Genomic DNA, 70893 nt, shown 5'->3' with positions numbered 1-70893 from the left:
TGCCATCTGAGATCATACATGCCATGCAAAAAGCATATGCCTGAATTTGCAGAAAACATCCCCATCTGCAACCCCAACAGAGAATGGAGCAAAACCTGTAAGGGAATCTTGCCCCTTCTGAGTATCTGTAGAGAAATAATGCCTCACTAAAAGAAATAACCTGTCCCAAAGCCACGAAGAAACTATGAAGCAGCAGTTCCCCTCACTACAGTCCTACACCTCATCTGCCTGAGGAATGTGGTCTTTACATCTGTTTTCAGATAGCCAGTTTTTCACATACCACGATACGAAACAGCACACGCAAGAAACTTCACAGCAAAATTTAACACTTTGCTTCCAACTTCTCCCCTTTTATCTCCAAAGCAAACCAGCCATGGACTTCAAACATAGCAAGCTCTGACTCTCAAATAACTAACATGAGCAGGACTCCACAATTTCCACACGTCCATGGGAATTAATGCAAGTTTTCATTTAATGTTTTTTAAAAATAACCTTTATGGGAGAAATTGAATCATTTTACTCTATGGAATAAATTAATTCTTTGTAGTAAATTTGTGCAAGAGGTACAAATAGGTTCTAACATTTTTCTCTGACAGTCAGCAGTAACGTGTTTTGTCTTTATGAAATCACGAAGTCACCTGATTGATCCTTATGAGTCTGAGACCACAGTGATATTCCCCTCCAGAAACTGGAAAAAGAAAGCAGGCCCAGAGTCACCATGAAACTGAAAGCATCACTACTTGAGTGACCTTCTAAAATCCTGAACACATGAATGTTAATTTGGGACTAGATCTCCAAATTTCCTGACTGTAGTTTCCATGCTCAGCTCCTACTACCTTGAATAGGGGACAACTTTCCAGTAAAATTTTAAGAAATCCAAAGCTAAAGGCAAAGATTTGTGGTTAGGCTTTTCAAAAAAAAAAAAAAAAAAAAAAAAAAAAAAAAAAAAAAAAAAAAGTTTATCAAGCTGTGATCTTCATTAACTCACAGCAGACAGTAAGCTAACTTCAGTTCTCAGCATAATGCCAAAGCCTAAAAGACTATGTTAACTTCGACCATGCAAGGAGAAGAAATGTGATGTTACTTTTTGATTCGGCACAGATACAATTGCTTCTGGAAATCTGTGTCCAGTTCTAATCTTCATCAGTCAGACAGAATGCCAATTACTGAGCAGATGTGTATGTTCCCTACATCAGAATAAGAACACAGTGAAAAAGATCCCTCTAATCCAGCAAAGGAGGATGCAACAAGATAAAAAGCTGACAGAGAAATACAAAGCAGACATTAGGTAGGCGTTTTAACAAATACATCCCTGAGGGCTCTGGAGAATTGAACCATCACTGCAAACTTCCAAATCTAGACTGGCTATCTTGGCAGCAGTTTCGTCCTGATACTCAACCAGAAGAGGTATTATTGTAGGGAAGCTCTGTGACTTGTATAAAGGGAATTATCAGATTAAAAGAACACAAAGATCCTTCCTGATCGTAAGCTTGTTTTCACAGTAGATGCATTTCTTTTCTCAGCTGTTTCTGACAACACAGCAGCAAGGATACCCTCTACTGCCCAGTCCTGACCTCCCCAAGATAGCATCTCAAAGCACCACTACCAACCCCACATTTCTCAGAGCTGCTGCTAAATCAAACAATTTCACATTTGAGTCCCATGTTTGCTGGGAATATTTTCTCCACAGTTACGAACATGAAATGGGCTCCTGTAGGGTATCATAATAGACATTAAATATAGTCTTTCACTGTTCTTTATGTCTCCTGAGAATGAGGCAAGCCCTCAGCACTATACAACCATCCATACCACCAACTCTTTCAGCCACGCACACTGAGATCTCCAGCCCTCAAAGCTTTGCTGTGGGGCTGAAGAACGACAACTGCTGTGCGGCTGATACAAGTGATGACATCTCTCATGTGGGAGCACAGAGGGAGACAGGAACCAAGAAACTGTGTGAGAGAAGGAAAAAAAAAAAAAAAAAGGTAAAATTTTAGGGACGGTTTATTAGCCAAACAATTTGTTATTAATCTCTCTGTGAAAACAGATGGAAAACCCCGGGGAAGTGGCTCTGCAAAAACACTCTATAGAAGAATTTTTAGAAACACAGTCTTCTGTTACTATGCAGGAAAGCCACTGCTGCATACAATTCCTGTGACAGTAGTAGTTTTTGACATACAAAACAGGAGCCTAAAAGCTTGGTCTTGCACCACTGAGGTCAAAAGAAGCTTTTCCAATGGCTTTCAGCTGCTATTAATAGAAGAGAAATTATCCGGTTTGAATGCAGACAGGAAGAAAGCATTATACCACAAAATCCTTGATTTTAAATCCTTGCCACTGCATGAGTGATCTTTTTGATTGCTCAGAGGAGACATAAGAGGAAAAAATAAAGAGTAATGAGGAACATTGATCTTTATTTTTATAATCACATAACACACGTAAGAAATGTCACCGTATCTTCATGCACATCCCATTGGAGTTATCTGCAAGAACAAAAAACAACCTGTGACTTAGCATTGATGGTTACCCAGAACAGGGAAGAGATCAAGGAAAGTTTACACCAAACATCTGTCTTGAGAGAGCTCTCCAACCATAGGTTGCTCCCTTCATTCCATACCCTCCCCATCCCCAACACTGCTTCTGATTTTATATGTGTGTTTCATAAGTGCACACTAACCAAAAGGTTAGTTTCAATTCCTAATATTTTTAAAGTGTTTGCCTGCTGTCAGATTGTACACATGAAAAACAGATGGTATCTGTTTGGGGCAGATCTGCCATCAATCAATCCTGTTACGACAAAACGAAGTGGTCCAATGCAGGACATACATACTCAAACCCTATAAAAAGCATGGTAAGACCTATATAAGAAAGCACATTTAATTCAGACCTTATGCTAGGAAAGAGCCAAACAATAGGGCTCACCTAAACGATTTGAAATGATCTTTCACATATACATCCTCACCATACCCTGCTGAAACTGAGGACAATGCTTATCTCTATTTCAAGGTGAAATGGCACAAACTAGATCACAGTTACTTCAACCTAGCAAACAGCAAGGCAGTGATGAACGATCTGTGAGAAGGCAAGGTGAGAAGAGCTCCTACCTACTAGTAGTTGCAGCTGTGCAGCTTGCAATGAACTCGTCAGGGAGATTTATCTTTCTGGTAACAAGCCTTTTGCATTTTAGAAGAAAGTAAAACATTATTTTCAGCTAAACAAATCCTCTCATCACATTTGCCATGTGGCCACATCCAGAAGAAGGAAGTGGAGGAAAAAGACCCCTTATAGCAGCGGCCCATCATAAGGCCACTTAAGTGATTGCATAGAATAGCAAGAGGCACAAAAAGAAATACCTGCTTATGGTCTCCCAGCAGCGTAGGAGAAAGCAAGCAGCAAAGCTCATAGATCACACCTCTCTTTACTTAATCCACAAGCTTCAAAGCACTTTTATTTCTTATGGAAAAAGAGACAGGAAATAAAAAAAGAAGACCATACCCCTGAGTATGCATCAAAGATTCAAAGCTGGACTTCGAATCAAAGCTGCAAAATTCAAGCTGGATTGCCAAAACCACTAAGCGTAAGAGTAGAGAGCATAACGCAGTTAGATGACCTCTACCACCAAAACCTTTATGGGTATTTGCTAGTGGGGCTCCTTGCCAACCCTTCAGGATCTGGAAGTGCTAAAAGCTCAAGCTAAAAGCAAAAGGAGGCAAGTGACACAGTCCACACACACAAGCATCCTGATTTATCACCGGCAAATGGCTGCCTGTCAACAGGCAGGATTTGTGCTAGTGCTGTCCCACACTAAGGCTGCTGAGCAGCTTCTAGACCACAGCACTTGTTAACAAGAACCTGCCCAGTACAGATGCAACTATGCTGAAGCTGCAGTTCAGCAAGAATAGAGTCACTCGGATTTGAACGGATGGCTCACCAACTGTGCTGCCATGCTGCTTAGCTCAGGACCATCTCTCTCCCTGCCCTCCTCCATCCTTTATGTGAAACACCCAAACACTTACTGATGGCTTTCTACAGATACAGCCAAAATTAAAACAAAAGTAGGGAAGTGGAGCTTTCCACTGAATTGCTTTAGGATGACAGTTTCAAAGACTTAAAAAAAAAAAAAATTAAAAAAAATCAAGATCCAATTCATAAAAGAGATTCTCTAAAATGCCCTTCCCCCCCCCCCCCCCCCCATTGTTTCATAACTTTTCCAAATGTCAGGGAATAATAACTGCTGCGTAGATCAGCATTACTGAAGTCCAGGAAACAGGATATAAGCATGGCTATACATTTTTATATTTAAAAAATTACCTGATCATTTTTCTTGCATACTAACTGCAACACTATGGAAAGCGCAAGAAAGCAAGCAGCAAGGACTCAGGCCACAGCAAATGATCAGATAGAACTACGAGTGCAGAAATAAGAGAAAACACTGTTTACATTCAGAAGGCCTGTAAGACCTCCAGATAGGCAGAGACCTCCAGCAAGATACTCTCACCTATGCTGCCAACCCTTAAATGAAGCCTGGGAAGGGATGGATCCTGACTCCACCCCTTTCAGTCACTCAATGCATTGCATGCACCTGAGTTGCCCCTGCCTTCCCACCAGGTGCCCATCACTGGTTCAAGCCGTGACTTAGTGTTTTCACTACACTTATTACAAATCCCCAAACTCTGCTGGTCTACCTTTGTTAAGAGCAAACACCTCAAGTGCTGCATCTCCCTTGTCTCCTCATTCTTTGTCCAGATAGCTAGAAGAATGAGAAATGAAAACAAAGTACCCAAAGCTTCCCAGTACTTCCAGGGTTGAGATCTGTTTCCTTACGTTAATTATATTTTGTGAAAAATTCAATGCATGGCACATGTATGAGAGTCTTTTAAAGAAACCAAGACTTTAAAAGGACCATGACTTGGAAATGGAGGATGGTCTGAAATCCTCAAAGCAATCCAATGGTTTAGATCCGTATCTTGAATAAATTTAAAAGATGTCCCAAAATCTCTAAATAAAAAAAAAAATGTGCTCACTGTCTTCCCCTAAGCTACCCCTCACTTAAGCATTTGCCCAAAGTGGGTCATCCTGCACCTTGAAACAGCAGATGCCTGTTGTAATTCCTGGCTTATTTATCTGGACCTTGTTGGGCTATATGGTACCATAAGATGAGTAGAAACAAGTCAGTTACACCCACATCCTACTTCCATAGCAATGCCCCAGGCTGAGATTGTCATAGCATCTGTTTTTGTGATACATCTTCAATTGGAAGCTTTATATTAAGCAGGATTCGAAGATGCACCATGAGCTTCCTCCACACACCAAATTAGTGTTGTGCTTCCTCTGGGCATCTAAGCAGATGCCAAGAAAAGAGTAACAACAGAGCAAGGATTATCTGAAAAACACTTGCACAGAACTACATCTTTGAGTTCTTATTTGGTCAAGATATTTAGGGGTTTCAGATCAGAGTTTTATCTGAGCAACACCCAGCTGCATCCCGGGAGATGCTAAAGAGTCAGAGAGAGAGAACTGGAAGGTCTCCTGGGGATGATTCAGGATTGCTTAATGCATTGCACAGTAAATATAATCTAAGATACTTAGACAGTATCTCCAGCAGCAGGAATTAGTTGGCTCAGGGGACTCTCAATTGGATACAAGTGCAGACACAGATCCATGATGCCAGCATATTAAAAATGCAGCACTTTCAATTGCAGACAAATGAATGCTACTATATCATATGGTGTCAGTGGGGTGTGTGATTATTTAGAACATGTAGCTACATACCAATTTCAAGCTATTTGATACTGGTACTCTACATCTTGTGTGATTACAAACCCTACTTTCAGTATGGTGTCTCCTTTTTAATCAGTGAAGTGAAATTCCTAGGGATACTGAGGAAAGAGGATGTAATCTGAAAAATCCTGACTATCTCCTAATTAGACTGCCACCCTCAAGATATCCTGGAGAGCAAAGTCCCTTTCCAGTGGGGTAACTCATGAAAAGATGGATTGGCCAGAGAACCTGACCATCACATGGGACTGCCCAGGAAGCCAGAAGTCACGAAAGGCTCTTGTGTGCCAGCAGGAGATGATGAAAAGAAACAACCACCACAGCAGAGAATGCATAGACAGGAGGTGAGAGCGGCAGGACTTCTGAAGAGGCTCTTTGTGTGATTCCCATAGAAGAATCCACAGAGGTAAGGGAACAGAAACTCATACTATTTTTCATTCAGTTTGGGCTCGGTCCAGATATTTCTTGTAATAAGCATAGCAGGGTAGAAATGCTTGTTGTTATATTTCGTGTAATTTGGTATCCCAAGAGACAAAAGACATAAACCAGGAGCATCCGTGGGAGTGGGGCCTGGAAAAGCAGCAGCAGCCAGAGCTGGAGCCTGGCATTTTTCCTGCAGGATAACTACCAGAAACTCTATGTCATAAACCACCTTTGAGTGTAAGGTTTTATTTCTAGCATTAGGATATTTTTCATTAAATCTCCTCTGCTTTTACCTCTCTGTGGTACTACTGGTCAGGATTTGGATCCTGCTGAGGTTTCTGTCCTGTCTGCAGCCTGCAATCAGATTGGTATTTAACGACTCTGAGACCTTCCCCCTTGCCAACACAGATTATGAGCTGTTGGAGGGCACAGAGTGACTGCACAAAACTGCATGAAGGACTGCAGACTATAAGGAATATTAAAGCAGAAAATGTTCTGCTGGGATTTTTAAAGCGTGGCGGAGTGCTGGACTGGCAGATGTCATCAGCTGAATAGCTGAGCCATAGGCTGGCAAAGCACAAAATCGGCTTTGGACAAAAGCAGCCTTTTCTAAAAATGCAGAGTTTCCTATTCATCTCAACAAATTGAACTAGTTCATTCAAAGCTGAGACAATATGGGTTTTGAAAAAATAGGAGAGCTAGTTTTTCCTGTCAATCTATAAATACAAGAGGAGATGCTAAAGAATGATGTGCTAATTGCACAACTCTGAAGAGCTGACAAATGGAAAAAACAACTACTGATGAATTCTTTTTCCTAAGAGTGTCATTTTAATTTCAAACAGTTAATGTTTAAGTGATAGATACATCAAGGAAAAAGAATAAGTAGGTTTTAGCATTAAAAAAAAAAATGCTTTGAGGTTTTACATGCAGATTTACTTTCTCCCAGATACAACCTGACATACTTAAGGTCAGAAAAAAAAAGAACAAACATCTGTCTAATCAGACACTATTTCCTAATACACAAAAATTAAGAATCCAAACACTAAATTTATAGAATAACATAGAGGAACAGCTTTCTGCTTACTGACTTTACTGCTATGGCTGCATAGTGACAAATCATCACACTTTAATGGAACCAGCAAAAGGAAATGAACATTCCTTTGTGAATAAGAAAGTACAAGTGTAAGAGAAGATTAAAATTGATTTCAGCTAATAAGATTTTCTTCTTTTCAGCTTAAATCGTTCTGAATTTAAAGCACAGACATACAACCAACTCACACAAAGATATCCTTGTTTTAAAGCCAACCCACACAACACTGTGAGAACCACTGACATACAGAAAATATCTGTGAAAACTGGTTATCTCAGCTCAGCTGTTTGTGAATCAATCTTCTACCAGAAAGGGCTAAGTGCTGGGGAATGGCTGCCTCCTTTTCTTGCCCCCTTTATTCCTTTCCCCTTTATCCTCCTATCACTCACGGAACCTTACCTAATGTGTTAAGCCTCTTCTTTATGGCATTTCCATGGCTATTGAGAAATTCCAAAACCTCATGGGAAACGAGTTACTTATCTCAATGTGGAAGAAAAACCCTCTGACTGGGCTCTCCAGGAAATCTAACAAGCAAATACTACAAACAGTACCCAGCCAGATTTTCCCTGCCAGCCCATGGCTGAAAGATCTAGTTCACTAGTACCAGTGAATGCTTCTCCCTGGGATTAATTAAAGATCTCTCTGCTACAGCCTGCTTTAAATATGTAGGGCACCCAGAGACAATTAATGGGGATTCTGTGGAACCTCCAGATTGTGGAAGATGATTGAAAGAGGGGGGAAAAAATCTTGCAATGTCATCCACCATGCCTTGCCTCCAGTAAGTAACACGTTTAGAACATCAAAGTATTCTGCACATTTTAACCCATCCGGAAGGCAGCTTTGGTGCCTCACCAGGCTAAGTCACCATGCAGAGATCTGCTTCTGGCTTCTCATCCTTTGCTGGGTGAGCATGGACAGGCCGCAACTTCTTCATGCCTCTCTTTCTACACACTTAAAAGAAGGGAATTCACCTTCCTTTGAAACCAAACTACTGAATAAAGGCGTTATCTTGCAATTTGCTTTTATTTAAAAGTATGGCAAAAATAAATGAGACAGCTTAACAAATGAGAAAAACAGAAGAGACATAGCGAATCTCCCACTTCATCAATGCATGTTTCTATTCTCTCTCTCCACCTCTCCTAAGGGAAAAGTGACAGGATGCAACTGAAGGATACACTTTTAAATATCTATTGAAAAAGACAGAGGAGATGCATGGAAGGACACACATCACACACACACATCACTCACACACTCCTGGGCACATCAGCATTAGTTAAAGTCACCTGCAAAGCACCAAGATGCTCTGCCACCTCATCGTGGGACAGATGCCGACTGCCCTCTGTGCCAGTTGAGCTCACCATGCATTTTTGAACAAGAAAACACCACAGCACAAAATGGCTATGTTGGGGATGCATGTATGTATGCTGCAGCTGAGCTCTCCTGCTCCAGGAGACCTGAGATAACATGGAAGGACACGCAGTGCTGGGAAAAGTACACTTTCTTCACAAATAAATAGAAATGAAGCACAAGGCGATAGACTACAACACAATAAAACGCTGACTTTAAAGCCAGCGCGCTACGGACGGATGCAGGTGGAGGGCTTTGTTGCAGGGAGGCAGCAGGCACGGGCGACCACGAGTCACCGGGATGCTCCGCTCGGCTCGCCGATGCGCCAGCACCGCTTCCTCCCGCAGTCCTGCCGCCAGACATACCGGGGGCCACAGTGGGGACGAGGAGGTGCCGCGGCCCGCCCCGCGGATACCCGCAGCCGCTTACCTGCCCGCTCCGCCCGCGGGGCCCCGGAGCGGCACCGCCGCCGCCCGCTCCCTCCCAAGCCGCCGGGGCCCCGCACACCGCCGCCGTCCCTGGCGCTCAGCCCCGGTGCGGGCGGGGCGGCGCGTCACGTGTCGGGGCGGCGGCGGCCCGCTGCGTGCGAGGGGGGAAGATGGCGGCGCGGCGCGGGTTGCTGGCGGCCGGGCTGTTCAGCGGGCGGGTGGCCATCGTCACCGGCGGCGGCACCGGCATCGGCAAGGCCATCGCCGCCGACTTGCTGGCGTTAGGTGGGCGGGTGTGAAGCGAAGACGGGGGGGTGCAGGGGTGGGGGCCTTGAGGGTCTCGGGTTAACGGGTGTTAGGGCGTCCGGCGGTCGTAGCGCTCGGTGAGCGGGTCTGTGGTGAGCTTACGGGGCGTAGGTCACTCCTGCTGGGAACCATTTCCACGTATGCCTTGCACTTCAGGCTATGCTGGGTTTGTTTTATTTTTTTTTTGGAAGAAGGGCTGGTTGGACAACAAATACCGATGAGCAGTGGCTGGTTACGATGCACGTTGTTTTTATAACCCACCTCCTTCAGAGCCTTTTGCAGAGATTTAAGCCCTTTGTCTGGAAGTGCATCTGTCCCTGCCCACCTTGGCAGTCACAGGAAATGGTCTGATCATTCTTTGTTAAATACAGACTTCACTGAAGTTTGTGCAGTAGATGCAGTCATCCTTATGAGTCACAACCTGCCCTCATCCTACATCAGCACACCAAGCAAAAATACTCTTCTGCTGGGCATGATTCTGTAGTGTGTTTATAAATAAACACTGAAGTGCTATAATAAGTTAGTGCTTAGTGTTAATTGCTGATGATGATGACATGTGCCTCTCCATGAACTCAGTTTGTTGTGCAGGTGACCAAGACCCTCACCTAAAAAAAAAAAAACAAACAGGAGATCTCAGTCTAACACTTCCACATGTGCTATTTCAAGATGGCTGGTGATCAAAGGTGAAGGCCCTTTTCTTGGAGATGCATAGTTGAGCACATCCTTCTGGAAAGAAGTTTTGCTTTTTTTTTTTTTTTAAACATAAATTTCATGTATAATTTCAGGAGAGAGCCTGAGCCAAATGAACAGCTTGCTGCTCTTTACTCCCACAAGATATTTTGAGTTGTTTCTGGTGTTTGTTTAATCACATGAGAAGCCAAATTCCACTGCAAAATAGCAACAAAAGGAAAAAAAAAACACCTGGCAAAATGTTAACTTCATTTTTGGCTGGTTTAGTGCTTTGAATTCATTTATGTTTAAGCAGAGGAGCACCAGAGCTAGTGTGAGGAATGGATGGCTTCCGTTGGGATACAAAGACTACATCAGGAGGAAGGTGGGAATGAGGCCTTCCACCTTGCCAAATGGATTTGTACTAGGTATTAATATGGTGGGATCTGTTTCAGTCTGTAGTGACAATCACCAGACTTCAATCTATCCTTAGTCCTCTGATGACAATAAACTAGTCCATTTGTTACGTGAATGCTGACTGGTAATTTTGTACTTAAGTTACATGCATGCAAAGCAGAAGGTCTGAGCACCTAAGCATTTTTTTTCTCTCCTGCCTGATCTGGGATTACACAGCAAGTAGAAGTGCCCTGGGGAAGCCTCTGTTCCTGCTGTCTGTAGTCTGCAGATAAAAATTAATCTCACAACTGTATCATGCTTAAACTCTGTAGGTTATAAAGCAGAGCATTACATTTACTCACTCCTGGTCAAAATTATGGATAGAGTCACAGTAAGATTTTTGAGGTTTCAGAAGCAAGTTTTTGTAATCAAGACCAGCTGAAACATCTTTAAATCTCGTAATTTGAAATGAGACAGGCTTGAAAAATAGCTGCAAAGTCATGTCTGAAAGCTACTCTGACTGCAACTCACAGGCTATCTCCCCTTCTGCAGGAAGGAGAGTGAATATAGCCATTTTTATCTTGGTTGTTCCTTGCATGGCACACTGGGATCTTGTTGCTAAGAAGCATCTCACATCAGTCATTCTTTCTTCTCTCACAAGAATTTCTTCATTGTATCTTCCAGTCAGTGGCTAATGAATGCATATCCTACAGCATATCTCCTCATGCTATTAGCCTGGGGTAACTGCAGTTTTGACTGTAAACTAAAAGATTTTTCATTCTCTCTCCCCACAGGTTGCAGTGTTGTTATTGCTGCTCGTAAATTTAACCGATTAAAAGCCACTGCAGAAGAACTGAATAATACATTTTCTTCAATGAGTCCTGCCAAAGTGACTCCTATACAGTGCAATATCCGTAAAGAAGAGGAGGTAACAACTAATAATCTTCTTCTGGGGCTTAACACATCAGGAGTATATTGTGTCTGTAAATCCTCAGACCCCCGAAGTTACTTGCTGAGCCTCAGAAGTACCTTAGATCAGGAGACAGTTGCAGTAAAACACTTGATATGACCTAAATAAAACTGTGCATTCTAAGAGAAGGTAATTTAGCAACTACACAGGAAAGCATTTTTACTCTTAGATTTTTTCTGACTACACACATTTATTTCTACTACTTTTTTTTTTTATGAGAAGCACACTTTGGAGCTGTTATGTTCTTAGAGCTGACCCAGAGCCTACTTCATGGGGTTCTGTGTCATTTCTTGAGGGGGTAGTTACTTGTGAAGATGGAGTCATTCAGAGTCATTCCTTCAAACAGAAGTCAGAGCACAGGATCTCAATTCTTGTGTCTTGACACAAGTAAACCTGAGATGTATCCTGTGTTTTCATTTTTGCCCATATTGAAGGGAAAAAATACCACTTTCCTATCCATGTTTCACATTCTGGTTGCAACTTGAGGTGTGCAGAACTTTTGCTCTCAGTCCTTAGTAAGTGCTCTCCTATTGTCATACCAGATTTTTATTTTCCTTTCTTATATTACAAAAACTGGGAGATCAAGAGCAGAAGTACTTCATCAAGGTTCTTCAGAAGTCTGCATTCATCTTTCAATTTTTATCCGTGTAATTAAACAGTAAGGAATCCAACAGCATGCCAGGCTTAACTTAAAACTGCTGTAAAGCATTCCACTGATCAATTGCTACTAGGTTCTTAACCTTTTAAAGCCTCTGTTAAAATCTACCAGAACGTAAAGAGATATTAATAACCTTTAGAAGCTACATGGATTCTGGAAGTATCCTAACGTACAACCATAAAGCAAATAAAAACTCCTCCCTCATGGAACAGCTCAAGCCATAAAATATTCACAATGATATTCTTAGACTTTTTTCCTGAGGGAGAAGAACCCTCAGGCTGTGCAGTATGTCACTTCACCTACGAGTGAATTTTAAGTTGGTATTTACCAGCATCAGCAGTGTGATATAATAGGTTGTGACAGGTGTCAGAGGGTAACTTGCATGATTAAAGCAACAGGAAAGAGAAGAGGTTCTTTCCTCAAAGTCTTGCAGAGAATAGTCTGGCATGCTTAACAGCCTTCTTATGAATCTTATTTTTGCATTAACTTGAAAATAAGTTAACAGTAGTGTTACATAAAATAGAAGAGGGCTTGGATGGTAAAGGAAGATATCTGTACCAAACAAATACTGTTCCTTGTTTAAAAACGAGGAATTGTCAGAGCAACTGTGGTAGCTTTAAAAGACTTCAAAGCCATTTTTTAATGTACTCAAAGCCATTTCTTATACAGTGCTTTGTGAAGTGTTCAGGCATTATCTGTGCTACAGGTAGCTATGCTTATATATTTAGAGAAACTTGTTTTCTGTCCTGTTATCCCACAGTTTCAACACAGAACTGTTGTCTTCCATTTATATTTAAGTTCTAATCATTTGTGATTACACCAGAACTTTTCTAGAGCTTTTTCATGCTATATTGGGGAACCTTTTATTGGTTATCTTTTGCTAAAGGAAATTCTTCTAAACCACTGTTACATCATATGCCCCATACAGAGGATTCAGATGGATAAGGTAGAGATCAGTCTTAAGTTTTTCATTTGAGTCAATCTCATAACACGACTCACTGCAGTTCTTCTCCATCAGCTCTTACTTCTTTCTTTTGAAGTCTTTCTTAACTAAAAAAATTGCTATGAAAATTCAGGAAGCTTTTTGTGGAAGTTCTATAAGGAATGCAGTTCCTGTTCTGTTACATTTTAACATAAGAATATAAGTATTTAGCCATTTTACATACTTAGCCATTCCAAATGCTCTTATGCAAGGGCAGGTGTTACTGATTTGAGAACATGAAGCAATGAAAAGTAATAACGCCTTCTACTAGAATAGGAACATGCTTATAAAGATATCTGTTCAAATTTAGTTTGAAAAGCTAAGTAGAAGAAGGTGATTTACCCTTTCTAAGGACCAGCAGCATCTAAAGAAGAACACAGTGTCTGAATTGAGATGTTGCTTCCTTGGCTGCTAACCCTTAAATGATGGTGAGGAGGGGATGGACCCTGAGTCCGTCACTTCTGGCTGCTTAAGTGTATTCCTTGCACCTGAATGCCTTGAGTTAGATGCACCTTCTCACCTGGTGCTCAATCATTGGCTTAGATCATGATCAGGCAATGCCCATAAAATGACATTTTATGGTTTTTTTTGTTTATCTCTTACTATTCTGGCTTCATCCTTGTCTGTTAGCTTTATAATACTAAGACTATCAAGATGGCAGAATTCTGGCCACTGGTACATAGTTTCTAAAATTGCTATTCAGTTAGAAGAAACACGTAACACATTTTCAGCTTTTAAATTTACAGACAGAATAGTACTTCTTTACACTTTACTTAGTATTTGTAACTGAGATAATCTTAAATTAACAGTTGGTAACTGTACAATCAGTAGATATATGGAAGTTAGACTTAATAAGATTATCACAGTAAAAAAATAATTGAAAATCCTCACCAGTGTTATAGGCTCACAGAAAACTCCTCAAGGAGCAACCTCCAGAAAAAAGAAACCTCCCTTAGTTGCAGTCAGCATTTAAATGGGATCTAGGAGAGGTGCAGCCAGGCTCCACCCCTTCCAGTAGCACAGCTGAATTGCCTTCACCTGTGCTCCCACAGCTGACTCTTTGCTTGCCTCAGGTGGTCAATCAGAGGTTTAGGCCATGATCAACAGTTCCCATACACTATTATTTCTAAAGCTGTCAGATCTTAGAACTGAGGGATATAGCAGACTTTCTCACATCCAGTGCTGGCTATTGCATATTTTATCACATTTGCCAAGAGCAGCAATGGCGAGCATTTGTTTGTAACTTGGACATAACTGTCTTGCAGAAAACAGAGGCAAAGTGCTTTTGGGCTTTTACTTCTATTCAAGAAACATTATACATTAACTGTCGAAAGTTATTTCATTTGTAAACTGAGTGTAGTGCCTGAAACAATATCAATACAAAAATAGAAAGCAGGATTTTTTCTAGCCTTGGGGAAAATCATAAAAAAAAGGCAACACAGCAATGTAACTCCAGTATTTTCACAAATATGGAAGTAGCTTCCTGTTTACTGTGTGTTTTTTAGTTTTTCTTATTTCCCATTGTCACAGAAATGCTAAGTTACAGCTTGAAGCAGTGATTGAGCAGCTGGCAGGAAGGCAGGGCCAACCTAGGGAGCTCAAATGCATGCAATGCACTGAGTGAGAAGAAGGGGTGGTGCAGGATCTATTCCTTCCCAGATCTCATTTAAGGGTTAGCAGTGGAGGCAAGGATGTCTTGTTGGACGTTCTTGTATATCTGAGGTCTTCTGAAGGTAAGTAGCTTCTTTATTTTTGGGCTGGTGGGTGGTGTTTTTGAACATTTTGTCATTTGTTGTAGCCTAGGGCTTTGCTGTTACTGTACTTTCCATCCTTTACATCTGTCTACAAAACAAGACTTGTACAATTACATGGGTTCCATATGCTTCTTACAGCTTTAAAACTTGCTGTCTGCTTTCAGTTTATTTTAACTGAGGTATACCATCTTAAAAGCTTACTAAAACACGTGGTTAGGTAGGGAGGACAGTCTCTCAAGTATTTCTGATGAGTCACTACATCTTTCTCAGCTGTTACACCAGATACTGAGAAATGAGTAAAAGAAAAGGACTTTGCACATGTATTAACAAAAGGGAAAAAATAGTAATTTAAGCTTGCTTAGTTGTCAGAACTGTTCCATCACAAAATACAAAACCCAGAAAGATTTCTGATTAGCAGTGTAATTTAGTTAGTTTATCTTTTTGGGGGGGGATTTTGTTGGACCTTGTGTAAATCTCTTAATAGAAGATACTGCAGTCGCTGTTAGGAACACAGGCATGTGGGTCAGATGAAAGGAAATCTGTAGCTGCCTTCCAGCACTGGATGCAGATAATCCTTTGCTCATAGAATGTATCACTGCATCTTAAATAGCAGACTTTTTTAATTTACTTTCACAAGTCCTCAACAGTGAAGAGCCTCTTCTTTAAGTGCTGGTATTTTATGTAGCTCCTGCATTGTACCAGAAAATTTTCTTAAGTAAATGTAGGTACAATCCAATCTTTCTTGGCTGCTTAAACTTGTCATACTAAGTTTCTACTCTCTTTGAAGGCTCCTACTTATGTGTAGGAATGTGTATGAGAGAAAATGTCTGAGAGTGAGATTGGTTATGTAGCTTAATGAGCACTTTGCCACGCTTAAAAAAATATTTTCTTTTAGGTAGAAGCTTTGGTGAAGACTACGCTGAATCTGCATGGGAAGATTGACTTCCTGGTGAATAATGGAGGGGGCCAGTTTGCAAGTCTTTCTGAAGCCATTCGTGCTAAAGGCTGGAATGCTGTGATAGACACAAATCTGACAGGGACTTTCTATTGCTGCAAAGCAGGTGAGGACTGAACATTATGCATAATGGAATTTTGGTTGTTTTTTTTTTTTTTTAAGTAACAACTGAAGGCAAGAAAATGTAGTTTCTATCTTCTTTTTTCACATACTTATTTGATAGTGGATATTTGTTTTCACAAATGTCATATGGATCTTTAAGTGTACATTATATTTGTTCATATAAACAAATACATGGTTACACATCTGCATGCTTAGGGGAGGAATAATCTCTAGTTTAAAGGCAAGGTTTGGAGGCATCTGTTGGTTTGGATACTCACAGGTCTGTGGGAAAAACACTTAACTGTGATGGCCAATATTTCCTGAGAAACACAGAAGTCTTTGCACCCACCATGGGTATAAATTCAAAGTATGTGATTCTCAGATAGTATTAGGAAAGTGGCAATGCAAGTAATTTACATGGGAGACACAAGGTCTTGATTTCCACAAGTGTCCTTGACAATCACTGAGCCTTACTTAGACTGTTCCTGCTATGTGACTGATCCAGTGATGAGGTTGTGGTATAAAGAGCAGACTGTGAATCTAAATATGCACAGGAAGTCTGTAGCATAATTGTAGTTGGACTCCAGATTTAGTGTCCAATTGGCAAGTTTGTTCGTGTGCACTTCTTCAGGTATTTATAGGTTATCTTCCTCCTTCGCACAGTGTACAATGCCTGGATGCAGGAACATGGAGGAGTCATTGTCAACATTACTGCTGCCGTGAGAAATGGGTTTCCTGGAATGTCGTAATATACATATATATATTTTTTTTTTACACTTTCCTCTATTCTCCCCATAGAGCAATTGCTTACTCCTAAATACTGTGTTTTGGAAAGGTGTACAATGCGCAGTAGCTGAGTAATAGAAATATGGTAGTTAATATCAAGAGAGAGAGCTGCATGCATGTGAGTCTTTTTATTAATTGAATAGAGACTGTAAGAGTAAAGGACATCTCTGATAATTTCTGCTGCTCTGTAAGAAACTGTGAAGCAAAACTTGCTAGTAAAGCTTTCACTGGGAATGAGATGCTAGTGGAACTGGTTGCCTTGAAATTAAACCTTTACTTGTTCTGATGGCTTTGCAAGAACTTGGCATCTGCTTTTTCTCTTGCTGTCAGATTTTGATGGCATAAACAATTACAGTATAGATGGATGGGGAATAGGAGGAACGTACCTAGCATTTTAACATGTTTCCTCTTTGTACCTCTCTTTATTGGGGAAGGTCTCTGATGCAGGAAATCAGTTGTTTCCTCTGCTATTTTCTTGACTGGGAGAATGGTACAAAAAAATCATGTTTATGGTTCTTCTATACTGACAAAAAATGATCACAACTATCTGCATGAAAATATAGCATCTTCATAGGCAGACATTGACTAAATTTATTCACATCGTTTTTTTTTTACCTTCAAAATGGATGTAAGACTTCTGATTGAACCTTTTTCCAACAAAAGAGTTTTAACTTGTGTAAGACAAATATTTGTCAGAAAATGCTGATTTTAAATAAAAATTTGAAGTGGTGAGAATGCTGTGCATTGGCATTTTCCAGAGGGGGAGAGTTCTGAGTTTTGAGTTTCTTCTTTGAATTTAAATTTGAATTTTTTCTAATTTAACTCTGAGTTTTTATATATATTTCTTGAATAGAATTTCAGCAGTGTTATATTAACTTCTTTAGGCCTCATTCAGGGTTAAATCTTTCAAAATCTCAATTTCTCACTGGCTTATTCTTAGCAGCATGAAATAAATGTAGAGATCCACATGGTGGTGCTGAAGCTGCAGTCGTTTGAGTTTCTATGCTCTGGATACATCTGAATTTGTCACTATGAATAGAATATGGGAGTGTTGAACAAGGAATAATAATTAAAAAAATTCTAAGTTACTTGGAAAAGTTCACCAGAGAACTTGTATATAGGTATGGATGGCTAAGTAAGGCTACTTTCAAACTAGATTCTTATGATTTTCCTATAGAAGTGTCAATTATATAGTGTAAGTCTGCTAAATTTGACAATAACTTCACAGTTTAAGAACTAGAAAATCACGGTGGTCCAGACATGGAACACTACTACTTTGTAGTGAAGCTGCAGGGATATTAATATTGAGCACTTAGCTGTGGGAAAAGGTGCTTCTTTTGCTTTCTTTTCTCAATAGGCACTCAGGAGCTGCAAGAGCAGCAGTGGATAACCTAACCAAGACTTTAGCTTTAGAATGGGCCCACAGCGGGGTGCGAATCAACAGTGTTGCTCCTGTAAGTAATGGCAAGTGATGTAATTAAACTTCCTACCATATGTGGTTATGGTTAACACTCTGAAACTGAAAGGAATTCTAAAACCTAGAGCTTCTGACTGTTTATGGATTTTTTTTTTAATTATGAATTTGTAGTTTCTTCATATGCTTTCCATACATGCCCTTTTTTTTCCCAGGTGCCTTTGGGAGTGTTTTGTACTGCTTGGATAACGAGACAGATGTGGGGAAAATGGTTTACTAAATTTTTTGAATATGGTTCATGTGTGCTTGTGGCTTCTGCCTGTGTTTGCTGTTATGTTGAGCATCTCTGAATGTGTCCTTTTAATGTTTATATCTTGTCAAGTTGGGTTAGTTTTAGTGGTGAAAAGGCAGTGTTGACCTTCGCTCAAAGAAATTATAAAAACACATTTTTACATCTGATATTCATTTTTTTCCTTATGAAGTACACACAGATAGGACGCTGCTGTGTGGGTCAGCAAAATATGCCTGCTGTGTTTTTGAGGAAGTAGATGACATGTTGCAGTTACACAAAGCATCTTTGTGTAAAGGCCAGTTGTATTTTTGTAGCCTGTGATGCAGCAGTTACAGAGGCTATATACAGGCCCAGCTTTGAGGTCTGAGATATGTCTAGTGTGGTTAAAGTAATCTTCATTCTTAATGGCTGTTTCTTTCTTTCACACTTGCTCTCTCGAAAACTAAACCTTAATCTAGCTACTTCCACATTCAGAATTTCTTATCTCACAGCTTAGTAAATCTCAGATTTATTAGTATCTTTCTAGGAAGATCTTTTTGCCAGTGTAGGATCCACAGCAGGGTATGTAGATGTCCTGCACTAAAACACCTGGTTTGCTTTCTCTTGGCACGCTTCAAAATTGCTTGATGGGAGACTCAGGAAATGGCTCTTCTAAATTGCCTCTGAGACTACTCTGACTTATTAAATATGAGGATCTGCTATCTTGTTTTTCCTGTTTGCTTTTTGATTTATCAAGACTTTAGGAAATAAGTAATTAGGACAGCATTAGTATGTGTGCATATTTTTAATGCATGCTAATTACGTAATGAATCATACTAATTATACTTTATAGCATCTGCCAAAGGAGACTTTTGGCAGGCAAACACTTGAGTGGTTTGGCTTTTCTGCTAATTTTTTAACTCTGCTAATGACAAAAATCTGTTTTTTAGTTATTTATACTTGATACCTTTGTGAATGTGTTTTGTATTAACCATGCAGAACTTGCTGCCTCTCATGGGCCTAGTAACATGCAGGGAAAGCGTATGGTGAGAGGGTCTATGGGAACTGCTGAATCATGGCCTGAACCTCTGATTGACCACCCGAGGTGAGCAATGGCTCAGCCTTGGGAGCACAGGTGAAGACAATTCTTCTGTGCTGTTGGAAGGGGTGGAACCTGGCTCCACCTCTCCTAGACCCCATTTAAGAGCTGACTACCATTGGGGAAGGATCTCTTTTGGAGATTGCTCCTCTTAGAGTCTTCTCAGTGAGCCCAGGACAAGAGTAAGCTTTCCATCCATTCTTCTTTGGTGTGGTAACTTGTTTAGCCTAACTTTCCTGTATATTTCTTAATTATAACATCTGTATATTCATTGGCTACATAGAGGGAAATAAGCATTCTGGAAAAATAAATTAGTTTTACAAATGAGGTTGTCTTAGTGAAAACACAGTTGTTCACATCTTAGAGAAATATTGAAATGTTCTTAATGAACAAATTAAATTGTTGTCTTGTTTAAACTTGAGTCCAAAATGTTCTGTCGGAACTCAAACGTGGCGCCCTCTGTTTCTCTTACTATAGCCTTCATCCTCCCTATTGAAGATGGTTTTTACAACTATCAGAACAGGGGCTTCTATGACAGCTCAGTAGGGAGAGTTTGAAATCTGATTGCAAAATGCCTGTGTAATTCACAATGGAGTCAATCTGGTATTCTTGCAGACTATAAACAAAAATACGAACTTGTTCTTGGGGTTCTTGTAGCTTTTGTTGCAATTTAATTTGAAATGTTTGTTGTTTCGAAACAGTTGAGAGTTTAAGAGTTGTTGGTGTGGTGGTGAAGAATTAATGTGAATTAGTGTATTTGAACAGGGATGTGACTATCAGTCCAATTACCTTCTTTTATAAGTTATACTTTCATCCAATTTAAAAACTTGTATTAAAGTCTTGTTTGGGTTGTTAGTCCCATAGAAAACCCCAGTAAGCTTATAATTTAACAATGGTCACAACTTAACACATGAAAGAACTGAATTTTTTTTCTGCTTTAATACAGGGAATAGTGTTTTCAGAAACTGCGGTTGCCAACTATGGAGAACAGGGTGTAGATATGTGGCTGAAGAGAATACCAAATATTCCTGCCAAGAGATTAGCAGTTCCTGAGGAGGTAATGTATCTCTGAACAGTTGTGATGTTCCCATTTCTATGTCTCTGTTTTAAAAGCACTTTATATGGGGACCATTAAGGACTTAATTTTGAAATGGTGTCTGTGTCTGTTTTTACAAAAATTGGGCGTAACCAATTGCCAGAAGTTTAAGAAGTATTAAAATTGTCATGTTTGTTAGATTTCTCCTGCAGTGTGTTTCCTGCTATCTCCAGCTGCTTCTTACATAACTGGGACAACCATGGTTATAGATGGTGGCCAGAGTTTATATGGTAGTAGCTTAGAAATACCAGGTAAGAAATGGGTTAAGAATAATGCCCCTCATGTGTTTGAAGTTGGGCAATAAGAGCATGCAAAAAGAAAAAGCTTTTTTTTCCTGTATCAGCTAAGTCCATTGTTTTGTTTTCCTCAGATCACAACAGATGGCCTCCACCACCAGAAGGAAGAAATTCTGAAATGCTTAAAAAGCTTATTTCTGGTGAATTCAAGCCAAAGCTGTAGTACCGTGAAATTCCCAGTTTCACAGTTGCTGATAATCTCACTTTATAACTTGGTATTACAATTACCAGTAACCTGATTTATTTTTTTCCCCTCACATAACTGCATAGATTTTCACTGTCCCACGTCCTCATGTTTAAAACTTGAGAATGTGCACAGGACATCTCTAACGCATGCTGGCCCTTGGAAGGTGTAAAATCAATTTTTCATTTGCAGTGCAGAATGTTACAGAATCATTTACACAGAATGATTTTGGGGAGAGGAATAAGTCTTTGTTATTGGTACCTGCATCAGTAATCCTTGTGGTGGCTGTTAGCAGTATATTGTTTCTGTTCATCCACAATCTGAATGCTCACAGTGATGTAAAGGATTGATTAAAGTACTTATCTGAGATGGGAGGAAATAAAATAAAGCAGTGGTAGGTTAAATAGCAGGGTACTGTTTTTTCGGCTTCAAACTAATGAAGCATATCAGATATTTCTAGTTGTTTGCAGATAAAGTGACTTAAGGAGATGAGCAGCTGCCACTTAAATTTGTTCATAGAATAATCAAATAATGAGGTATATGATACACTCATGGAGAACAGCATTGATTTGATAATTTCATAGCAAAATCTGGAAGCATAGGTTGTGGTGTATATTGCAGTGCTTTTTGCAATTTGCTGTACTAATGAAAGAAAAGCTTACGAATCTTACATTTACAAGTGTAAATGCTTTCTATCCATACTGTGTTCTCTACTGATATGCTGTTTAGGTAACACTTTTTTCATCAGCATTCCTGAAACAGGTGTGATTTTTATGCTTCATTGAGAGTTTCCATTTAAAAAACAAGCAAACAAGTAGGTCTTGGAATATATTATTTGAAGAGGCTGTTTGTTGTAATTACTTTAAGGCAAATGTTCTCATGTCTGATAACTTTGATTAAACTATTAAAATAAATGATTGTTTTAACTGAAATTTGCGGAGTCAAGTTGCTGCATGGAAGTAAAATCGTCAGTACTTAATTTTGGATTGAATATGGGGGTGTCCACCAGATGTGTTCTCTCCAAAGGTGCTTGACTTTCTGTCTTTAATTAAAATACTGGAATGTGTTGTTTATGGAGTCTTTAGTGCTAGTTTCTTGGGGGGGAGAGGAGGGGTATAAAATAAAATAAGATTTTTTTCCAAACTGAGTGGTTTTTGTTTGGTTGGTTTTTTTTTTTTAATTTTTGGTGATTGTAAATGTTCAGGGTGCACAGAATTTCTGGAAGAAAATGTACCCTTTGCATAGCAAGTGTAGTAGCCCTTTGCATTTAAGTCAAATTAACTTGAGAGGTTTTTCTATGTTCAGAAGTCTTAACCCTGTTTAACTACACTTAAATTATTAGGGAAACTAAATTTCACATTTGACTATGAGCTTCTATGACATATTAAATGTAGATTTACCGCTAAATGGAAGTGATTTGATAAAACAATTACTTCTATTTGTAAATTCTTGTTCTTTACAGGATTTGAGCACAAAGGTAGAAATATTTTTAACTTGCAAATTTCTTTAACTTTGGAGTGTGAATATTCATGAGGGGGGGAGTTTATAGATATTGATGATGAAACGCATCACTTTTGTCTGTGAAACAGAACATCAGGAAGGGTGGCATTCTCTGTTGTGGGAGATGTGTTCAGCTTCCTAGACGTAAGCTACTTCACAGGTAAGAGCTGTAACAAATTTTGGGCTGCGCTGAGTAAAAGGAACTTTTATTTGACCTTGTCTTCTTCAACCTCCAGGCAAAACAATAGATGTCTTCAGATCTAAGCCAGTTCTTTAGAAGAGGCTTCTTCCTGTGTGTCCTTTTCTTCCCTGACAAGAAGCTGAAACAGCACAGCCAGTGTGTGCGGAGCCATAATGCACTGCAGGTGACTGCAATAGGAGACATACTCAGAACACTCTAGAGGTAGGTACAGCATATGAATACAGAAAATACACCCTTGAAAGGTGAAGGGAAAACATCAGAGTGCTTTCTGCAGTATGTTTTTCTATTTTTTTTTAAGCTCCCATGAGGTTTGCTGTGAACAATATCAAAACATTACATTATTTAGGTATTACAATAGTGGCTGCCTTGCTGTAATGATTTGGCAGTGTTCACAGCCTTCCCCTCACCCCCAGCTCACCACTTCTTGCATCAGTAAGGTAATGAAGTAATTAGTGTTCAGAATGGAGAATTACACTGGTCCTTGGCACTTCAGTGACTCTGTATGCAGACAAAAATTATTCTAAAATTATTTTTTTAAAGTTTCACAGCACCTTGTAGAAACAGGTATTTTTTTCAGCTGGCAGCACAAGTGTTTCAGACTTCTGCTGTGCATACTGCGGATAATATCAGCTGAAGCAAAGTTATTCCTATGCTACTGTGACAACAACTCTTGACCAAAGGGCATTCAGGGTTGTGTGTTTTGTTTTGTTTTGTTTTTTTTTGTTTTCTTTAAAGGGAAAGAAAGATGATAACAAAAACATCACTGACCTGTATAAGATTTGGGTGTCTGAAGTTCAGGGAAGATTGTTCTGTTTTTATTTATCTTACAAGGAGGGTGAATGTGGGGAAAAAGACTGAGAAACCTTAGGAGACATTGAGGAGACTGATGTTTCAAACACTGAAATTTAAACATTTACTGTCCAGTGCAGATGAGCAGAGTAGAATGTCAGAATGTTACAGTCCAGTAAAAATCTCCTAGGTTGCTTTGACATTTACCTCTGGTAAACTTTCTCCTATTCTGCCTACCTACTACCATATAATCATTGAACCAATAAATGGGCGCTTAATAACTGCTACCTTGCTGTGTGGTCCAGTGTCATATCTGAATATGTTGTAGAGCTTTACATTTAAGAAAACAGTGTAGTTCCCCAAAGGGGATTTTTTATAAGCCTTCTGTCTTATGCTTTATGCTTATGCAGGAATATTAATTATTCAGATATAGACTGATCATTTTTACTCTTCAGTAATGTGTGCTCTGCCTTAAAGTAAACAAACAAATGAGGCAACAGTTGCCTCTTACAAGCTTTTGTAGCTTAGTCTTCTGAACAGTTGTATAGAACATCCTATACAATCTTTAGGAAAGCATGCACATGTCGCACTTAGCAGGAATGCATTCTAAAGTGAAAACTTAGTATGATGGGAGATGTCAGTCTTAGTAAGAAATGCATCTATTAGGTGGGAGGAGGAAGTCCCTTGTCAGATATTTGTGTCTAAAGCAGTCTGAATTACAACCAGGAATGTTGATATTTTTCTGTATCATTGCTTTTTGTTTCATCTTAAGTCTCAAAGTGGTGGTAGATAGGAGCTTCCTTAGCTGTCATCTCTCAATTGAGATCTTTTTGTTGTCTTTTCTGTCCTCATGTTGAATAACTTCTTTGGGTGGTAAAGGAGTTAGCTGTTGTAAATGCTAACCATGGCTTTATGCAGTCTGAAGAATTTGTTTCTCACTTCAGATCTCAAGTGTGGGCTTCTAGGTGGAAAGGTGTAATAAAGAACAGTTTGCTCTGTCTTTTGGCATGAACCTGACAATGATGGTGTACTTGCATTGGAAGTAGATGGAATTACAGAAATCCTCCTGTCATGGAAAGACAGAGCTGCATAGGAACCAGGTAGGACCAACAAAGACATGAACTAATGTGGTTTGAATCCTTGTGGGCTGGATTTATAAATATAAAGTATATAAATTTATAAACAATGTTAGCTCTTCTGCTTATGAGGGGGGACTCTTCATTGTGCAAGGCATTCTGGCATCACAGACTTTACGCTAGTGATAATTCCTAGGAGAAGCTGTCTTAACTTCCCTTACCCACTGAGTTTCGAAAGGCATGTTCCTTTGCCAGTTATTACACTGATTAAATCAGCAATTTCAAAGATTTGTAACTATTATTTTATGGTTGTAGTAAAAAAAGATGGTAACAGCATGGTAATATAGTGCCAGCTATGGGAAGGAGTGGCAGGGAGGCAGACCTGGCAGGAGGGGGAATGAAGGATAACAGTGTAGCCACTAGAAGGAGCTGGTTTATGCCTATTTGAAGTGTTTAAAAGCTATAGCTTTAGTGTTAACTAATAGAGCCACTTGTCTCAAGCAGTGTGCTAGGTGAGAACCTCTTACTGCAATGAAGTATTGATTCAATGAAGTATTGAATCAAGATAGAGCCATGCTGCCAGATTGCAGTCAATTACTTGAGTAGGCTATCCTAAGATGTGCTTACCCTGTAATTTCCACCCGCGCTCCTCCCAACATCCATTGCTTATGTAGTGTTTGTATTGAATGCATAAATAACTAATATGCTTTATTGCAACTTCTGTCATCTATTTTTATCCTCTTCTTTTTCCATATCAGCAATCATACTGTTTTGATAAGCAGTGTTTTGCTCCAGTGTTGTTACACCTTATCTTAGAACCGTACCCCTGGGTTTGGACTGAGCTCAATGAGTCAGTGTTGTAAATACTGTGTTGATTTCCTTATATATGATATTATATATAATATACATGTATGTGTGTACATTAATTATAAACACTGTGTATGCTTTATATGCAGATATACACAAACATACATACATTATTATATTCTCAAAGTCAATATTTGGCTGCTAATCTCACTCCAAATGCTGAAATTGCTGTGTTCTAGATATTATCCCACATTACTGTGGCATACCTATGGGGATGAAGTAGAGCACCCTACATGGCTCTGGTGATGCACTGAGAGTGTTCTGTGCTATCAGGGCTTTGTGCAGAAATGCAAAGGAAAGGGGCAGACATTTTTCTGCAATCTTTGCAAGCTTCATGTGTAGCAAAGGAAAGCAGTCCTCAAAAACTACTTAATACTAACCCTTCCATGAATGAAATCAATTTGCAAGATACTAAAACTGACAAATAGCTGTGAACGGGAACATGAAGGCAAGGGAAGCACTGGAAGTGTTCTCAAAGCTGTGTAAGCTGCTGCGGATCACTGATTGTGCTTGGTGGTGCAAGTGCATCACATGCAGTCAGCATTTTTCTTGGCTCTTTCCCTGTCGTTTAGCACAAAAGGTCACCTCTTAAGCTTTCTAGTCACAGCAGGCATTTCATAAACAGGCTGACAATTTGGCCAATTGTAGAACAGCATGTCATAACATAGAAGGATGACTGCATCTCCTTCATGTCAGTGTTGCAGTTCTTACTACAGTATGATTCAGAGCCTTGTGCCTTTCTTGGATATGCTCATCTCCGGGTCTGTCTCCAGCGTGCTCCTGTTTTCTTAAGATGGTAACACTTGTTTTTATTGTTCTGCTGCATATATCAGTGGCAGAGCTACTTTGCAGTCTTTGCAAGCTTTTTGTGTAGCAAAGGAAAGCAGTCCTCAAATACTAACTCCCAATACTTCTCATTGGAGACTTTCGTAGTTGTAACCGTCCTTGGCCCTGCTCTCTGGTCGCACGCTGCCTCTCCCAGCAGCAGGTTTGGTACATCTGTGTGTAGCACAGAAAGCAGCATTACAGCGGAGCCTTCTCCGCCCCCGCGGTGCGCGCGCTCCCTCAGCCGCGGCTTTGCGCCGCCACTTCCTGCGCGTGCGCAGAAGCAGCCAGCTGCCCTCAGGCCGTGACGCGCTCGGTGACGCCTCACGTTCCTGCCCTCCTGCCGGCGGCGCGGCGACGTCACGAGTTTCGGCGGAACGGGAGGCGGGGCTTTCGCTTGGCAGCGGCTGCCGTCGCCTCACGCTTGACGGGACGCCCTCCTCGGCCCGACCGCGGCCCCGTCGGCCCCCCCGAGGGCCCCGCCGCCTCCTCGCCGACCGGCCGCTCCGCGCCTCCCGTCCCCTTCCCCACCGTGCGGGCCCGGGGCCCTTTCCCCCCCGCCTCCCGGGGGGGGGGTGGGCTCCTCTCCGGAAACCTGGCCGCTCCCTCCGCGCCGCCTGCTCCGCCGGGCCTGCGCCCGCCACCGCGGGGCAGCGCGGGGGGGCCCTCGCCGCCGCCCGGCCTCCGCCGTCACACAGGTCGGGCCCGGGGCCGGGGGGCCGTGCTGGGCCGGGTTGGGCCGCGGGGAGGCGCGAGGGGGCGGCGGAGTCCTGGGGGTCTGAGAGCCGCGGTGCTGCCGTAGCGGAGCCGTAGGTGTGGGTCAGAATCCGCACGGTGTTTCTGTCGAGGGATAAAAAAAAAAAAAGAAAAAAAAGAAAAAAAAGAAAAAAGTGAATGCGTGGTGATTATTTTTCTCCCCCATTTGCCTTTAAGGTGCACTGGGGCACCCACGAGGGTTTTTTTTTCCTCTGGTTTCCTCGGTTCATAAATACGGTTTCGGTTCTTGGCTGCGGAATTATTGCGTTAAATAAGCAGGGTGCTGGTCAGCTGCATTGTGTCCTCTCTGATGGTGGTGGAAGGCGGCAGGGGCTGCCCTGAGAGAAGGGGCCTTCGGGCCATGCGGGAAGCGTTTCTCAGATATTTTTCCTCCTCGAACAATGCAGCACGTTGCGGGGTGCAGGAGGCCTTCAGAAACGTGTGCCTGTGCCTATGGCAAAGCCTGTGTGTGCAGAATGAACGTCTGCACGCTGATCTCGCACAATGTCTCTGCCTCCTCCATGGCGTAGCGCTTATTAGCAGAAAGCCCGAGGAAGTGTTCTGTCCTATGGAATTCCTTTATGGATCGTTTTATGGGGATGGGTGGTGATGAGTTGGGATTTATGTGACACTGCAACACCTTGGAGGAATTTTCTTGTATTTTTGTTCCTTACCCTTCGTTGTCATTTACAAATAACAAAAGTATTTTACAAAAAAAAAAAAAAAAAAATCCCTTCTTGCTCTACATTGTTTATTTTATCTGCTTTCTTCCACATATATTCAAAGATGAAAGCTTAACTATGTTTCTGGTTTTCTTTACACGTTTTGTTCTGTCACAGTTGCCACCAAAATGTATTGAACGTGGTTATTGATTCAGATAATGAGGCCGTGTGTCATTGATTTGGGTTTGCTTTTTTTTTTTTTTTTTTTTTTTTTCCTCCAAGGTTTCATTCTGTTTTGGTAAAGCAGAATAGCAAAGTGATATCAGTCAAATTGACTCATTTCTGGAGAGAAATGTGTGCACAGTCTGTGTTGTTGAGCAGCCAGTCGGTGAGCCGTCTGTCTCCATGAGCTGTCAGTGGTTTACCTGATACTAATGGAAGACTATGGGGAAGAAAACAGATGTTTCCAAATTGCTTGCCTTGGCATGCTGAGGCTTGTAAACTGTCAGAGGAAACTTTCTCTAAGAGAGCTGTGGTATTTGGGAACCCCAAGAGCTCTGCTGACACGTGTAAATAGACAGTGCTTGGGACAAGTGGAGTTTCTTTTAACATAGCATAAAGAGTTGTGTTTTGTTGTATAAGGTTGACAGTTACGGTAAGAAAGCTCTTACCTAATTTTTTCTTGTTTGTTTTCTTTGTTTTGACGAGCTCTTAAATGCTTTTCAGCAAAAATAGCTTTTCCCATGTGGCTGCAGATCCCTCAGTGTGCTCTGGTTTGCAGGAGAGCTGCTTAGGGTGCAAAGCCACAGCAGTTAAAGATGACTGTGGTGAGATGCAAAGGGTGTTTGCTTTATTATAACAATACAATTTTATCCTGGAGAAAGCAAGAAAAGTAATCATGCTGTAGGTTTAATACATGCTTCTAGTTTCGACTTTGCATTTCTTTTCTTACAGTTTCCTAAAGTAGAGTGTTAATATTTAGACCCAAGTCAGTTTTTTTTTTAAGTCATTATTAATTTTATTTAAAAAAAAAAAAAAAAAAAAAAAAAAAAAGCTTTGCATATCAGCAGCATAGATACCAGTTTTTGTCTTTCATCTGAGTTATCTTCCTGCAGGCTGGCTTTTCACATTGGCAAACTCAGCTGGAAGTAATGAATAACATGTAATTTGTTTTTGCTACATTGTTCAGTGCCTCCTGAGCATTCTCTGAGCTGTAAACCCTGCATTCTTATAAGCTGCTACATGGGAATGATGAGAGAGATTTCCTCTGGTTTTCCACCTCTCCCTCCAAACACAGTGAAAGGTGTTTGTGCCACCAGGGTGTGAGCAGAGCAAAGGACAAATGATTTGGAAAGCTTATTTTTGGATCATTGCTATTATGTTTGACATCTGTATTGACCCATCGATGTAGTAGGCAATCATTAATTGCACTTTGTTATTTTTGGGGAACTTAGTTTCATGTTTATGACAAGCCTAGATGGGGTTCCTTGCTAATGTACATATTTCTATTAGTTTATTTAATTACCAAACATTAAATTTGCTGTCGCCAAAGTTTAGAAATTAAGTTTAAGCTTTGGCAATTCAGACACATAGCTGATGTAGTATTACATTTAACAAATCTTAGTGACATTTTATTAACCACAATTTCTGTGTAGGAGTGAAGATAATTTTATTTTTTGAAGCCATAAATTGCTGGTTTAGCATTCTGATATTTTGAGGTGTTAAGAAATAGGTCACGCTCTCATTGCTCATCTGTTCCCAATGCTATTTTACAAGATGCAGCTGAGCACAGGGAGCATCAGTCAGAATGCAGTGTGCAAGTTGTGCTTCTCACCAGTGCACATCAGTGTGAGATCTTGATTTCATACTGACACAAGTAGCTTGTGGGTGCTCGTTAGCCTGAGTGTTAGATTTAGAACACTTTTGCATTGTTTTTTTTCTGAGATGTCTTAAATACATCCACCTTAACTGTGTCTTCTGAGGAGCTGCAGAAGTTTTGGTATCAATGAATGGAGGAGAGGCGGGATCCTGTTGGGATCTTGCACTTCATTCTTTGCTCTAGGAGATGCTTTCCCTACAAATGCATGTACAGCACAGCTTGAAGCCCGGCTTTGTGAAGTCACTTGAAGTTGGCCTTACTTGAGCCAGGCCAGAGCATTGTTTGCAGCATGCTTTAAAATGGTGCTGGCAGACATAACCTAGTTTTTCATACACGAGCAAAACCATTTTCTTCAGGCTGATGTTTTTTCTTTGCTGTAGCTTTGTTTTCAGCCTCTGTTTCCTCATCTTCTTCACGTCCTGGTCTTTCCTCACTCACTTTCCGTATGCCCATTCAGTCACGTATGTGTCTGCTTCTGTGCATTATCTGCAGTAGTAAAATATGCTGCTTTTGTGTTCCTGAAGTATTTTCTGCCAAGTAACAGTTTGACAGCAGTAGTGCTTTCTGTAACAGAATTCAAATGTTTCAGCTGTTGAAGTTGCAATGGCTGTAATTCTGAAGCTCAGGAATGATAACACTCATAAACAGATTTCATTTTGATAAAAGAAGGAATGACAGATGTGTAAGAAAGGATTTTATGAGGTCACTCCCTGCTCTGAAGCAGAAACAAATATTCTGATATTATATCTGATAAATGTTATTCTGATCTGGTCTTGAAAAGCTCCAAAGAGGGGAATACCACACCTCTTTGCTGCTCTATTTATAGCTGGCACATAATGTAGCTGTTGTTACAGTTAGGAGGCTTTTCTTAATATTTAACTTATGTCTGTCTTGGTTCTAGTTAAGCCAGTTAGTCCCGGTGCTCCTTCTGTTACTCGTGCAGGATGATGATTTCTGTACTGTTTGTGTTGTTTGTAGACGTGAGGACTGTTCCTCTGTCTCTTATTTCAGACTTCACAAACTCTACCAAAAGGCCTTTTCTTCACCAATTGTATTTTCTCGTGTTGTCATCAGCTCCCATTGGACTCTGATGTGTCTGCACCTTTCTGCAAAGTTCCCCAGTCCAAGACTTACTGCAGCAGAATAAATAACTTACTCTATAAGTTCCATCAGAAGTGAGGTGGCAGCCCTATTAAAATGTCGCTTCAGGGTGTGTGCACGTCTTGGTTTTGTGGTTTTAGTTTGGTTTTGGTTTTGGTGGTTTTTTTGATGGGTGTTTTAGTTTGTTTTTTTGTTGTTGTTGTTTTTTTGGTTGGTTGGTTGGCTTTCAACAACATCATTGGCTCTTCCATTTGTTAACATGGGAGCTTGTATTAGCATCTGTAAAATCAGGTATCTTCCTTCATAAATGTGCATTTGAGTTATCTTCTTCCCGAAGGATAGCACCTTATCTGTGGTGAATTTAATCTTCAGGTTAGTTTTCTTATATAGGCCGTATAGGACCAGGGCTCACTAAGATATTTTTCAGTAAAATGGGCCTTTTCTGCAGTTCCACATCTGTTTGCCAGCACGTGCAATCACTCTGGTTTGGTATGTGCGTCTGCTGCGTGATGGGAAGCCTGACTGAAAACAAGTTCTTCTGGGGTTCCACGCAGCTTCTGTTGGCAAAAAAAAACATATCGTAACATGGAAGGATTTTATACATTTTATTTCTTTGAAGTAAGTTGTTGTGGTAAGGTAGTTTATGTCGGTGTTACCATACCTGAACAGGCCTTCTGCCTTTTTGTTGCGCACTACCACAGCACAGTGATAAAGCATTCTCTTTAGAGAATATTTATGAAGTCTCTGTGCCTGTGGTATTACTGCTATCATGAATACCAAGTGAGACTTTCAAAGGAGAATTTACACATTACTGGTGCTTTGACTGACAGGTCTTAGGTAAAGCCTTAATCCATAGTGAAATCAGAAAAAACATACTCCAGCGTTCTTCTTCCAGTAATGAGCATGAGCAGATGCATCTGAAACTGCTCTATTTTAATACAACCTCTTCTGGAGCTGAGGTCTCCAGAGCTGATAGTTGTAGTCAAGATGGGCAGCGTTCTGTTTTGTACTCATTTTGTTCATAGTAATTCCTAACATAAATTTTCTTTCTGAGTGCAGGCAGATTTCAGTGCTGAGCCCTTTAGTTCTTTTTCTTCTGTGTAAATTTGTGACTGGTTCTCCCCACGCCATCACTTCCACTCATCTGTGCTGTCTCTCCTCCGCTCAGTCTGTTGAAGACCACTTCCACCACTTCCCCTGGTATCCATGGCAGGCACAGTGCTGGCAGGTTTTTTACCTTGTTCCTGTTTCTTGGATAATTCAGAATCTGTTGAACAGCTCAGAGCCTTGTGGAAGCCTTTAGCACCCTGGTTCCATTGGAAAGCACAAATTTTGCTTGTCCTATATTTTAACCAGTATGTACATGCAGGGGTCTTTGCTGTGCCATGACTTACAAGAGCTTGTGGTCAGATTTGTTCTGGTACTGAGTATCTAAGTCGACTATCATAGTGACTCTGTGTCATTATGACACAGTGAAAGTGAGGACTGCTTCATGCCACAGCCTACCCTACTGAAATTATGCGTATGTCCATTCTTTTTAGTTCATTTGGTACAGATCAGACCAAGGTATCAAGACCAAACAGCCCAGGATCTCTGTGTCACACATGCCATCTTTCAAAAGATCTTTTAAAACCCAGAGCTGCTCAGTGGGCAGTTTCAGCAGGAATTCCTGCTCCTGCCTTTGTGTTGGAGGTCCTGCGGTGGCTGCATGAGGTCAGATGGTTTGGCAGTTTCAGTCACCTCTTTGCCCTGGATCTCCTGCTTGGCTCTGCATCTCGGCTGGAAAGCAGCGGTTACAGTGGGCAACAAGCTGCTCCTTTGACAGAAGTGCAAACTTAGAGGAACTGTAGCCATAAACAGTGATGAGAAGTGCTCTTGCACAGTGAACCTTTCCCTCATATGATCTCCCAATTTTTGAGTCTGTAAGTTACGTCACTGACTGTCTTTATGAGGATTTTTTCATTTTCTCTGTTGTGAAAAAAAATATTGACATGTGGCATCTTAGATGTTACTGTAATGGTTTGGTTCCAATTGCTGAGCTGTGTGCTGTGAAAGCAGTAGGCAGGAAATGTTCTGTAGATGCACCATCTTCATGCATTTGCTTTGGATGTGCAAAGCTACTTTTTTTGTTTGTTTGTTTCATTTGGCTTCAAATGTGGTGAAAAACTGCAATGAATTATTTTCTGGTTCATCAGAAATACTCTTACCAAAGCACAAAATGAGGAAAGGCTTCTGTATTCAGTAGCTTGGTGGTATTTTATCATATTGGCTTATGTGGGGCATCCAGGTTAAAAACAGTGCCTACTGAACGTGGATAAAAACTTCAAAGCTTGTCAGCTTACACCTGCTCTGTTAGGTGAGGCCGCTTACCAAAGTGATGCACCAAAGTGGTTAAAAAAAACTCTTTGGATTTTGTGTAGCATGTGCAGTGTGTGTGCACAGTTCTCCCCGCTCCACTTAATGTATGTAAGAATGCACTTGGTCAGTGTTTCAGTGCTAATATGGGGCCCTGGGTGCAGTTCCAAGCACAGGAGGTCTGAGGCTGTTCATCCCTGTGGCTCCTTGTTGGTTTTGCTACTCTGCGTGTTTGCTGTTGTTATTGGATGTTTTAGTGTGGAATTGGTGGTTGATTCAGCAGTGGTGTTTTTTATACCATGTTGGAAATGTGAGTTCCAAGGAATAGCTCAGGTGGTCTGTAGCAAAGGCTGTTCGCTAAGGATTCCTTGATCTGTTGCAAAATTGAAATGGAAAATGAGGTATGTATTTTCATAGTGAAGATGTGAAAACGTCCCTAGAATGAGATGCTGTCTGTGCTGGTGGCACAGCAGGAAGCCAGGCAGGTCGTGTGAATCATTGGAGCTGGTGGGTAGTGCTGTGTTCAGCTCTCTTGGTGCTTGATTTGAAATGGTAATGGTGTGATTTTTCGGCTGTGATTAAAACAGCTGCAACTGTGAAATCAGTGAACGTTGTTTTGTGTGAAAGGTGCTGTCAAATACGATGATTACAGCAGTGAAAAAAGAAAACTTCTCAGCTGAGTCACCTGAAGACAGATTCTAAGACTAGCTGTGGAAATAGATGGTGACTTTATTTATCTGGTTCGTTTCCCCCTGGCGGTTGTCTTTTAGCCCATCCTGGTCACAGAAGTGAAGGATGCACTGAGGAGGACAGTTAGTTATTGGCATTCAGGGATGTGCTTCTGTCTGTGTGCAATCAGAAGTGAAATCTGACGGTGCTGTGTGTAATTGCTCTCGTGTTAACTGGCACGCTCTGGCTGTGAGCAGTGCTACTCATTTGCTTCTGAGAGAGCTTTTTCTCTGGGCTGTTTTATTTTTGCTTAAGGAATAATATGCGTAGGGTATGTGTGGTTCACTCCTCTAGTTCATGGGCACTCTTAACATTGAATTTCTTGCTTGTAGCAACATCTTATGTTCTTAGAGCTGTGAAGATGGCAGGAATTGGTAATGCCATTAGTGCAGGTAAACGCAAACAGTAAGCAAACTTAAGCATTTCTGTGAACTTCGGCTTAACCAGTGACCTTGAGTGCTGTCATAAGGAAGTGAGAAGTACCGTGTTCTTTTAAGGTGTGTGCTGTGAATTCTCCTTGATGGGAGGGAAAAGCAGGGTTTTGTCTGCTGTCCCAGCTTGGATACAAATCATTCCGTTACAGTTGTGGCTGGTGATGCTTTTAATTGTAGCATCTTTAGTCCCCGTTGTAAATATTTTGACTTTGCAGTTAAAAATGGAACTTAAAGTAACATTGGTGCCCTTCCTGAGAAGCAGCAGGAGGCCTCCCAAGGGGAGCAGCAGCTGCCGGGAGCACCCTGAGACCTTTGGAGAAGAAACAGAAGTGTTAAAATCCAGCTGTAAGGGTTGCTAGGACGCTGGCCTAAAGAGATTGTAAGGGTTAAAATTTCACCTGTTTTCTTTGAGAAGCCTCATATGGGGGTGTTTAATTCATTTCGAGCAGTAGATTATGACAAAGTTACCAACATCCCTAAAGTATTTTGGTCTGCATGCGTGCAGTTGTTACAATGATGTCTTGCTATACTCAGTAACAACGTAAGCTTTTGTGTGATGTTAGCAGCCTTAATCTATTTGTGTAAGGCACATCTTTGTTACTGGTGAGGAATTGTGAAGGTTGTGATGCTGTGAGACTTCCCATCGCTGTGGTGATAATAGATTTCAGAGACAAGGGAGTGATTTGGAGGCAGTGATGCAGATCTCTGGGGCTACAAATAACCACGTCTAGTGCCTTTTTATCACTTTTCATGAGAAAATGTGCTCTCAGGTAGAAGTAGGGCTGGGCAATGGATAGGAGCAGGAGCAATCAATTTAGCTAGTATGTTCTACTGCGAAATTAGCAGCACTGAAATGTTCTGCAGGGTGTCACTGTGGTGTTTGTCCAGGAGTTTCATCTGCTGTGACCTTTCTTTAAATTAAAATGCATTTCTTTCTTTTTTTTTCTTTTAATTATTATTTTCTTGGAATGGTGAACAGCTCGTAAGAAGGCATTGTAACTTTTCAGGCAGACTTGCTTGAAGTGAAAGCAAAGTCCTTGTTCAGTTAGGTTGAGAAATTAGTTGTTAGAGAGGGTGCTTTGGCTGTTGCCAAAGCAATAACAGGTGCAGGAAATGAACTTCTATACAAGTTGAATTAGGTGAAGAAAAAGATCTTGCTGAGGAGAGTAGATGTTTTCTATTTGGGGTCAATGATTGCCTTATCTTTTTTTGTACTTGAAGTGGAGTGGGTTTATGAAAGGCTGTAGCCAACAGAGGCTCTCGATGCCATTTGGAAAGAAGAGCTTCATTCAAAGCAGGAAACTTGTATTTAAGTGCCTTGGAACTCTAAATATTCTCATCTCCACCTATCAGCTGTAAAGGAAGCGTAGAGAGATTAGCATTCCTAGACTGCAGTTACTTCATGGATAATGCTCTAAGTGCTGAGATGCTTATCTCAAAAGTATCACTTTTCTATAAACTCAACAGGAGCTAAATTACCATTTACTTTGCATTTTTATGAGAACAGTCATTTAAGATCTGTGCCCTTGCTTCTCATGTCTTCCAGGACTTTTAAAACTCTTTCATATCACCATCATTGTTCTTGGAGTTGATCAATGGTACACGAAGGTGTCAAATCACACCAGGAACCAGCAGGTGGAAGTCTCACATGTGTCACTGACCATTGAGTCTTTCAGTTTATTCTCAAGTTTGCTTTGCAAAGCACTTTGAGAGATGAGCTTCCGTGATGTTCTAAAATGGACAGCATCATTTATACAAAGCACAGCAGTACAACACAACAGCATCTTGTGATTTGTGGCTGCCTAATCATTGCCCATCTGTAAGGAGTCCTTTTTATTGGGATTTTCTGCTACATAGGAAAATTGATCTCGGAGTATTTTAATCTGTCAACTGAGTTTTCTGTTACTTAATTCAGATTTTTAAGCAAATAATTAAAATAACTGTGTGGAAAAGCACTAAATAGGATAATTGCTGTAGTTAGTCCTGTTAACTGATCTCTAATCATTTAAAGAAGCTGTATTTTGCTCAGCACTAATAGCAGACCTTGAAACCAAAACATTTACTGCATTTTTGCTTTTAGTTTGTTGCAGATACCAATTATTACAGTATTTTATTCTCAACTGATGTGGGGCTAAATATCAGCTACCTCTGGCCTTTTCCTTTACCCTTTTCAGTTCTTTACGCAACATTTGCAGTTTTCCAGGTATATGCAGATATTTATAGGAATGGTCCAAAATGCTGATGCGCTCATTTTGGGAGCACTCTTTGACTCCTCTGCATGTCTGGGTCTTTATAACATTTCATCTGACATCTGTTACCAATAGTTCATTGTATCTCTGAGCTGTTGCAGGTGGGGACATTTCTGTTCCCTTAACACAGTGCTGTGCTTTGGATACATCCTTTTGGTTTGGGTTGTTTTGGTTTTTTTCCCAAAAGCATTCCAAAAATGGACACTGACCATTTCTTCCTATTTTGTAACAGCAGTTGCAGTCTCACCAGCTCAGTTCAATAGAATGTGTATCTGAGGATTTGTTGTCCATCTAATGTAATTTGATTTTGAAAAAGAAATGGTGGTTTTGCAAGAGTTGGAAGTCGCTGATTTCTGAAGCCTGTTGTGCTGATAGCAGTAGTTGGCTCAGGGTATGATATATGTTTCAAACTACTCTATCTGTACAGTAGGTTAAAACAGCTCAGGGTTCTGAATAAGCTTGTTTAACTACGATAGAGTGAGAAATTCAGGACAAAGTTTAGTGCTGACTAAGCTATAGAGTCAGAACAAGACTTGAAATATCTGGAAAGGCAGAATCAAAGTAGTTTTGCAGGAAATGAATGAGGGATCTAATTTCTCTTTCTGCAGAAGAGCACTGCATGTGTTTTGTGTTTCTTGTCCTATCAAACATTCTAGTGGCAGCAAGGTTTAGGTTAGCTGTTCAGGTTCTAATGGTTGGATGATGATGTCTCTGAAAATATGGGTAGTTAGTTAGAGTGGGGGAAAAAAAAAAGCAGGGAATCCACTTTGTGTGTTGTGCTGTGAAGGGAGGACAGCAAGTCAGTCCTGAATTACTGCCCTGAGCTGCCAGTTGGCTGTGGGAGGTGCTGTGCCACACTGTCCCTCTTTTCCTTGCTCTGGGGGTTCTGCTGTCTGCCAGCCCTCCCTGGTGCAGCACAGCGCGGTGCAACCTCTGTATCTGCTGACCAGTGCAGCTGATCTCCCAGGTGGGATAAGATAAAGGCAGAGTGCTTCAGAATCCAGAGGGACGTGTAGCAGAAGAGCCTAGGAGGGAGATATTACTGTTTTAACAGCTGCTTAGTTTGTTGTAAGAGTCTTTCACCAGTTCATTTTCAGTACCTTTGCATTTTAAAAGATCTCATAATGCTGTGTGTGAGAGAATATTGGTTATTTTATTCACCATTTAAGCTTAGTTTCTTGTTTTCAAGAAGGGAATTTTTCTGAAGCAGAGTTAACATCTGATGTGTAATTGTTGGACTCTAATTATTAACAGAGCTTTATGTTACCACCTTGATATTTTTCTTGTTACTGCTCTTTGCTTCATTTTTCCTGCCCTTTATGGTTTGGGGTTGCAGCTCCTTGGAAAAGAACAAAATGTTTTTTTGTCTGATGTTTGTGTTTACATTTGTATCAAATGTTCTCCTGTACCTCCCTTTGTGTGCAGTTACCTTTTTTTGGGTATCTTTAAGAATTTCAACAATTCTGAATTTTTACTCATGCTTGCCACGCTAAGTTCAGGTCAGTTATGACAATGGATATTTAGAACTGTGATTTCTCTGGGTGATTTTATGTGATCCTGAACTGCTGGTTCCTCGTATCTATGAAGCTTTTACATTTATTATAACTGTACTCTGTATATTTCTGCTGAATGCACCAAGACAGTTCATTGGAGGTAGTTTTGGAAGAATCTGTCCTGTCTGGATTATCTCTGCCCCAAACCAGCTCTCAGTGACTTGTCCCTGGGCTGCTGACAGAATCAGTGCCTGGCAATGCAGCTGCACAGAGGGGGGGAAATACACCCTCCCTATGTCTCCCGTGTGTATTTCTGTACAGGTAGATAAGGAAATAAAAATGAAGGGAAGAAACCATGAAAGCAATAAAAGAGCATTAAAAATGCACTCTATCTTTGTTTGATTTTTAGATTTAAAGCAAGAATGTGATGAGCAGTGCTGCACATTATTTTTGGCTAATGGTTAAGTAGGCATGTTTGACAAGGTGACCATCTGAGGTGTTTCATTGGCCTTGCTTTCTTTGGTTTATAGGAGTTGGTGTGAGGCTGAACACTGGATTGTTTAAAAGCATTATTTGGGGGTAAAACCACTTTGCCTCATTCTTCCTCTGAGTTGTGTCAGTCTTATCGTTCTGATTACCTGCTGTACAGTGCAGAGTTACTTGTGAATGCTGTTCTTTATATTTACCTGGTTCTTTCCGTCAGGTAATTTGTACATGTCTCTGAGAAGCAGTGCTAACAAAGTTTGATTTCTTGTTCTGTTGGTTTAACTGGCTTATGCCTAATGCAGTGTAATCTCCAATTTAATCTTAACCTGTGATTAGGATGATTACAGTGCATCTCCTTTGGAGTTCACACTGCATTGTTTTACTTTGGTGCAATGACAGGAACTGTGAAGTTGTATCTTGTACCTAGCTTATGTCAGCCTTGCTAATTTCAGTGGAAATTTGTAGGGCATTACTGTCCTTGGGTACCCTGAGCAGTGGTGGTAGCAGGGTAGTGAGCTTCAGAGGTGTGAAACAGCTTTCTGTAGAGCAGAAGTGCTACTGTATGCATTGGTTGCTGCTCTGCTTTTCTTCTTGACTTTGAACATAGGAGGCACCCTGAAAGCTCTTAAGTTCTTGAGAGCTTGTGCACTGCCTTTACTGCCTCCTATGCTGGGGAGCTGGTAGCTCTTAGAGCAGCTGTAGGGACTAATGTCCCTCTTTAAAAACTGAGCTTGTGCTATGAAGTTGGATGCTGTAGAAACCATTTCATTTCTGCACATTGGATGTGTCTGTCTTCCGCAGGGCTCAAATACCCCTGCTGGCTTGCTTAGTGTGGACCTCTTACAGCATCTGCTTTCTTTCTCCCTCCACTGTGTGAGGTTAAAGCTTTTTTATTTTATCCTGGAATACAAGCTGTTTTAAAGTGACTAAGTCCTGAGAGAACATGTGGTGTGTGTGTCACTGTTTGTGTGCCCTTATGTAGCTTGACCCTGCTGCAGTTATTGTACAAAACCAAAATGCACATGGACAATTAGCACTGAGTGTTTCTACAGCTAGATTACTGCCTGCGAGACTTAACTGCCCTCAGGCTTTGTGTCCTTTACCATGAGAAGGCTAAAAGCAGTTTCTGAGCATCACCTGGATATGTTCTTCCTGCAGCAGCTCTCCCGAATCCCAAAAGATTCCCAGGCTCCTCAGAAGGCCGCTGAGGGGAACTGAGTCATGAATATGAATGGCCTTCTCTCCGCCCCGATATCCCAAATGCTGTTGCTAGGATATTCTTTGTTTGCCTTTCTTATCCCTTCATCAACTCTGTCATCCTTTCTTTAATTACATTCAAATTCAAGCTGCAAGACCTTGGCATAATCTTATTTTGCTTTTCTATCTGTTGTTGTATTTTGCTGCTTTTGCTTTTCTGGAATCTTTCTCCAGGTTCCAGTTTTCCCTACGTACGCTCCCTTTTTGTTCGGGATTGTCACCATACTTTGTGTTGGAACAGGATTTCGGTTGGAAATGATCATGTGAGAATTTCATAAATTATTCCAAGAAAATTATATTTTCTGTTCTTATCTTCTCAGGACTAAGAAGTCAGGAGGGGAAAGAAGTGGTTGCTTATTCAGTGGATTATGTGTTTCTAATGAGCGAGGCCATAGAGTAGGCCTAAGGAGTGAATTCCTGTAACTGGAAGAACTTGCGTATTTTTCATAAAATGTTTCTTCATTTTCAGTTTGCTTGCTCTGTATGAGCCCTATAACTCAAATTTCTTGAGCTTCCAAGTTCAGTTATTGCAGCTACGTCGAGGAAAAACGTGTGGGGTGTTTTTGTTTGGAGATGGAACCTGTTCTTGTTTTCTTAGATTTGAAGTGGCTCAGAACTTCTGGTTTTCTTTTAAATGCTCACAAGAAGGTATTAAAATACTACATTCAAAGTCATGAGCCACATTTTTAAGTTTAATGTATCAGACAGATAGTAAAGTCTGGCGTTTATGAAAGTGACACCAGTTCTCATTTCAAGATAGTTGGAACAAATACATAATTAAAAATGTTTTATGAGCACTGCAATAACTAGTGAACAACTCTTTGGAAAATCCCTGCAGAGAGCTAACAGTACAAAAAACACAGTGTATGGAATGATAGAATACACATTCACTTTTGCTTTTTTGGCTCTTAGGAGTGTAGAAGACAAAGAATCAGATGGGAGAGGGGAACTTAGGTTATTTCAAGCTATGTAGGTAGAACGGGTTAAGTAGGCAAAGCTGGTCTCCTGGCATCTTCCAAGAGCAAGGCTCAAAGATTCTGTCTTCATGTTGGCTACTGCCGGTTTTGCAGATAAAGACATTGAGGCCCTGGAACGTGTTCAAAGGAGGGCAGCAAAGCTGGTGAGGGGTCTGGAACACAGGCCATATGAGGAGAGGCTGAAGGAGCTGGGAATGTTCAGCCTGGAGAAGAGGAGGCTCAGGGGAGACCTTATTGCTCTCTATAACTTCCTGAAGGGAGGTTGTAGTGAGCTGGGGGTCGGCCTCTTCTCTCGTGTCATTAGTGATAGGACCAGGGGGAATGGTTTCAAGCTACGGCAGGGGAGATTCAGGCTGGACATTAGGAAGTATTACTTTTCAGAAAGGGTGGTCAGGCACTGGAATGCACTGCCCAGGGAGGTGGTGGAGTCACCGAGCCTGGGGGTGTTCAAGGAAAGGCTGGATGTTGTGTTGAGGGACATGATTTAGTGGGAGCTATTGGGAATAGGTGAACGGTTGGACTGGATGATCTCTTAGGTCTTTTCCAACCTTGGTGATTCTATGATTCTAAATGAAAATCCATCCCCTGCTTTTCTCTTTGAAGGTTGGTTCGAGATCATTGCTTTTGTATCTTCACAGCTTTATCATTCTGTTATGAAATAACAGATTTTTTGTTTGTGTGTAAGATTTTTTGTTTCCTACTGGTGGATGCACAAGGAAGGCTGGAGCTGATACCTGGGAAGCTGGGTTTGCTGTCTTGAGTCTGAGGGCAGCCCAGGCCAGGTGTACTTCTCATACTCTTGCAGACTTTAGTATTTTCCAAAGCACCAGAGGGTAATTTCTTTCCCTTGGGAGTAGTACAAGAGAGTGCTTGAGAGCCTGCTCTCCTGTTATAGAGCTTGAAATAGACACAGCAGATGTGTCAGTCATCTGTTATGTAGGCAGAAAGCAATATATAGGGGAAAACGTTCTATGGCTCTCCAGTGCAAATTTCTTTCTGAAAAATACAGTCTTTGCAGGTGCTGCCATAAGTACCTGAAGCTTTCTATTTTCCCTAATGAAATGAATGCTATTTCTGTGAAATTGGTATGTAAGAGACATGATGGCAGAAACTCAGAATGAATAGACCTATCTAACTGAACTGAAATTACTTTGAGATCCAGAAATAGGGTTTTTTGCACTGGATGTATGTAGTAATTAATTTAATCATTAGGGCTGTTACAAATATGACAAATATTCTCTTGCCTTGTCTGTGAGAATGGCAAATGGATAAAATCTTAAGATAAATCACTTCTGTTTTCAGGGGTGTTGGAAGTATCTGTAATGTTCTTTGTTCTGATGGGTTTTCTAGTTCATATAAACAGGAGATACTGATGGCTCTAGATTTATCTTCTGTTTCCTGGATTTCACGTGCAGATAGCTTTGAACAGCAGGTAACAGAATTGTATAGAAGGAGAATCTCAAAATGGCTGAGGATGGCAGGATGGCCTCTGGAGCTGCTTGTTTTGCACACTGCTCAAAGCACGACCGTGCAGGGCAGGGCTCAGCACCAAATCCAGGAAGCTGTTCCAAGGATGGTGCCTCCATCCGTTATAACCTGGAGTAGCAGATATCTCGTGTAGTAGAGTGATATGACTAATTAAGCCACTAATTGTCGTTTGGGGATGTAGATAGAAGCTAAAATCAGCTTAAGTTTGGGAGAGTATTTAGGTCTTTGTGCCTACTGAAAGTCTGTATGCCTTGCTCTGAGACCAGAGAAGCTTTGGGGATGTTACCTTTCTTATTTGCAGATGATATGCATGTTTGGTATATAGAATATTGGGGGAAAGAAAAGCTTGCAAAAAGTGAAAAGCTGACTACGTTACATTGCTTTGCCACTTCAGTAATTGTGTCTTTTGGATTTGCATTGTAGGAAATAAAATAATGCTAACGAGACAACCACATCCCTGAAGTTCAGGTTTTCAGGCTCGCTGCCATTATGGGTAAGTTCTGAGTGCAGCTTACATAAAAATTCAGTTACTTCTCATTTCTCTTGAAGTGCGAGAACGTTCACATAATGCCTTTTTTTATATGTTCTTAGGAAGTGTTTGTCTGTGTTAACTCATGTAATGTCTACGTGACAGGCAGCGCTCAGCTGCTTTACTGCTGTTCAGAGTACTTCTCTTTTTCTTTTTTTCTTTCTTTTTTTTTTTTTTTTGGAGTAAAGCATTTTCTTCTCACTGTGTGATAAATGAAAAATCCAGTATGGGAAATAGAGATTTGTGGCATTAGAAACTGAGCAATACTTGTTGTGCTCTGAATGGTAATGACTGGGAGAGAGTAGGGATGACAACACTGAGCATGTGCTAAAGCATGTTATCATACTGCCTTGTGTCATGGTAATGCAAAGCCGGGGCTCGAGTGCTATAACTGTGATTTTCTAAGTCTGTAGCATATTTGGATTATCTGAAATTTGATGTCAGTTTTTCATGTCATACTGGCTCTTTTAAGGAGTCGACTGTCAATCTTGGCATCACTTAGTTGTGCTCATTCTCAAAGGGGAAACAAAAAAAAAAGAGTGGGGAAAGTAGAAGCTTTTGTCTGTCTTTTATTGTTATGTGAGTGAAGCCTACCTGGTGCTCAGTAACAAAGTAGTAATTAGATTGGTGATGTTTTTTGTGAGATGACTACTGAATCACACTGGGTATTCAGTAGGCTTTTCTTTCCTTTGTATGAAATATGCTACCCAGTGAATGTTAAGAATGATATCTATGCCAACTAACAGCTAAGAAGTCTTTCTTACCTTGCTGAGGGCTAGAATGGGCTACGACACCATGAAATAGTTGGTTTGTGGCAAGTTATGAAGTGCATATTCATTTGAAGAAGGAACAAGTGTTAGCTGCAAGAATGCCACCAGTTCTGGCATTGAACATTTCTACTAAACTCTGGGATATGTAAATCTATAAAAGCAGCATTTATGAATAATGACAACGTGACCAATGCTCAGAGCTGTTAAATATCAGCGCAGCTTTCTGATTTGTTAGGAATCTATTAAATTACAACACTGAAATCCCACCATTTCCTGATTTGACAAATTTGTTTACTGATTTGATTTGTCTAACCTCTTGCTTCTAAATTGTCCCTTGGTTCAGTGCTTGTTTCTCCCTGTGACTGTCTTGCTTTTGATTGGACCTACCCTACATGCAACAGGGGTACATGGGACTGGACATTTGAAAATCAGTGTAAATTAACAGTTTAAGAGTAAGTTCACAGTTGGTAAATTAAGATAGACCTCTTTTAATCAATGTTTTTTAGGTGGAGGTGGAGTTTGTTCAGCCTTGATCAGTTTGTTCTTAGACCAGAATAATAGTAAGTCAGTCATTTCTTCAGTGTGAAATGAGGTGAGGTGAAAGATTGGGTTTTCCTACTGAACAAGGCATCTTTCTCCTTTAAGAGAATATGTTCATGTTCTTATGGTTTGTTTTTTTACCTGAATGAGGTTCTCTACCCAAATTAGGTAGGTGTGCAGCTTAGTTGTATTATAAATAGAGTGGTGTTTTGAGATTGTAGAACTGAATTACCATTCATTACTATTGACTTTTCCTTAAAGTTTTAATAAAGTTGTCTTTCATAAGATACATTGTCAAAGGTAACCCCTTCCTTGAAGCTTTGCATGCTTACACAGAACTACGGGAACCATTTAGATATTGTACATTTGATAATTTATTGTGGGTCTGCCATAGGACTGAGACTTCATCAAATGCCATCCATTGCAGGGAGACTACACTACTGTTATTAAGCAGTTGATGAGATCATTCAGCCTGAACAGCTAGAAGTAATCTTACTCATGCCTTTCAAGTGTGAACTTCCAAGAGCAATGACATTGTAATGTTTGTACATCACATGGCTAAATTAATTTTGCCAGTGGTGGAAAAAAATGGCCACAAAAATGGGGAAGTGTATGGCGGCGGGGGGGGGGGGGAAAGGAGGAGAAAGTGAGAAAGAACTTGTGTACTCCAGAGCACTTCCCCACGCAGCAGCATTAGTCATCTGCTACCTTTGTTTTTGAGTTTCTTAGGAATGAGCATTAAAAACCAGAAGCTCTGGTATGTCACTGTGTAGCTGGAGGTGAAAAGTGAAGAAGGATTGACCTGTAAGAGAAAGAACAGCTGCTGGTATTAAAATTATTTCAGGGAATTTTTTTCATCTTTTATTGCTTCTGATGTTTGCCCTTTGAAATATCATTGCAAGACTGAGGAAGTGGTGGCTTTTGTCTCCAATTTTTAAACAGTGTTACAGTAATGCGCAGTTCTGGTTTCTTATCATAAGGTAGTGGTCTTTGATTCTCTAAGCCCCCCCAAAAATATGCAGTCCTACAGAACAGGAAAAAATTGAGACTGTGGGTCTTCAGTCGGTGCTCAAACAATTTAGCTGCTTAGGAGATCTCTTGTGTGATGTGGCCCTACTTTTTAAACCTGCCATTTAAGTATATTTACTGATCAAGCTGTTTATTTCCTTGAGCACTGCTAACGACAGACTGTATGTATTGCAGCATGGCAGTAATGTAATCTGGCAATTATATATTGCAATATAGGATGGATTTTAGAATCATGCCTGCCTAACTGGGAAATAAGTCAGTGCCGTACTTCCAATTTTAACAGTCATTTACATTTCTCTTTTTCTTCTGAGCAGATGAGCAGCAAGCTTTGAATTCAATCATGCAGGATTTGGCTGTGCTTCATAAGGCCAGTCGTCCTGCACTGCCCCAGCAAGAAACAGGAAAACCAAAGTCATCTTCACCTAAAAAACAGGTACTCTTCAACGTCTTTACTAACCCAATGAAACCTAACTGGCCTACTGTGACTTGTGTAATTATTCTTCATGCCACAATGAGCTATTGGTTTCTTAGCTGCCATTTCCTTTGTTCGTGTTCTTAAATTAGCAGCCAAATGAAGCTGTAGGGTTTCAGACCAGACGCAGCGTATGCTTCAGTGACTCTGATCCTGATAAACTGAATGTCACAGAGGTGTTCTGACAATGTATGGAGATCTCAACTATTTTTAGAATATTTTTAAATGTCGAGCTGTGGTAGCATCTTCTATTGAGAATGCTTGTGTAAAATGAATTTCACAGGCATGTTGGGTTGTGCAAATGTCAGCTGGGCACATTATTGCATGTCAGCAACGCAACTGAAACATTCTTATAGTTCTTTACTCCATCTGTGGTCTGTATGTTTTGTTAGCTTGTTCATATGCTGGAGATGAGAATTCTCAGCCGTAGTTTCTTCTACATGTATTCAGTTCAGCACAACTGGAAAAACAGGAAGTTATTGGTAGGTTGGAACTGCTGTACAGAGAAGCTCAGAGAAGAGAAGTTAGGGCTGTTAGAAAAGTATGGGTAAATATCCAATTAGCTGCATGCTCATGTGATTGGACCCTTAATTGCCAAACCACAATTACATGAACCATTAATTAGCACAGGCCTGTTTAACCTAGTAAAGATGAAAGCGTTTGAGTATTTTTGGTTCTTACACTACAAAAAAAAGCCGTGTCTTATCCTTACTATTTAAGTTCAGTATGTGACAGTTGTGTGTTGCTGGTATCATGAGAGTTCTCAACTCTGACTGTAGATGTTGAGGTAATATACAGACATGATCCATAATTATCTGAATATAAAAATATTTAGAAAGTTAGGCAAATATAGTTGAGCCTCTTCTGGGTTTAAACATTTTGTACCACAATTTGATAACCTCGTGGCTGTGGATATTTATAGATATGTTGGTTATTAGGAAATTGGATGCATGGATGCTAGCTTAACGTGGTTTTAAATGGTAATATGTATGAAACAAGTTGTGTTTCTTGCACACAACATTCAGCTACGTTAAAACCTGTCCTGATAGCAAAGGCATCAACTTTTTCTTTCAAGAAAGTCATAAGCAAGCAACTGATGCTGATGTCACAGATGGAAAAGGAATTTTTGTCTTTGCTTTTCATTTTGAAATAATGTTATCTTCTGAAATGAAATAGTTGATGTATTTCTTGATGTATGAATAGCCCAAAACTGTGGGAACTGTTATTTTGTCCTCATTTATTTGTGCGTTATTCGTCATTTGTTGTTACTGTCATGAAAAAACAGGGAACAAGACAAGTGAAAATCATTAATTAGGTATATATAAAAATATCTTGCTGCTGGAAAGCTTGTTAGCTGTTAGAAGCTACTGTAGTTGTCCTGGTTTTATCAGTATTCCATACCATGATACCATGCAACAGGCTGCTGGGTGCAGAGGCACTGTGCACTGCTTGGAAAGGTATCTTTCCAAGTAGCTTAAAAAACGAGTATCTTTGCAGTTCATTTTGTAAAAATAAATGATGGTTCTGATTTAAAAACAGAGAAGAAAGCTTCTTTGCATACAAGGAAAGCAGCTGCATTGTTCAGCTCGAAACTAAAAAGAACAGGCAGCTCAGTAGTTGAAAATATTCATCAGCTGCACAAATGAATGCTTGAAAGAATAGTTGTCTTCTGTCCATTTGCAGAGAGGTGCTGTGTTTGTGCCCACGCATCACTGAGTGTGGAAGAATGGCTGTGACAGAATCATTTAAAAATATGAATTATTTCCTGTTGTTTCTCATAGCAGTCATGTCAGTGTGTGTTTGTGGTACATGATTCTTTGGGGCTCAGTTTCATGCTGAACTTCAATCTACACTTCTGTTAATATTAAAATATACTGATTTTAAAATAACATGTTAACTTACAGAAGCATTAATTCTGTATGTTTTACCCAATTTTAAGCCTCTCCTGATATCTTAGCATAAGCAGCTTGTTAACAATGCTGGGTAAATCAGAACAGGAAGGTCATACAGAGTGCTTAATGGTTTTTCTTATGACTTGGGATTATTATTGAATGAAATTTCATTGCTTTCATTACAGAAGGCAGTAGCAAACTAATAGTGGTCCTTCTGTATCCTTTTTGTTACAGAATGATGTTAGAGTCAAATTTGAACATCGAGGTGAAAAAAGGTAAGCTGGATGCATAGGTTTTATCGTTAAATTTAGTTTTTATCGTGAGAACTAACTTGTTTAGTGTGTTGGGTTATAAGTATGCATGAATATATCTTTTATACTTTTATATTTAATATATCTTTTATACTTTTACCCTTCACATTGCTACTTGCAGCCTGAAATCTTAAATGTGAACAAAACAGCAGATTTATTTTTTGCTGCACCATGCAGTTACCACCTGCATGGTAATGTGTTGTTATTCTGACACCTGGAGCCTCAATCCTTACTATCAGTAGTGGGTTGTGCTGTGAAGGAATGAGTCTGAGTACTGTAATAGGAAAACACAGTCAAATTTATAATTATTATAAAACTTTTTTTAACGATCAGAATTTGTTTTCTGCTTATGAGAGGTGAATGATGTGCACCCTTCAACCCTGCTGTGATGAGTGCTCAGGAAGTTTTGCAGAAGTCTGTCACCAATTCTGTGCAGATCTGGTTTGCAGGCAACTGCAGCTGTCTCTTTCAGAAAGGATTGCACCTGTGCAAAAATAGTTCTGAGGTCTTGGAAGATACTTAATGAAAGGGGAAATAACACCGTGGTCACACTATTTGTCAATAGAGGTGGTAATCCCCTTAAGCACAGATTGCTCTGCGGTAAAACCTCTGCTACTTCTTGGCAGTCCTTAATGGTGTGCAATAGAAGAGTGTCTCCATGCTGGTTACAGTGTGCGATTCCTCGTTAGGCAAGTTAGGAAGAGATCAGTTGATTCCCTGGATATTAACGTTCTTCAGTAACTTTCTATCATTGTTTCTGAACATCTCAGCTAACAGACTTAGTAACGGCTGAGTGTTACAAGTAATTTGGAGGAAATAAGTCTTTAAAATGCTTTTAAAATGGGGGACTTCTCTACCTTGGAATCTCTTGTGAAATAAGCAGAAGTGTGTGTGTAAAACAGAACTGCTTACCTGCTGCCAGCTTGCTCAGCCATGCATTTCTGCATTCCACCTTAACTCACTTTGGCAGCATTAAACGATTCCTTATGAAAGAAACATGAAGTGAGTGCATGCACCAGTGTATTCCCCAAGCCTTAGTGGTGATAAGTCTGGCTGTGTTTGGGTTTGTTCCAAGCAACTTGAGTCTGCTTGTCCAAGGGTGCCGGGCAGACCAGGCTCATTGCATGAGTTGTAGTGCTTTCACTACCCAAATACGTAGATTTAAAGATAACTTATTTTTCTTGCATCATTTCATTATTTCATGCGATGGCTTCTCACTAGTTCTTCAAATAAGAAGTAGGAAAGGGAAGTGATTCCGGAGTTCCTTTGAGTGATGAATGGGGCACTCTGTACCAAGGAGGATGCACTGTGATGGGCAGATCCAGACCTGCTAAACAAATGGTTAACTACAGTGGCAATTGATATGGCTTTTATTCCATTATATTGTTTTTTTGTAATAATAATAATAATATATAATAATAATTTCTAACTGCAAATGTCCTGATCTGTGGGCACGTTTCAATAAGAAATAGTTACCTAACCAGTGTACCTGTTACAGCAGGGATAACAAAGACAATAATGTTTGCTTTGTTTTCTGCCAAATAAAATTTAAGTACGTTCTACTTCAAATGTGAGTGTACCTCACTAGCTTAGTCACTTGTGTAATTGTGTTCTGTTCCAAAGGATACAATAGTTCTCTATTACAAAAGGTCAGGTAAATGCATGTGGGGCTTTTTTGGTTCGGAGGGACATCCAATTAAATGAAAATTGGAAATTTTGACCTACAACTGAATCATTCTTTTGGGAGTACATTGGCACTTAATGAACTCATCATTTGAATGTGTAATTCATTATTATAAAAAATGGCAATCTTTAGTTATCTTCCTCAGATGAGAAACTCTTTTTAATCTTCAGAAAATGAGGACTGGCACTCCTGCTTGTCAGCCCATCAGTCTGCTGGTTTACTTCGTTTTGTGAAGTAGGGCATGTAGAAGTTTCTAAGAACTTACCTTTGAAATGGAGGCAAAGCATTGAGAAAGAGGCCGTGTGTAGGCAAGTTGAGTACTTCTTTTTGAGTCTAATTTTATGCTCATTTTTTTAGTGATACAAAGCATAAAGAATAGGAAATAAAGCAGGTCTTCCTTTGATCTTTTTAGCAATAAATTTTATTGTAAGAGTATTTTTAAGTAACGAGACAGCAGATTTTCATAAGTAATGGATGAAAATTCTCTGTAACCAAAATTGTGTTTCAGGATACTCCAATTACCCAGGCCTGTCAAACTTGAAGATCTTGTAGCTAAAGCTAAGGTTGCGTTTGGACAGACTATGGATTTACATTACTGCAATAATGAGGTAGTGGTTTGTATTTTCTAAATCCTCTGTGAATTGTGCACTGATTATTTTAAGGCAGAAACTTGCCCTTGTTAGCATTGACAGCCACTCCTGTGACAAAATCCCAAATTTTTGATGTGTGTGTTCTCAAATATAGGTCTTGTCTAAATCATGATAGGCATGAGATGCATGAACTGTTCAATGGTATGGAACATATCTCAATGAATCATGTCTCAAACAGATGGAACTGTAATATTGTGCAATAGAAAAATAAGCTTTATAGCCTAGAAAATAAGACTTGTTCTTATATACTTGCATAATTTCAATTGAGATGGACAATACATTGACACTGTTGCACACATTTCTCTGAAACTGTAGGAGAAGTTGTGCATATGTGAAATGGTTGTTTCCACACTGTGAAGACTTGTTCTGACAGGCTGTGGCTGTTGAAGGCCCTAAAAGAAGAGTTAAGGTTGAGCTTCAGGCTTTTGTTTTCTGTGCATCTTGATGGTAACTTGAGGGATTGTTGGTGAATCTTATTGTTGGCTTGGAATGGAAGGGAATAGATCAGTTTATTTGTTCCCCTGCATCTGACTAGTTAATTCTTTCTTTTGCCCTATTTAAGGCATCTGTTTATTAACAGTTTTTTTTCTCTTTTTTGTAGCTTGTAATTCCATTAACCACACAGGATGACCTGGACAAAGCTGTTGAACTGCTTGACCGTAGTGTTCATATGAAGAGTCTCAAGATATTGCTTGTAATACATGGAAATACACAGGTATGAGTTGACATTCGTAGTGCCTTTTTCCTCAGTTTTCAGACCAAAGTGTAGTTTGTCTTAAAGATGAATTTTTTCCAGTTGAAAATATTCAGGGTCATTTCTTCAGTTCAATGAAAAAGCATGTATTAGCATTTTGTACTGAGTCGTCTGAACTTCCCCATAGGTACTGAGCCTCCTTTTTTGTGTGCCTTCTTTACAGTGGTTGACACGTGCTCCTTAGTAGGATAATGATGTGATAGAGAACTGAGAAGTGCATAGTTTTGATGCTACTTTGGTTGTTTGAAACCATTCTTTAAGTTATGTGGTTTTGTATGGTGTGTAGCAGCAGACCTAAATGCTGAGTTACTTCGTTAATATCTAACAGCCTCCATGTTGCTAGCGTTCTGTGTAATGGTATATATTGATGATGATTTCAAATATTTAGGATGAGCTATTAAAATAGATGATTTTTGGCATAAGTTCATAAGTTTGATTTTGACTTATTGACACGAATACTTTGTACAAAAGCTTTAAAAGTTTGTAAAGTGTTTTGATTGTTAGGAGTATAAAGTGATAATTGCAGTGCATAATATGTACTCTTTTTCAGTCACCCAGTGTAAATAATGTGGAACCCCTACCCTCACTGGAAGATTTAGATAATACAGTGTTTGGTGTGACAGAAAGAAAAAGGAGGCTTTCTGTATTAGGTGAGCTACACTTGTCAACAGCTGTAATTGTAACAACTTCAGTAATATTCTCTTCCTGAAGTTCTTGTTCTCAGCACAGCCTGTTTATATTTCTCTTACTCATCAACAAATATTGTGCTATAGAGTTTACATGGCAGTACATTTTCTTGCTCAAGTTAAGACTCCCGTAATTTTTAATCTTAATATATGAACATTTGTTTGAGATGCTTTTCTTGGCATCGATCTAACATTTTTGCCTATTTGTGTTTTTAAGTTGGTGTGATGAAAGCTTCCAAATCTGACTGAAACTACAGGCAGTTTTTCCAGACAGTTTGTGTTGTTATGAATGCACATATTTGTGTTTTTGAAGATAAAATATTCTACAAAGGAAAACCAAAATTCTCAAGAGGTAGAAAGCATTACTTGGCATGGAAAAATAGTGGTAAAGAGTGCTTGGCTTTTTGTTTTGTACCAAAGAGGAAATATAATTTGGCTATATAGGTACATTTCTGTTCCTGTACATTGGGGGGGGGGGCCGGGCAAAAAAGCAAAACATTAAACGTAACTGAGACAACCCTGCCCCACATGTTCCATAAGCTATAAACCAGGAATTATGAAACAAGCATTCGGGAAGTTTCTCAAGCAACAAGTTGTCCAGGCAGGCTGGATCATTGAGAATAAATCCAGGGTCATTTGAATGAAGTCTCTGCATTTTGTGTTGCTGCAAGGACGCTTACCAGACCTTTTCTTTCAATAGGTTCTAATAATCGTGACAGGAGTTCACCTCCCCCAGGATACATTCCAGATGAGCTGCATCAGGTGGCTCGAAATGGGTCGTTCACCAGTATCAACAGTGAGGGTGAATTCATTCCAGAAAGCATGGATCAGGTAGTGTGTGATTTATGGAAATTAAAGATTTTCAGAGCAAGATAGATTTACAAAGTCCTGCTGTTCAAGAAAGATATGGAATTGCCACCCCTGGAAAACGTAATCTGTGAGAGAAGGTTAATTACAGTTATTTAGACCAGTAGGAGCCTTGTTTTTCTCTGCCAGTCTCTTAAATAATTTAAGTTGTTGCTACAAAAGGATTGTATTCTTTATTTTCATGACAGATGAGTTACTAAAATAAAAATTACAGCAAGAGGTGCCCGTGTTAGAAAGCACAAAACCATTTATTAAGAAGAATATGTAAGTAGTAACAGTTCTGCTACTTGTGGAAGTAATCAGGATTAAAGAGAATTTTGGATCTGTCTGGATTATTTGGACTCAGCTGATAGCGTTTTGGGGGAGAGGCAGGAGGACAGCGAATAAAATACTTAAATAGTTCTGTTTTTGTGTGAGGATCACACCATGTTTGTTCTCATCTCATTTGCGTTGTTGGCGTGGGCTTACTAGCACACTTAGCATTTATGGAAATCCTGCTCTCTGAATATCAGAAACATCAGGAGAAGGAGGAGGAATGCTTCTCAGAATTGACAAGTAATATATTTTAGGGAGAGAAAATAGTGCTTCGGGTCGAAATAATTTCAATTTCTTGTTGGTGTTGTAATGGTATTTGCAAACGGCAAGAGGCGGTTGTTTAAATGAGCTGAATAAATGAGAGACAGATGACAGAATAAAAATAGTGGCAGAAAGATTGTGCAACTTGTTGCACAATTTTCATGGCTGAACTGGGAGTAGGAGCTGAATCTTCTTATTCCAGTCCAGGATGCTATTCATTATTGTAACCGCATGGTCACCTCCAGCCTGAGCCTGGATTTGTTCAGTGAAGCGATTGCTTTTGGCCCGGGCTGAGTCATTCTGGTCACTGACTGGCCCAGTGGATGAGCTGTGAGGACCATTTCTCTCCTGAGCACGTGTAAGCTGTTGTGTAAATGTTGCTATATGAGTTGTCAGCAGGGTTTAAATAAAGGAATTTTACTTCCATAGGATGTTAGGTTAATTCATACCAGGCTGCCTCCTGGACTCATTGCTCAGCCCAATAAAAGAGAATATAATCACTGAACTTTTGGTGAATTTAATCTTTCCAAATAGAGAGTTCATTTTAAGTGTCTGAATTTGTAAAGTACAGACTCACTTTCTGTGCACTATTTTTGCAGCAAGACCTCAGTGAGTCTTAGGGAAGTTATGGACCCAAGACTTTTAAGAGGCAGCACAAGCCATAAAAATTGGAGGGGCAACTGCTTAATTTACAGCAATAAACTGTCATCCAATTCATAGGGAGCAGCAGATGTTGTACAGAATATTGAAACAAACTATTTGAGGAAGAAGCTCATTTAAAACAGCAGATGAGCTTTTCGTAGTTTGTGAGAGGTAGACTGGTTTGTGCTGCATTCAGGATTTAGATACCTCTTCCATGTCTCTTGAATAAATAAAGATATGAAAATTTCAGATTGCTTTACTGCCAGAGACAAAGAAGTAATGATCAGGACTGAAGGGTGGTAGTGTGGCATAAACAAAATGAATATTAGATGGGGGAAAACAGCTGGTTGTCAGGAGCACCCTTTTTATTTTTCTTTGGATTCAATTTGAGCAATGAAAAAGTGTTGGTATTTATTTTCATTACATAATGGGTCTGGCGTGGATACTCAGTTTTATCATTTCTTCCCGCTGATGCGTGGAAGATTTCACGCAACTTGGGGGTGCTGCTTACTGGGAAATCAGGACTGTTTAGAGACTAAAAAAGCCCTGTGGTGTGTCTGTAAGCTCCTGCTTCAGGTGGAAGTTTATTTTATATAGAACGTGATTTGATTTGGGTGAAAAGTTGTGCTCTTTCTCCTATCTCCTTTTTTTTACTGTTTGGTTGTATTTAAAATTCTGCATTCCTTGCTTGGAGTCCCAACTAGAGATAGATGAGTTAAAGCTTTTTTACAGTGTTTTATTTCTGCTATTTTCTGTGGGCTCTGGTTGGTCAAACTGAAAGCAATTAGGAGATTATATAAATTGCATTCATTATCTGTGTCACGTTTGAGGCTTTTTTCTTTGATAGCGACAAAATCCACTTTTTTTCTTTAAGCTGTTTTAGCTTTTTGTCTCTTTGGAGGCCTTGTTGTTGTTCTGTTAGGCCAGATTGGTTCTGGTAATACTGTAATAATAGGAGACAGTGGTGTCTACAGGAAGAGTGTAGGAGTGCAGCTCAGTGTGTGACGAGCATTGTTGAATATGAAATGCCTTCACTAAATTCTGCTCGACAGAGTGATGGAATCCTTTCAGGGAAAAATATTTGAGGCAGGTTTAACTATGGCAGTCATTCATTTCTCTAGTAATTCCTGTTTGTTTGTTACTAGTGTTGTTTCTTTTCTTTTTTTTTTTTTTTAATTCAGAGTTTCAAAGCATGAATGTTCAAGCCATTAAAAAAAAACAAACAACTTTCTGATCTTTATGTACATGGTTTTTATTAGATGCTGGATCCACTGTCTTTGAGCAGTCCTGAAAATTCTGGCTCAGGAAGCTGTCCGTCACTTGACAGCCCTTTAGATGGGTAAGAACTGCTTGCATTCATTAGTCATCTTTATTGGCTTGCTTAATGTGTTAATTAGTGTGACATATAATAACCAAAAAATTCTACATCATTCTTTAACTCATTAAAATTACTAACTTAATCCTATGGCTTCTGTGGAGAAAAGAGGAAATATTTGGAGGCATTAAAACATTCTGCATTCGTTTGGTTAAATTTGAGGGATTTTTGCAGGCTGTGTAAGAGATTTTGCATTTATAAACCCTGTGTTCAGCCATCAGAGTGGTAAACTTGAGTATTCCTTTGTGGCTTTACTGGTGTGAGTGGCACAGTCTGCTGGTGTCTTACCACACTGAAGCCAAAGAGCAAGGTTTTCCATTGCTGCTGATGCCGAATGATTATTGGTACCAATAGATTTGATGTTTAGATCAAGTTCCACATTTGTGAGCAGCAACTTGTATAGCATAAAGCTCCCATTGGCCATAAAGCATTGTAATGCAGTGGGATTGTTTAGTTATTGTAGTTGCGATTTTAAAACACTTTGCTTTCACATTTCTAGAGACAACTATCCCAAATCTCGGATGCCAAGAGCACAGAGCTATCCAGATAATCATCAGGAATTCTCAGGTAGGCAAAATTGGCTGGCCACAATGGCTTTCCCAGGTACTTCCTCTTGCAAGTAATCGAAAGGGAAGTTCATATTAAGGGGTGTTACTTTACATAAGCTTGTAATGGTAGCAGAAGGCATAGCAACAAAATGCAATCCAAATAGACACAGTGAAAGATGCAATGAAACATAGCTTGTAAAGTTTTTTTTCTGATCAATGTGTGTAACACCAGTGCTGTTGTGTTTAGTAGGACGTACCTCTGCTGCTGGGAAAAAAACAACTGATGCAGTGCCTACTGGCACGCAGATTGGTTAAAGTGGACTGCAGTGTCCATCTTTAAATTGGTGCGTAGTCCTTCAGTAATTTTCTTAGTGTTTAGCTGTTGTTTCATCCTTTGTAAAAAGAGAATCGTTTTTAAGTGCTCATAACTGCTGTAACTGAAAGCATTCCGAAGTGCAAGAATGAAGGAGAGCTGTTTGCTGTGCCTATAAATTAATGAGTCATCACCACTAACATTGCTTTCATACCGTATTCTGGCTTGAATCCAAATTGCTGTGCACGATTCAGGACACCAAGTGTGATGGGTAACCTTGAAAGTTTTTTCAGGTATCTTTGTGGATGTGCTTCAAATAACATACTTTCAAAATAATTTTGTCACCTCACTATTTGTTCTGTCTGCAGAACTCATGTGCAGTTAAACTGTATGAGTTGTAGCCCAGATTCTTGTGGAACTGCTGAGCACTGCTTCCTCCTTATGTGTTCATTTTCTAACCAATTATTTATCCGTGAAGGAGTTGCAACTTAAATATGAATACGTAATAAATTATAAAGGAGGACTTACTGGCTGTGTTTTAGTAATTGAGGATGTGTTGACTCATTTACCAGCATTCTGTGTTTGTTCATTTTTAAATCTTAAACTAAACTGAATTTCTGTCACTTTTCCTGTTGAGCTGTTATTTTTCAGAACGTGTCTATTAATGTCTCTAGTAACTGGGCATGCTGCAGTCCTCTGGTACTGTTTTAAGCAAGAGATTACAAACAATTTAATGTTATATTCTTGAAATCCTTTGGAACTTTTAGCTGGATTTGTTGGTTTTGTACGGATTTTGTTCTATAGCATTCTTTGCCCTGAAGCTTCAGCTTTGAAATGTATTCTGTGTTCTTACCCACGTTTAAATTTATAATACCAGAATGATTAATGTGTATGCCTTGGTTGTATTTTTAACTTTGAAATGTATCTTTGTATTTTCTAGTAGAGTATGATATCCCAATATTTGAGAAGTTTGGAAAGGGGGGAACTTATCCCCGCAGATACCATATTTCATATCATCAGCAGGATTACAATGATGGTAAGTGTGAAAACTGTAGGAGTCCTACATAATTAACTTGCTTTTCTCTTCTTAAAATCTAAAGAAGAAAATCTATCTAATGAAATCTTAATGGTGCACATGCAGCGCGTAACTAGTTACTCCTTTGTAACAGAGTTGAAAAGTAATTGCTGCCTGAAGTAAAATTAAATCTCACAAGAATCTGTTTTGTTTCTCCTTAACTTTCTTCTATCAAACCTTAATACATTCCTTAAAGATTTTTTCAAGCATTCGTGCAAGGCCCTTATTTTATGTTCTCTTCAATCTTGTGGCAGCCAAAACTCTGTGAGTTGGCTTGAGGAAATGTCCTCTTGAAATGGTGCATTGAATTAGCTACATGTGACAAATCAATTTTGACTGTTTTATCATGTCTTCTCAGTGATTTTTATAACACTGCTTAATAATTTGTTCACATATCACAGCACTGAAATTGGCCTGACTAGTGTGTAAATGAGTCCACTCCTTCAAGATGTTTCCCTTGCCTTCTTCAGTCCTCTGGGAACTCCATCTCTGGTGTAATACTTAATGACTCAAATGTTCCTTCAGCGATTTATGCTGAAGCTCCCTTGGATGAAACTTCATCAAGCTGTGCTGACCTAAAAATGTTTGTTATCTGAATATATTGATGTTATTCTAAGCATCTGGATGTAATTTACCTTTTTGAATACGTGTCCTTTTTTATTCCAGTGCCGTATCCATTGCTAAGTCATGCTATATTTATGATGTTTCTTTTGTGCTTTCCCTGTTGATTCCAAGGGTAGAGCTTTCTCTACTTTTTATTCTTATTTTCTTTAAAGAGCGAATATGGTAACCTGGGCATCCTTGAGATGTCAACATCTGTCTTTTTTATCAGGAATGTATTCTTCCCACCTTGTTAGTGATACAGATGTAGGTGGGGCATTTCCCTTCCTGCCCTCACAGCCTCCTCTCTGTTTCTGAAGCATGTCAGTTAACTTCAGGACAGCTGTAGAAATTGCCCTCATTTTGCTGCTTGCAGTTTTGGACACTCTAATTTAAACCATTCAGTCCAATGTTTATGTAACATCTGTATTAATTTCTAGTTTGAAACTTTTGGAAAATGTCATCGTTGCTGCATCACATGATATGGCGTGGGAGGTGTGAACCATGCTGTGTAGAATTCATAAAGCATTTGCATACACAGATGACATAGTAGTGTTTGTTTGTAGCGTAACGTTGGTATTCTCTGTGTAACACTGAAGGCCGTAAAACCTTTCCAAGAGCCAGGAGAACGCAGGGGAACAGCTTCCGGTCACCCGTTAGTTTCAGTCCCACTGATCACTCGCTGAGCACCAGCAGTGGGAGCAGTGTCTTCACACCAGAATACGAGGATAACAGGATGAGGAGGAGGGGGAGCGACATTGACAATCCTACCTTGACAGTCATGGACATCAGCCCGCCCAGTCGCTGTAAGTTAAGGAACTTTGTGACATCTGCTGCAAAACTCTTACCTTTCAAGTTTGTCATGTTGAAAGAAATGTGATCGAACAATGTGCTGCTCTCTCCCTAATAGGAAAAAGTCAGGATTTCGTGCTCTCTATTTTTTTTCATTGCTTGCTGTGCCAGTCTTCATTTAGATTTTTCCATGGAATATACGTCTATGGTAACAAATCACTATGAAAATCTTTTTGATGTGTTGAACTTTGGAGCTTATGTAGGCTGGAGTAACTTGTTGGCCTTTGTTGCTAATGTTATATGTCTGTGGTGGAGCAAATATTCCTTGCAATGACTTCAGTAGTTGGCAGCTTTTGATTAGGCCTTCATTTTTAAAACAGTGTTACTAAGTTTGCTTAACACACTTTGTCTGTTTTTCAGCTTAGCTGTTGTTAACTGCTTAAGTATGCTTAACTTTACAAGAAATTGATTAATTTGTAGTAAATTTCCCATCTTACAGGAAGTTTTATTGATATTTGTAACTTAAATAGAGAAAGTGTGATCTTCTGTTGAAAAATGTAGTCCTTGAAAAAGTTATTTTCTATGTGTTGTTTTTTCTTTTAATCAGCTGAATAACAAACTTACATTAAAACAGAAATCTTGTTTACTTTTTCAGCACCACGAGCTCCAACTAATTGGAGACTTGGCAAACTGCTGGGTCAAGGTGCATTTGGCAGAGTGTATCTGTGTTATGATGCTGATACCGGAAGAGAACTGGCTGTTAAACAAGTGCAGTTTGATCCTGATAGTCCAGAAACTAGCAAGGTATGAGGTACAGTGCAGAGGTGCTGTGTGATAAGCTAAAGTGTTACAAACTAAACTTCCTTTTCTGTGTTTTAATACGTGTTTCCATGTCTTCATTAAGAATTCTGTTTTGTTAATAGCTGAAATGAATTAGCTTGGTTACTGATTTTAGTGTCACACCACATTTTAAAATTGTTGGGCAAATCCTCATTCAGTGAACGTGTTTGATTTTGTTGGTTTTTTTGTTGTGGTTGTTTTAGGAAGTAAACGCTCTTGAATGCGAGATTCAGTTGCTGAAAAATCTGCTGCATGAGAGGATCGTTCAGTATTACGGCTTCTTGAGGGACCCACCTGAAAGAACACTCTCTATATTCATGGAATACATGCCAGGGGTAAGCAAGGAAACAGTCACCTCACCCATCATTTCTGTGGGATGCGGTAGGCACCCAAAAAAGTGCAAAAAGTGCAGAAGGGGGCAGCTTTTGCAGAAGGGCACACAGGTATTAAAGAAGTGTCCAAGTTAAAATGAAACAATAGCTGGGTACCAACAAGTATCTGTAGCAGTCCCTCCATGTCTTTTACATTGTTTGCTTTTTCAAAATTGTTGTGGTTTGTACAGAATGTTTTTGCATTTGATTGTGGCATATGAAGTGCTGAGCAACCTTTTGAAAAGCCTGCATCGTTTATACACTCTTGAGTCTCCTTGAACTTAATATTTCGTTTTGTAATGCTTTGTGCTCTTGGCTTGTCAACATATCAACTGCGGAATTGTTTTAAAACAAGAAAGCTAGCAAAGATAGGTGTGGGAAGAAGTGCGTACCAAAATTTTTCTTTGTTTGTGGCACTTGGATACATGCAGAACTGTTCTACTGTTACCATTATGGTAAGAAGTGTACTCAGCTCTGAACAGTGCCAATTTTCATTTTCTCACCAAGTGGGGTCAGCAGAGCTAAATAAAATGTGCTTTATACATAGGATTTGTATGTCTGAATAGTTGCAGCACTGTACTTCACGGAAGAAAAGTGTGTTTTTAGGTGAGTTTTGGGCTTTGTTTTGGGAGGATTCTTGAATTCATCTGAGATTTGAAAGACAGTATTGCAGCAATAATCTTTGATTAAAAGAGCCATGTTATGCAACGATGGTTACAGAACTGAATTTTTGACTTGATGTTCTTTTAAGCTTACTTTTTAATTTTTATTTAGCTATAAAGCATCACCCACCAGCTTCTCCTGTTTTTTTTTTTTTTGACAACTCTTTTTTTTCCCCTTCAGATATAAACTAACAATGTAAACCGACCTGTTGACCAACTTGAGTATCACCATTTCATTATCAAAAGAACCAAGAGTGGTGCTTACTTACACGTTCCCTTTTTCTGTACAACACGCTGTTGCTGTTGAGCTACTCAATAGTTTTAGAGTTAATGGCTTAACGGTTTAACGTATGACTTCTCTGTTCAGCCTCTTTTGTGTAGAAGCTTTGATTTAAAAAAAAATTTTTTAAGGGACACAAAACTACATCTGTGCTTTAAGTTGACCCAGAATGCCCTGCAGCTTAAAATGTCTGTGTTTTGGCCATGTAATCATCATTGAAGTTCAGCATAATTGTATCAGACCACTTGTGATCCTAGGAACATTAGTGTTCTATACTTCTTTGCCATAGGGGTCCATCAAAGACCAATTAAAATCATATGGAGCACTCACAGAGAACGTGACTCGCAAATACACACGGCAGATCCTTGAAGGAGTTCTCTATTTGCACACAAACATGATCGTCCATCGAGACATTAAAGGTAAGAAGGAGGACAGTCTTGGGCACAGTTTCATGCTGTTTACTACAAATTCTTTTTCAGTCCTGTCAGCCAGGTGTGACTAAATTAAGCGTGGGATACTGAAATACTGACTCTGATGGAAAGCAATCATGATTCTTTTATTCTTGTCACTGTTGTAAACTGAGTGTTCTAGCAGACTTCTGAAAAGGTTTCCCTAGTGTCTGTCTGCAAAGCATTCATGATAAAATTTCCTTCTGAATTTAAGTAGCTTTGAATATACCAAAAGATCATGACATGCGGTTGGAATGTACAGAGGAAAGCATCATGACACAAAACTGAGTTTTGTTTCTATCAGCTACGCAGAAACTGCTCAGCCTTTCACTGTTACAGAATTGCCTGGCAGAGGTGACTCCCCTGACCTCAGTGACTCACACTTCTTGCACTCTCCTGCCAGGAAATTGATGTACTTACTTTTTGCTGATAGATAAAGGGGATGTGTAAAAGCTGCAAGAGTGATATGAAGAGAAAAAAAAAAGAAGATGCAAGAGATATGTGGGAAGATGGTGGTGATGTGCAAAATAGGTGTGGCGAACAAGCTTTGTATCCTCTAAAACTCTTACAATTTTCCTTTTGCTTTGTATCAGTAATGGTTTTTTTTCCCCAGAAAGGTGAAATAACAATGACATTTCTGTTATGCAGATGAGTATTTTGAGCAAGTCTGTGACACAGTTTGAGATTTTCTTTCAGTACCGACTCGAGGCATTTTTAGTAGTGTGAGAAGAGAATTCCCTGTTTCAGGTTGTTGCCCTCACGTGGCACATTTCTTTTCTTCGTCAGCAGTTCCGAAGTAATTGAAACTTTCTGGGAAAGGCCTAGGTTGCAAAAGACACGTTAACAGTTCATTTTACCGAACCTCCAAATAGAGTAATAGGAGTGGAGAAATCCTCTGTGAGCGCCAGACCCATCTCTCACTGTATTACTGAACCCAAGCTTTTTTAATACTGCTCTCTACACCAAAGCTGCATTCTTTTCCTTCCAGGAGCAAATATTCTGCGAGATTCAGCAGGCAATGTGAAGCTGGGTGACTTCGGTGCCAGCAAACGACTGCAGACCATCTGTCTGTCTGGTACAGGAATGAAGTCTGTCACAGGAACTCCGTACTGGATGAGTCCAGAAGTTATCAGTGGAGAAGGGTACGGCAGAAAAGCAGATATCTGGTATGTTACAAAACTTCTCTAACAAAACTCGTGATGATTTCAGGATGGGCGGTTTCTCAGCAGAATGCGAGTGTTTGTCATCTGAAGTTGGAGTGTTTTATTCTGGGGTTTAAGCTGAAGAAGATAACACACGAGAGCACTGGCAACCACATGTGTGCATTTAGAGAGTGTAGCACTGAAATCTTGGGTTTGTTGCTGCGGCAGTTCGTGAGCCCGTTGGTTTAGCAATCACACGAGTATTCTTTGAACCAACCTCGCATGAAGGTGTGTATCAGCTGCTGAGCACTGAGATGTCAATGAGAATAGTGGCAATGCCTTCACACAACCATTAGTGCCTGAATAAATACCTCGTTAGCCCTTCACTGAGATACTAGCGTTTGGCCCAGTGAGGCAATGCGTTGGAGATGCACAGATAGTGATTTGCTGAACGCTGTGATAGCGGATAGCTGCTTTCAATCAAAGTTGCATTGTAGAGATGAGTGAACACTGCTCTTCCTTGTGGTACTTCAGAAGCTACTTGATATTTCCTGTGTTCCTACAAGAGTACAACTCTGTTGTAACCTGCTGTCTTACTTTTGCCTCTGTTTCAGGAGCGTAGGTTGTACAGTGGTAGAAATGCTCACTGAGAAGCCCCCATGGGCAGAATTTGAAGCAATGGCTGCCATCTTTAAGATTGCCACTCAGCCAACCAATCCCCAGTTACCACCTCATGTCTCAGACCATGCTCGGGATTTCCTGAAAAGGATTTTTATCGAGGCCAAGCTGCGACCATTTGCAGATGAACTGCTAAGACACACGTTTGCACACTATCACTAACAGCCTGCCTCAACTCAGCTTGCGTCTGCTGCATTTATTTTCTATTTGACTGCACTTTTATTTTTTATTTTTTACAAAAAGGAGAAAAAAGACAAGAGAGAGAACGCGTTCTCTTGAATCTTTGTTTCACTTAGATTGTAAACAATCTAAATTTTGTATCTAAAATGAGAATCTTCCCTTCCCTGCTCCCACCGGGACTAGAACTTCTTGTTTCTATAATGTACTGATGTGGTTCATGTAGATAAAGCACTTTAGTACACGTTTGTTCCTTATTTAAAGAGGGAAAAATAATAGAAATGATTGGACAGTCAGGAACTGTGTGACTTTTTTTCTGACACCGCTGACTGACTCAGGGTGCAGGGAAAAAGACACGCAGCCAGAGGACAAGAAGGTACTCCTCTGTGATTGTTTGTTACGTTACAGGTACTTGCAGCAGAGAGTTCTAAGTTCTTATATTTTAGCAATTTAATGAGTTTCTGCATTGTGTAATTTAAGTGGGATCACACGGTTCTGAGAGTTAATTATAAAGCTGGAAGAACTTGGAATTCTTTGTACAAAAGCGTGTCTTGACTGGTACTTCTGTGTGACCAAAAAGAAAATAACAGTAACAAAAAAGAACTCAACACTGATGAGATAGTTTTAGAGCAAAATCTCTATCGTATATTCTTAACAGGAAAAGAATTACAGGTAAACAGATGATGGACCTGATCCTAGGAACTGCTGTACTGCAAGGGGAATATTTCCATAATAGAAAAGAGTCAGCTGTTGGATGTAAATATTTAGGAGAATGTCTCCTGCTGTATCTGCCAAAGAAAATCCTCTGTTACATACACTTGCAGGGAGACTATCATGTTAGATAAGAAATATTAGAGGTGTTGAGAGAGAATTCTCCTCCATGATGCCATGAATGTCTGGGGGAAAGAGAGTGACTGATCCTTCTGCAGTATGAGTTACACGATTCAGAACGATCCGTAGGAAATAACATCTTCAAAGCTGTTGAGGGGCGCTAGGATGGAATGTATGTCAACATCAAGTGCCTAAAGAATATAAAATCCTTCCCCTTATGCACTGTAAGCATTGGTTTAGTAACACAGTTCAGTCATCTAGGATGTGCTAAAAATTCCTAAAATAAAATTAAACTTATTTTAGCACCAGGAATAAATCACAGAGAAGAAAGACCCTGCTTTATTTTTCATAAGGTAACGATGATCAAGGAGGCACAGCACAAAGCTGTGTGAAGGAGAGGCCCGAAGCACAGAGCCCCAGCAATCGAATAGCATGAGCGTGCTTAGTCCAGCCTGGTAACCCAGCTATTGGTGTTCTTCAGCTTTCCAACTGTCATGAATTCAACATTAATCAACTTTTTCTTTTTCTCAAAGAAAATAATAAAAGAACAAAGGAGAAACTCTGAATTGGAGCTTCTCAGTCGAGAAGTGCTGGTACTGATCAGAGGTAGTTAGTAACTGAATTTTATAGCAGAAAAGTCAAACTTTCATATTTCTGTGGAACACAACATAAATAACTTAAAAGGGAATTTGGAAATAAACGATTGGACTACAGAACTGAGTTAATGTATACTGTTTGGATGATTCATTGTTTGCTTTTGCTTTATAAAAACAGACCAGGCTGAGACTGTGACCCTTGTCCACTCTGACAGGACCGCATTATTGTCCCCAGGCTCTGCTCTGTTTGACATCTTTAGGGGAATAGAAGAATTATGAAGTGCATGGAGGCAGAGTAGTAAATTTACCCATTCTCGCTCGAATAAACTCATGGGAGTTCTGCAATTGTTCTGCTAACTTCCAAATTTGGTATGTGAGCTTAAGTAGGAATGTGAATCTATCCTAGCTGTTTTGCCTGTAGAGGAGGAAGAATGAGTTCTTGGCCGTCTCCTCCTTGGCTGAGTGGTGCCCTGTTCCATTTATTAGAGCTATCCCTGACTTCAACCTTTGTCCGTCAGGGGACACAACCATGCAAGGTTTTCTGAATGTGGAAAGGACAATCCTGACCAGGGAAGATTTAGAAAGCTGAAAGGAAAGTCTGCTTCTGCTGACTGACTGGATAAAAGCTATGAAAGCAGATTGCGGGAAGAATTTGTGCATGCTCTGCTGTAAAGGACCTTTGCTTTATAAACAACGTTTAATGAAAGCAATGGAGGGAGGTTTAACACAGGGCCTAGTTTATGTAGCTAATTTAAAGATCAGATAATTGAAATGATTGCTTTCAAGCTGATCAGGAGGGTACCAAGACCAAGTTGAAAGTACATGGAGAGAAATCAGTTGTGGACAGTGATATCTGCAAAGGCAAGGAAACTTTGTATTACCAACAAAGGACTTTAAAGGGAAACAACCAGGTTTACCTGTAACATTCTGAACATTTCAAGATGCTCTTCTAAAAGGAAACTGCACTCTCTGAAGCTTGAAAATTTTCAGAATCCTCTTTTCTAATAGAGTCCTTTTTGTGAGACAGTGCTGGCTCATGTGTATTGCAATATCACTTTCTCGTGATCTTAATACTGAACAATCAAAGTCACTGCTTTTGTGCCTTGTCTGAAAGTGGCATTCAGTCATGACAGTGGTAAGCGTTTTGGAACCTGGAAAAAAAGAAAGAAAGAAAGAAAAAAACAATTTGCAGAATGCATTTGTCTTGAAATATCCAAAAACTGCTGATGTGGAGACAGCACTTTTAAAATGAAAATGGCTTGTGGCAGTTCCAGCAGTTTTAGCACAATGTTACTAACTTAGCCAGAATTAGGCCTGAACTGTTTTATTTACCCTACTGACCTAAGAAACTTGCAGGAAATTGAGGTGATGATTACCATACATACTTTGAGCTAGGAGCTAAACCAGACTTTGACCAAGAGGTTTGCTAATACTCAGACCCTTGCATGTTGTACTTCAACACTGTTGCGCTGGGGTGATGTAGGAAGCCAGTTTGCATTAAATAATGTTATACATCTGTATGTGGTGTCTGCAAAACACTTCACTGACTACTGGCATGATAATGAACAAACCTTAATTCTAACATTTCAGAGGACGCGTGGAACGGCGTGCTTACAGCTCCGTTGGCAGAGGTTTGCAGAAACAAAATCCCTTCTCACCACTTCTGGTGTCTTACTAGTGAAGATAGCAGCATTTTAGAGTCCTCAGTTGTTCTTAGTTGTGAAGTCCAATAACCAGATAATGCCAGTGAAAGTGACACTGCTGCAGGGTTATGTTTTGCTTTTCTGTAAATGCTGTTGTGAAGCTGTGCTCCCCAGCAGTAAGAATCCAGGTTCACAGTGAGTGCAGAGGACTGACTGACCTGCTGAGGAGTTTTAGTATCGTGTCTCACATGTTAAGGAACAAAAGTTCAGCTGTTTCTCTAATATGGCTTTACTGGTGTAACTGTCAGTCCTGTCAAACTAACCGTGCTGGTAGAGCGGGACTGAAAGCTTCAGTCATATCAGAGCAAATTGTTTTATTTTTAATTTGGGTGATGGAAATATCTGTGCCAGGGCTTACTAGATCCATATCTTGTTAAGTGAATAGGTAAATGTACATCGACTTCTTTTGTTGACAGCTTAGTCTTTATTAGCTTGATTTGCAGTTCTCATTGTAGCTTAACAGCCTTTTCAGCGTAACAGAATGGAAAGTTACTACTTTTCTTAGCTTTTCCCTGTTGAAGTTGGGCTTTGATGATCCTTACAGGTCCCTTCCAACTCAAATGATTCTACGATTCAGCTGTATGCCTTAATTGTATCCATATTGTAATATCACATTGATATGCTATGGCTGTCATACAATTCCGTGTCACCAAATCGGTGTTAGAGAATACCCTAAAGTGCCTCAAGCAGGTTTCCCTTAACTGTGTTGGAAAGCATGCTCTAGTTATCACTGCATCAGACTTTTAAATTGAGAACTTTTAAAAGCATTTTTTGGAGTGCTTCCAACTCGAGCACAGGTTTCAGATGGGCACGTTGGAGACTGTAGACTGCTATGCAGACCAGGAAATGACTTTTCTCTAGCTTACAGCAGTGCTGTCACAGCTGGGATTCGGCCTTCCAGCTCTGGGTACCAGACTCTGGTTGTCCTCTGGACTTCATAGTGGATGTGAAACTATAGCTGGTACATCTGTAAATGTGGTGCTGTATTAATGGCTGTCTACTTTTGGTGCACAGGAGCATTATCTGCCTAAGCAAATCAACAGATCTCTCAGCGAGGCTGATGTTGTCCTACTAAATTACTGCCCGTTTCTTTTTGGATGATGCCAATCCTGCCGTTGTCCTGACTGAAAGCCGCCTTGCAGCGCCCATGGGTGCATGCAGCAGGTGTAGCAGGCAGACAGTAGCAGACAGCACAGAGCAGTGTGTGACTGCAGCTTCAGAGACTTGAGCAAATTGGTCAGAGATACAGTTAGTTATTAGTTTTAAATCTTTAAAATCTGTCCTGCGTACAGAAAAGCATAACTTGTGTGCTGTAGTGTGAGTCAATAACGGTGTTTCTGGAAAAGCAAAGTATTACTGCCAGGGCTATTTCCTCCTGCTGGTAACTTGCTGTCTTGTGTCAATGACAAGTCTGTAGTGTACAACCATATAGGATTACCAAAGCTTTTCTATTCCCATAGACAGAGTCACAAGTGACAGTCCATGGGTTAGTACTGCTACTTGTGGGCACACATATATCCACCAGGTACTGGTACACAGTGACAGACACTTCCCATATTTAAAAGATTGGTGTTAGATGCTGCTTTGGTGTGCAAAATTCATGCACCGTTAAAATCAAGGGTTTGGTGTGGTGTTTTTTTTTTTCCTTTTTTCTTTTTAAACTCTTTTTAAATTAATCATATTGTTGTTATTCTGAAAGAAATGGATGAGAGGGGTGGCTAAACCTGGTGCCTCTGCAGCCAGGCCTGAGCTTTGGAACATCATAAAGAAGGGGCTGTGACCTGCACTGCTGTGTGCCACAGCATCTCTGAGCTGCTGGGAAGCAGCCTTACATGAGATCCAGATGTCACCCACAGCCACATGGGTGCGGGGGCAGAACTGCCACCAAGCTGGCTTCTAAATCAATACTCTTGTTCAGGAACAAAGCAACTCCTTTCTCTTTTTATTTTCCCCACTTGGCCTTCCTAATTGGCGTGACTTAACACTGCTGCATGGTGGCCACTGAAAGCTCCCAAGGAGGCTTTGAGCCAACCTGCAGCTTGTGCGCCCGGCCCGTGCCTCGTCCTGCAGCTGCAGTGAGGAGCCGTGCTGTGCAGGGCTGCAGCTCCAGGGCAGGGCTGTGCAGGGCCCTGCTGCCCAGGGGTGGCAGTGCGTGGGTCTGTCAGAGGTACATGCATGTACTCTGGGGTCAGGCAGAATGGAGGAGGTCACATTTCTCATGTTCCAAAGGAGCAGTGCTAGCGGTCTCGCTTTGGCTAGACCTTAGGTTTTTGTGAACTTACCTTAAAGGGAGAGGAACTGGATTAATATACATGAAAATTGTATCTCATGGTTCAGTCCTTGCTCTGAGTCCAGTGATGAGGAGTGGAGGTCAGGGCCCCTGTCGGAAGATACGAGGACACTTCACTCCAAAGTGGATACTCCCAGGAAACACTTCAGAGGTTTCTCTTACTCCAATCGCAGCCCATCCTTTTCCTGAAAGGTTATCCCACGTGGGTTTAAAAACGAGGGTTATGTTTTGGCTGCTGAGCAGGCGGTAGGCTGTCAGTTCCCAGTGTTGGTTTCTCATGCTACCAGCTTACAGTTGGTATCAGCCCTCCAGTCCCACGGTCCATTACAGCCTCGCCTCTGTCATCTCAGCCCTCCCGCAGTCATACGATGGAGAATCACTGTAAATACATGGAGGAGACGTAGATCAGTCGGAACGTAGACTTTGTTTTCATGAAGCTATGAATAAAACTTTGTAAATTTCTCTTGTACATTTTTACGTAGCCATTAAATTCTCTATTTAATCTATCAGTTTCTCACTGTAAATGTTTTTACTCTCAGTTGAATGCTGGGCACAGTTTGTAATGTATGTACACAAAGGTGTTTTTTTCTATCAACGTTGACTTTTTTGCACATTTTTGGAACTATTTAATTTGTACACTGATTTACTACTCTGACCAATTGTGGATGGGTGCGTGCGATCCACGTGTGTGTGCAATGTACTACTGCTGGGTGGGGGGGGTTTGCTTTGACTCCGGACACGTCGCTGTCAGTAACGGCATTGCTGGTGCAGCTTTCCGTGGAGCCTTGTGTGTGAAAGCGGGATCTTAAAGGAGGGCCGTGCAGTTCCCCGGCTGGGCGCCTCGGAGCGCTGCCGTCGGGTTTCCCTGTGCCACGGCTGCTGAATTTGAACGTAAGCCCCGAACCCTGTAATTGTGTATGCATTGAATGTGTGTATATATATCCCCGTGATCTTATTCCACAGTTTCATTTCTACATTTTTATGAACTTGTTTTTTAAGGGTACTATGTTTAGTTAGAATAATTAAATATATAAAAGCTTTGAGAGATAATTTACTAGATAAATATATTTTCAGCTGGCTGATGTTCAAAATATTTTTTTAATTTTTTGTTTTTAACCATTCAAAATGTATTTGTATTTCCGAAATCAGACACGAATTGTACTTAGAAATATATTAAAACACGCTGTAGGGACAACGGTGTCGGCACTTCTGTCTTTTGTACCCAGGCCGCCCTCCGCCCCGCCCCTCGCCGCCCTTCTCGCCGCTCCTTCCCATCGCGCCGTCGCGCCGCGCGGCGGAAGTGACGCAACGTCCTCCGGTCGCCGCCGTTCAGCCGGGAGCGGCGCGGCGGCCATGGGCAGGAAGGAGCGGGGTGAGCGGGGCACGGCAGGGAAGGGAAGGGAAGGGAAGAGAAGAGAAGGGGCGCCGGGGCCGTGCCCGCCGCGGGGCGGGGGTTGGCGGGAGGTGCGCGGCTCTAACGCCGCGGTGTGCCGCAGACAAGAAGAAGTCCAAGAAGCGGCACTACGAGGACGAGGAGGAGGAGGAGGATGACGCTCCCGGGAAGGACTCGCAGGAGGCCGTGCCCTCGGCGGCGGGGAAGCAGGTGGAGGACAGCGGCGCCAAGCTGGACGAGTACGGCGCCAAGGACTACCGGCTGCAGATGCCGCTGAAGGCCGACAACGCCTCGCGGCCGCTCTGGGTGGTACGTGCGGCGCGGCGCTCCGGCGGCGGGGCGGCCGCTTGCGGGGGAACGGCCGTGGGGCGGGCTGGGCTTCACCGTGATTTGCGTAGGACGAAAAGGGCGCCTGTGCCTTTGTCGGCGTGTGCGAAGTGAGGCGAGGCGGCTGGCCGTAACACGGGGTGCTGACCCGGGCTGTGTCAGCCCGGACGCGTTGAGCTTTGTTGCCGTAGAAGGAACGCAGACGAACCCACGTCTGGTCCCTTTTAGAAGACAACTTGTGTCTTCCTGTGGCTCTGCCGGCACCTCTGGTCTGCTTGTGTCGTCTGCTGTCATCGAGGTGCTCCGTCGGCATGAGCAGGCCAGTGCCACGTACTGGATGCACACCCCAAGTCTCGCTGCCTGTTTGGGCTTTCTTGTTAGGTTGGCCCTTTTTCAATAAGATTACCGTTTCTCTTCTCTTTGTTATCTCATTGTTAAGGCAGATGCCTTAAGTTTCAGCGCTGGATGAAACCCAGCGGTAAATTACCACCTAAATAGAGGAGTCCATATCGCAATGGCTGCGTTGTAGGAAAATCCTGATTTTCTTCAGCTAACACTGGCACACCTTCTGTGTTTCCTTGTGTTTCTGTAGGCTCCTGATGGCCATATTTTCCTGGAAGCCTTTTCTCCTGTTTACAAATATGCACAGGATTTTTTGGTTGCCATTGCTGAACCTGTGTGCAGACCGACCCACATCCACGAGTACAAACTGACTGCTTACTCCCTGTATGCCGCTGTCAGCGTCGGCCTGCAGACCAGTGATATCACAGAGTACCTGCAGAAACTGAGCAAAACCGGTGTGCCAGAGGGAATCATTCAGTTCATCAAGGTAGGTCTGTGTTTTTGTATTGCAAAGCCCTCTGATGTCCTTATCTGCTGTATCTGCATTACTGCTATATTTTTATATACATCTTTTTTTT

At 40.6% G+C, this 70893-nt stretch overlaps 4 protein-coding genes across 8 annotated transcripts in view; 3 read left to right on the top strand and 1 right to left on the bottom strand.

Annotated features, from left to right (window-relative positions):
- Positions 1-9129, bottom strand: part of TMEM169 (transmembrane protein 169) — a 16805-nt gene extending 7676 nt beyond the window's left edge. Inside the window, exon 1 of one of the 3 annotated variants that reach the window (XM_042877933.1) lies at positions 9068-9129. The gene's annotated coding sequence lies outside the window, so the exon portion shown is untranslated. Of the gene's footprint in view, positions 1-4311; positions 4482-9067 lie in introns of those variants that run through there. The other 2 variants (XM_042877934.1, XM_042877932.1) reach the window with 2 other exon arrangements.
- A 107-nt stretch (positions 9130-9236) lies between these two features.
- Positions 9237-21936, top strand: PECR (peroxisomal trans-2-enoyl-CoA reductase). Its single transcript, XM_042878004.1, has 8 exons — positions 9237-9351; positions 11232-11365; positions 15697-15862; positions 16522-16603; positions 18002-18098; positions 20375-20485; positions 20664-20775; positions 20895-21936. Exons 1-8 carry the CDS (start codon positions 9237-9239, stop codon positions 20981-20983), a joined length of 906 nt encoding a protein of 301 aa, XP_042733938.1. The 3' UTR covers positions 20984-21936.
- A 4972-nt stretch (positions 21937-26908) lies between these two features.
- MAP3K2 (mitogen-activated protein kinase kinase kinase 2) lies at positions 26909-64384 on the top strand. 2 transcript variants are annotated; one of them, XM_042877812.1, is made up of 17 exons: positions 26909-26961; positions 42553-42622; positions 45312-45430; positions 47596-47636; positions 49865-49964; positions 50608-50721; positions 51311-51410; positions 52147-52277; positions 54791-54870; positions 55406-55473; positions 56711-56803; positions 58042-58248; positions 58890-59038; positions 59278-59409; positions 60677-60806; positions 61825-62002; positions 62593-64384. In XM_042877812.1, exons 2-17 carry the CDS (start codon positions 42619-42621, stop codon positions 62816-62818), a joined length of 1872 nt encoding a protein of 623 aa, XP_042733746.1. In that variant the 5' UTR covers positions 26909-26961; positions 42553-42618; the 3' UTR covers positions 62819-64384. The 2 variants fall into 2 exon arrangements, with proteins under 2 accessions (XP_042733746.1, XP_042733745.1); XM_042877811.1 differs by having other exon boundaries at positions 56708-56803.
- A 5181-nt stretch (positions 64385-69565) lies between these two features.
- Positions 69566-70893, top strand: part of ERCC3 (ERCC excision repair 3, TFIIH core complex helicase subunit) — a 17342-nt gene continuing 16014 nt past the window's right edge. For both annotated transcript variants that reach the window (XM_042877809.1, XM_042877810.1), the window contains exons 1-3: positions 69566-69625; positions 69750-69955; positions 70566-70802. In XM_042877809.1, the coding sequence (XP_042733743.1) occupies positions 69607-69625; positions 69750-69955; positions 70566-70802 (462 nt within the window). In that variant the 5' untranslated portion in view covers positions 69566-69606. The remainder of the gene's footprint in view (positions 69626-69749; positions 69956-70565; positions 70803-70893) is intronic.

This window comes from Lagopus leucura, unplaced genomic scaffold (assembly GCF_019238085.1).
Source record: "Lagopus leucura isolate 7727_CA_CO unplaced genomic scaffold, USGS_WTPT01 Super-Scaffold_100019, whole genome shotgun sequence".
Classification (NCBI taxonomy): domain Eukaryota; kingdom Metazoa; phylum Chordata; class Aves; order Galliformes; family Phasianidae; genus Lagopus; species Lagopus leucura.
This window is presented reverse-complemented; position numbering and strand designations above follow the sequence as displayed.

Bases quoted from the DNA above. Each gene is read 5' to 3' on its own strand.
- PECR (XM_042878004.1), top strand. From the start codon at position 9,237: ATGGCGGCGCGGCGCGGGTTGCTGGCGGCCGGGCTGTTCAGCGGGCGG. The intron at 9,352-11,231 runs GTGGGCGGGTGT...CTCTCCCCACAG, and splicing joins CGCCGACTTGCTGGCGTTAG to GTTGCAGTGTTGTTATTGCT. The intron at 11,366-15,696 runs GTAACAACTAAT...ATTTTCTTTTAG, and splicing joins ATATCCGTAAAGAAGAGGAG to GTAGAAGCTTTGGTGAAGAC.
- MAP3K2 (XM_042877811.1), top strand. The intron at 49,965-50,607 runs GTAGTGGTTTGT...TCTTTTTTGTAG, and splicing joins TACATTACTGCAATAATGAG to CTTGTAATTCCATTAACCAC. The intron at 56,804-58,041 runs GTAAGTGTGAAA...GTAACACTGAAG, and splicing joins TCAGCAGGATTACAATGATG to GCCGTAAAACCTTTCCAAGA.